This window comes from Hippopotamus amphibius, chromosome 1 (genome assembly GCF_030028045.1).
Source record: "Hippopotamus amphibius kiboko isolate mHipAmp2 chromosome 1, mHipAmp2.hap2, whole genome shotgun sequence".
In the NCBI taxonomy this organism is placed as follows: Eukaryota; Metazoa; Chordata; class Mammalia; order Artiodactyla; family Hippopotamidae; genus Hippopotamus; species Hippopotamus amphibius.
In genome coordinates, this window is record NC_080186.1 from 130,103,799 (window position 1) to 130,175,887 (window position 72,089).

Consider the following 72,089-nt stretch of genomic DNA (forward strand, 5'->3'; position numbering starts at 1 on the left):
TGCTGTCTGCCCCAGAGCCTTGCACTGAGCATGGTGTAGTAGTAAACACTCAGTAAGCATCCGTTCAAGGCATAAATCTCTCACTTAACTTAGCATTCATACGGGGTCAGGCACAGTGCCTAGGGTGTTCACACGCGTTATTTCAATGCATAGGTATCCTAACTGCCCTGCTGTCCTAACTCTCTCTCTCCCTCCTGCTCTCTTTCTCTCTCTCCTTTTGATTCACAACATCACAATAAACACATACAGAAATAAACACATTACTTTTGGCCCTAGGAAACAAAGCCTTTTGCATTTCATTTTATAGAAGGTCTACGTGTCTGCAATACTTCCCTTGTTCTTGCATGGAAAATTATATGGTTTTTAAAATAGTTCTGTTGCCTTTGACAACAATAGGCATGTATCCATGCACTGTCTTTTATTTATTTACTTCCCCTTTGGGAGCAGAGATGGGCTGCACCTCAGATCTAATGTATCTCCATCCACCCAGTGCCACTTGCCTAGCAGCAATCTATCAGGGACCTGGTAAAGCTTTTGATCAGGGGGAGAGCCTCAAAACCTTGCTAACTGATTGAGGTGAAGGTGCTTCCCAATCTCATGGCTTTTCTCTCTTGCCAGGTAACTTATAAGGCTATTTGTACCTAGCTGATGAATAGATACATGAATTACATTCATCACATGGGTGTTTTAGTGGGTCAAGGAGCCAACCTTCAAAGCATTTCTTTCTCTACTTTCCTTGTAGAAGGTTGATCATCCCACAGCACCCGCTTTGACTCAAGCCCGTCCAAGCCACCTGGGGATGGAGGGTTGGTACCTGAGACCTGAAATCAACATCAGACTTGCACTTGAATTCCAGCTCCACCATTTACTGCCTGTGTGATCTTGAGCAAGTTATTTTACCTCTCTGTGCTTCAGCTTCCCCACCTACAAAACAGGGTGAATCTTGAGCTCGGGGGTGGTGTGGGTGGTAGATGGAACAAAGATGCCAAGTGTCTAACGTGGTGCCAGGAGCAGGTACCAGGCGGGCATCTGATGACTTCCAGCAGGGATGGGTTTTTCCCAAGGGCCAACCCTGATGGGTCAGTGTGGCTGCTGGGAGAATTCATTCCAGTCTTCCTGGACCACATTTGGGCTCATGCGGAAGGAGGGCTGGGGAGGAGGAGCAGAATGCCAAGTTCATGTTGTCCCAGGTAAAGTAGTCGCTGGTGGATGCTCGTGTATGGGATTGGGGTAGCTCAGCATGAGTCTTGCAGATGCTGACTCCTTTGTCACTGGTACTCTGTGTCCCACCAGGGGTAGGGTGAGCCTGGGGTGGGGGCGCATTGTTTGGCAGGCACTCTCGGGGTTGAGGAGATGAGGAACATTTTGAGGAAGAGGGGGAAGAAGTATAGGTCAACTAAACGTCTATCGTAACTGTCTTCCCACCTTGAGCTCAGCAAACACTTGGCTGCTTTTTCTCCTACTATTTTCGGCTGCGATTATGAACCACCAGTTCAGAGGGATGGGGTCTAAATGTTTCTGATTCATTTATAGTTGGGTCAGCAAAATGTGCCTTGGTGGGGGGAGACCTCCCAGGAAGTTATATAAGCTTCCTCATGGAATTGAGAATCCTTGCTCCGGCCAAGTTTAACTAAATCAGCTGGGGCTGTGCTTGGATTCTAAAGATAGAGCAGGCATGGGGGTTGGGGGATTCCCTTCCCACCCCAGTCATCCTTTCTGGTCTTAATTACACAAATCCTGCCCTCCGGAAACAACTCCTAGTGAATAGTAGTAACCTAAGGAGGACCACAGTCTATATACCGATGCGTCTTATCTCAGTAATTTCAGAAGAGAAGTGAAAAGAAAACCATGGATCCTGAACAACTATTTGTCTAATAAACAGCCCCCCACCCCTCGCCTCCTTCGTTTCCTGCAAAGAAAGCTCTGTTGCAGCTAATCCCTCTTGGCTCCATCAAAGTATGTTATCATTTTTATCGGCCTCATAAATCGCCTTTCCAGATTACACAAAAATATACACTGCCCCACTATAATTATTCCAGACCCCCACCTTCTCCTTTTTCATTTTGATCCCAGGTAAACCCCATCATTACCCGAATCAGTGTGGCTTCCCCAAACGTCAAGATTAAAACGGACCGTGGAGACTTAGGCAAGACTGAATCAGCCGAGCAATTTGAACCAATAAATATCAAAGTCGTGTCTAAGCAGAGAACAATTCATTTGATGCCACATCTGTCAACAGGCCCGTGGAGGATTTTCCTTCCCAGGGCTCCACCCTGGCGGCCCCGCTGGCTCTTCTTCCTGATGCAATGAAGAGGCTGTATTTGGCCTCACAGGAGAATGGGGCCCTGCGCCCAGGAGAGCACACGGTGCCTGGGCGGCTGGGGGGAGTGTGCTCAGCAACTGAGCTGCCTGCCCTCCGCCTGATATCAAAACGACCTGCTCTAATGCCTTAGCTGGGCAAGCGCCCTCTGCAATTAGCAATTCTTTTTTATTGGTTGATGTGGGCCTCTGGCCAAGAGAAGCCAGGATTGAATCAATATTCCTTTTATTATGTCATGGTAGGCAAATGAATTATGAAAACAAAAGCTCGATATGAAGCTGCCAATGCTAATTACTGGGTAGGGTGCGAAGGCACAATAAACAAAGGGCACTCTGTCCAGGCAGAAGTTTAGGAGCTGCCCTCTCGCTGGGTCTGGGGTCTGCAGGGCCCACCCGTCCCTCTCCCCACATGCCCTGGGCTCCCAGAGGGAAGTCGGAAAGGTCTGGCCCAGTCCCCCTGACTCAGCCACCTCACATGCCAGCTTAAAACAACACAATACAATTTAATTCAAGGCTTTTACTGAGCACCTGTTGGGTGCCAGGCTCTGTGCTTTTCACACACCACCAGTCTCCATTTAGTGAAGAGGCATGCCTTTAGAATCAGACACACCCGGCTTCAAGTCTCAAGTCAGATGCTATTGACTGCGGAAACTTGGCTTCTCTGACCCTCAGTTTCCTCATCTGTAAAATGAATATAATAATATGCATGGTACAGAGTTCAGGGAGGATTGACTGGGGACATAGGTGCCAAATATTGCATGAAGTAGACAGTAAATGTTAACTGTAAATTAATCAATAAATGTTAACTATTCTTCTCCCCCTGCTCTTCCGCCCCCTCCATCTCCTCCTCCTCCACCTCTTCCACCTTCATCTTATTATGACTATACTCATCTTCGCCATCACCAGCATCCCGTCAGCATCCCTAATGTCCAGAGCGGGACCCACGTGAGCATTGCTAGTCAATTGCAAAATGAGTGGATGGGAAGCAAGAAGGCAGGAAACTGGTCTTGGAATAGGGAGGGGAAAAAGGATAATTCACCTCAAGGTCTTGAACCCCAGAGTTGACAGCCTGATGGAGAGACAGACTTACATCAAGTGAGTTCTAATAGAAAGTGGAGAGAAGGGCAACTGTGTTGGCATGGAAATGCCCACCTCCACTGGGCTTCTCCTGGCGTGGAGGATGGGGTACCATCTGCAAGGCCAGCTTGTGCACCTTCTGTCTAGTCACAGGCGGTTGGAGGCGGGGTCATCAGGGAGGGGCTGGCTTCGGCTGGGAATAAACAGTCACAAGCCTGCCCTGTGCAAAGAGTGACATTCACACGTTCTCATGTGACCTTCTCGATAGTTCCCACAGGCTCCTTTCTGCATCACATGTTACAAGAGATAAAGCAAGATCACACACACAAGATAAGCCCTGTGAGTTCCCACTTGGCCGCTTGGTTTTAGGAAACTGCTTACCTTCTCGAAGCTTCAGCCTCCTATCTGGATGAAAGGGAGGGCACACGTGTGTACTGTAAATCCGAGGATGAGCTGGGTTTTGCCTCTAGAGCCCGAGCTTACTCTGCGTCTCCCCAGGGCCTCTAGGACATCAGGGGTGGGAGGGCCTGGCCACATCCGACTCATCTGTGCCCTCCCTCTGGCCTGCTGTGCCTGGCGCCGTGCTGGGCCAGAAATGAGTGCCAGGTCAGTCTTTGCTACACCATGCAGAATAATCATGATGACCAACTTACATGCCATCAGGAACAGCTTCTAAACAATTTTCCTTTCAGAAAGTCACAGGAAACCTCTGTGGGGATGATTTTCAGCCCATTTTCTTTCTTTTTTTTTTCTTTGGCCATGCCAGGCAGCTTGCAGGATCTTCGTTCCCTGACCAGTGCTTGAACTCAGGCCACGGCAGTGAAAGTGCTGTGTCCTAACCACTGGGCAAGCAGGGAATTCCCTGTCAGCCCATTTTCAAAGGAAAAACTGAGGCTCCAAGGCGGGAAGTGGGGAGCCAAGTGTGCACAGCCAGTCGGGGCTTCCAATGTGGGTGTGGACCCTTCCTCACTACTCTAAGCTTTTAGGAAGAGAGAAGAGAGCCAGCACTCCAGCTCCTGGCCACAGGCTGACGCCACACACCTGCTGATGCCCAGCTCCTGCTTGTTTAGGGAGATGACGGTCCCACAGCTGATTTTGGTTGGGGGTGGCTGGGCTCTTATCCCCAAAGGCAGAGTAATCAGGGTCTTAGTTGTTACGTAATTGGAAGAAAACAGCTTCGATTTTCCGTTTACATCCTGGTCCTGCGTGGCTCCTGGATGTGGGATGTGCCAAGTGTCTCTGGATCCCTGGTTGGAAGTATTCTCACAGTAGTTCTTCCTACGGCGCCCACGGGAACTATTGAGAAGGTCACACGAGGAGGTGTGAGTGTCACTCTCTGCCCAAGGCAAGCTTGTGACTGTTTATTCCCAGCCCACCACCCCTTCTCTGATGACTCCATGGCTTCTGGAGGGGGTGGGGTCAGAGCAGGGGAGGATCAGCTTTCCAGGGAACATGGAGGGGAGAGAAATGGAGGAATCTCATTTCCCATTTTTTAGACTCTGTGTTTGGGGGACTCAGGGTTGGCTTTATGGATGTGTAACCAGCCCGGTCATGCAGGGTCCTGTCCTTAAGGTTTAACGCCCTGTGGCCACCACCTTGCAATTCTCAACAATTTTATCTTTGAATTTGTTTTTTGTAGGTGAAATATGATGGGAGAGCGGAGCATGCACTAGAGACATGGCGTCTCAGCTCAGACCTGGTCCTACCTCCCCTGTTGCCCCTTGGGGATGGATTCCCAGTGGGTTACTTCTCTGCCCCACCCAGTGACTCTGGCCACCTCTGTGCCTGGCAGGGGCCTGGGAACAGAAGTAAAGGGGGCTGGGGTTGGGTCCATGTACCCCCATCAGATGAGCTGTGGCACAGAGCTCCCAGCATCTCTGAGGGTCTGCCCTCACCCTACAAGTATCCCTATGACAAAGGGATTAAATAGCAAATAAAAATCATCACGACAATTTGAGAGATCATGGAAGAAAGGAAAAGGCTCTTTTTCTGCTTTTTGGACAAGGCACCTGCATTTTTATTTTGCACTGGACCCTGCAAATTATGGAGCTGGTCCTGCTGAGACTTCAGTGGGATTGGACATAAACGGACACTGTGGTGTTCTGATTCATCACCATTATACAGCTCAACCCTGGCTGCGAGCAGGGAGGTGTAGGTCCAAGACAGGACAGCCCAGTGGATACAGCGTGAGCTTTGAAATCAGCCTCTGCTCCTAGCTGCTGTGTGACCCTGGACAAGTTACTTTGTTTCTCTGAGAGTTGTTTTCTTATCTGTAACGTGAAGGTGATCATAGGGTTTTCAGGAATATTCAATGAGAACATGCAAGTAAGAGCTCTTGGCAGTATATCTGGCACAGAGCAGGTGCCAATGGCTGTTAGTTTTTATTGTTTCATCATCGTTATTTTCATCTGCGTTCTGGTCCTGCCCCTTGTGTGACCTTGGACACATGAACACCTGTGAAAACACCTAGCACCATGCCTGTTATGCTCTAGTGTCTCAAAAATTAATAGTACCCTCACATGTACGGTCAACAAATTTTCAACAAGGGTGCCAAATGAACCCAATGGGGAAAACAGTCTCCTCAACAAACGGTGTTGGGAAAACCGAATATTCACATCCAAAAGAATGAAGTTAGACCTTACCTCACACTGGACGCAAAATTTAATTTAAATGGATCAGAGACCTAAACTTTGGAACTAATACTCTTGGAAGAAAATGCAGGGGAAAATCTTCATGACATTGGATTTGGCAATGATTTCTTGGATCTGCCACTGAAAGTAAAGGCAACAAGAGGAAAAACATAGATAAACTGGACTTCATTCAAAATGTAAAAAAGAAAAATTTTGTACATCAATGGACACTATCAAGAATATGAAAAGTCAACTCACAAAATGGAGGAAAAAATTGCAAATCATATCTAAAGAATTAATATCCAGAATATATAAATTCCTACAACTCAGCAAAAACAAAAACTGAAAAACCCAAACAACCCAACTCAAATATGGGCAAAGGAATTGAACAGACATTTCTCAAAAAAGATAATACAGATGGCCAATAAGTCCATGAAAATGTACTCAACCGCTAACCAACAGGGAAAAGCAAATCAAAATTATAATGACATACCACTTCATACCCATTAAATGGCCATAATTTTTTAAAATTAAAAGAAAAAAACAGAAAATAAGAAGTGTTGGCAAGGATGTAGAAAAATTTGAACCCTTGTTCATTGCTGGTGGGAAAATAAAATTGGTGTAGCCACTCGCCATTTGGAGAGTCAAACGAATTGGCGATTCTCCAAACATTAAATATCTGATCCAGCAATCCCACTCCTAGATATATACACTCCCCAAAATTAAAAGCAGGGACTTGAACAGTGCTTGTATACCAAAGCTCATAGCGGCATTATTCACAAGAGCCAAAACGTGGAAACAATCCAAGTGTCCACTGAGGGATGAATGGATGTGCGAAATGTGGTCCATCCACACAAAGGAATCTTTAGTTGCAAAAAGAAAGGAAATTCTGTATATGCTACCGCACAGGTCACTCTTGAGGATATGCTAAGTGAAAACAGCCAGATGCAAAATACAAATATTGTGTGGTTCCACTTACACGAGGTATGTGGTGTAATCAAATTCACAGAGACAGAAAGTAGAAGAGAGGTTATCAGCGGTTGGGGAAAATGAAAATGGAGAGTTAGTTTTTAATGGATGCAGAGTTTCTATTTGGGATGATGAAGAAGTTCTTGAAATGCATAGTGGAGAAGACTGAACAACATTGTGAATATACTTAATGCCACTGAACTGTACATTGGGAAATGGTGAATATTATGTATATTATATAACTGAATATATATATGTATATATATAAAACTGAATCACTTTGCTGTACCCCTGCAACTAACACAACATTGTAAATCAGCTATGCTTCAAGAAAAAGTTGTTTATTTTTGAAAAAATGATTAAAATGGTAACTTTTATGTGATATGTATTTTACCACGATAAAAACATAATGGCGACATCCCTAGTGGCGCAGTGGTTAAGAATCCACTTGCCAATGCAGGCGACACAGGTTTGAGCCCTGGTCCAGGAAGATCCCACATGCCTTGGAGCCACTAAGCCCATGCACCACAACTACTGAGGCTGCGCTCTAGAGCCTGTGCACCACAACTATTGAGCCCATGTGCCACAACTACTGAAGCCTGTGCTCTGCAACAAGAGAAGCCACTGCAACGAGAAGTCCGCGTACCGCAATGAAGAGTAGCCCCCGCTGGCCAAAACTAAAGCAAGCCCATGCGCAGCAACAAAGACCCAGAGCAGCCAAAAATAAATACATAAATATTAAAAAAAAATGGTTACCTTTTCATTGCCCTGAGCCTCAGTCTTCTCACCTGTGAAATGGCAGTCAGGTTAGGTGTCTTATCTGTCGTGAGGTTCAATGAGATAATGTAGGATGAAGAATCTTGGACATATGAGTGGATGTGAACAGGTCAGGCACTGAACAGGTCCTGTTCCTGCCCTAGCAGGTCATTCCAGGCAAACCTGAGGCCTTGGCTTTGCCAAGTGAGAGCCGGCTGTTGATTGAGAGACCTGAGAATAGCACAGGCGTGTCTTGTTGGACCCTGGACTTTTCATTTCCTAGAATAGCATTTCTGAAATCGTTTACCCTGGAACTCTTGTCAGAGTAAGTTACTCCTTCATCAAAAGAGCGAAAGGTACTTGGAAAATTATTAGCATTTTGATCTGCAAAATCCTGCAATTTAAAAAAGTACGTTTATTGGCACTAAACCCGAGATTTTCAAAACATCTTTGGGCATGAGTCCCCTTTTTTCCTATGTAACATTCTCAGACCACTTTTAGGAAAACGCTTGTCTAGAGTCCTTCAAAGGTGAAACACCAAGCAGGCCTGTTAGTAAAGATATGTGGCCAGGCTGTGGAAATAGACACAGTCCCTATTCTGTGATTTCTTGCCCTTCATCCACTGCTTACTCTAAGTTCAGTTAAGTCCCTCTTAAGTAACTCATGTGTTCTCTTCCTTCATTTCCTCATGCATTCAGCAGAACTGCACTGCATACCCACTGACACAGTGCAGGTGCCAGGAAACCGAGATGAGCCCCCAGGGCCCAGCCATCAGGGTACTCACAGCGCAGGAAGGCAAACAGAGAGCAGGCCAACTCTACTCTGAATTCTTGGCTAAAGCAGCTATTCTGGAGCCTGGCAAACCTGGAACTATGAGGGTCCAGAGGAGGGGGTATCTGAACTAGGCACTGAGATTCCCCTACCCCCGCCCCGCTATCTGCCAGAGCAGAAAAGTCCATGGAGAGAAGGAGCCAGGTTTCTTCACGTCCCCAGGGACCCAAGCAAGTGGGGCCTCTGGATGGATTTTCTAGATATTTCAAGCAGAGACTTAAATCTGGCAGCTCTCTGTTCAGTTTAACTTACATAGAATCTTTAAGAAATGAGAAGCATTCCACACTAAAATTTGGATTTCCTTTTTTTTAATGATTGGACCATCTGACATCTCTAGGTCCACATTCCACCAGTCCCCCTCTTTTCCCACAGTTCCTATCTATCTCCTTCACTGATTTGTGCTTTATTCAGTACATTTCCATCTGGATCTCATAAACACTTGAATCTATAATCCCTATTAAATATACTGCATCATCCCCTCTCCCTGCATCAATATATGATATTGATTTAAAATATAAAATATATATATCCATGTTGATTTTTCCCCTATCCGATTATAAAACGTAATACATGCTTCTGCTGAGCGTAGAGAGAGTCATCCCAATTCCTCAGGCATTTCTTGACAGCTGTCATCTGTTTTCTCTATATATTTCTCCTGACTTCTTTTTCCCTCTGCCTTTAACATAGCCAATTATTTTAAAAACAACCAGTTACTGTTACCAAATGCTTTTAGAAAACCGGTGGTAACATTTACCAGAAGTTTTCTGTGGGTGACACACCTCTTGTGCTTTCCAAACAATCAGCTATAACAGGGACCAGATATTTTCCAAAATAGCTGGCTGTTTCCCTGACTCTGCCCTTGATTTTCACTTGTTGGTGATTGTAGGTCTTCTGTCAGTGGGAAATGCAGTTGGGGTTATTTCTGCCGTGGCTGGCAAGACTGGGGTGGTGGAGGGAGACAGGAAAAGGGAGGTGGGACCAGCTTGTGCCCCACCTACCATGTGCCAGGCCCAAAGCTGGCATTTGGCCACCCTGAGTGCCTCTCACCTTTTCTGAGCCTCAATTTCCTCATCTCAACTGTGGGCATAGAAGGGATTGTAACATGGCCTGTTGATCTCTGAGAGAGCATCTTGTCCAACGGGCATTGTGTTGGATTGTCCAGATGGAAACTAAGGCACAGAGAGGTTATGAGACTTGCCCAAGGTCACAAAGCAATGTAACAGGACCTAAGAATCTGCTCTTCTAATCCCTCCAGGCAGTGTTCCTTCCCTTACACTGGTGTTTTCCAGACATTGGTTATTCAAGTATCAATTTCATAAGGCTATATGATCATTTATAAAATTATAGACTTGATCATTTAAAAAATCAGTTTGCTGTTTTTAGAACTTTGTAGCATTACCATAGATGGAGAACCATGATCATGTGACATTAATAGAACATAACTGTACTAATAGATACATTAAAACACAGAAAACTTCTTAGTAAATTCTAACTTGATACTGTTGCCTGCCCGACTTCTGCTAAAAAGAGGATTAGCCATTGCTAGGAGCGGAATTAAAGACAGACTAGCACCTCACTGAACTCTTACCCTTGATCTAATCCGAAGAAGTGGAAGAAAATTGAACTGGAAACAGCTTTCCCTGGGTAGGCCGGAGTTCTTGAATGTCATCCGCATGTGCTCTGGCACCCACGTGTCACTGCCTCCGTGTATCCCCGGGCTGGCTCTGTGGACCACTCAAGACCGCATCCCCCAGTGCGTGAGAAAGAGCCTCTGCTTCTTGCAGATGGGGTGAGTTATCATCACCATCATGAGTACACAAAGCAGGCTCTGGGGCTTCATCAGTTAACTGCTTCCAACAGGTCTGTAGTACCCTCTGAGTCAAGTCCACCAACTTGTCCAGCACTGTGAAGGCTCAGACCAGGATGAAAATTCAAAGCCAAAACCCAAAACAACAATAACAAATGAAATCACCCTTCATGATCCAACCTCTTTATCTGAGGCAAAATCAGAGCTTTTTTCCCTGAATCCGGAGGTGGAGGTGTGGAAGCCACAGTCTTGTCTAGAGACACCCGTGGACCAAGCTGGTCGGCACGCTCATGCTTCTGGGACCGTTCTTCCCTCCTTCGTTGTGAACTTTCTGTCCCACCCGGTAATTAGTCCTGGCAGCCTCAGATTGGCTCTTTTGTTTTCATAATTCATTTACTTTTGATGATATCATAAAGAGCGTATAAATTTCACCCCCTCCCCTAACATCCTGGCTCCACGCCCACATCCACTAATACAAAGACACTAATTGCTCCTCACTCTAGTGCCAGGCACTTTGAAAACATCTTTGCCTAATGGATGGAATTAACCTTGTTCAACGTACAAATCAGCAGCCTAATTTGCCATGAATCCCGACTTTGTGGCTCCACGTACCGTGGCTGGGAGGAAACAGCTTCCCACTCTGCCCTAGACACACTGGGAAAGAAAACCAGTGATGCGAGCATTAGCCACGCCTCCCTCTGGGCTCCTCTCTCCCCCTAGGATGGAAGGAGGTGACATCTGAGCTGAGATCTTTCCATGGGAGAACCCCCTTGATCAAAGAGTAGCCCCCGGGCATGTTGCTGGGCAGGCTGTCCCAGAGACCACCACACAGAAAAGACTCACAGACCAAATGAAGGTGCTTGAAACACACAGTTTATTAAATTCACTTAAAATATACAGTGAGAAGCCAGAGGAAAGAGCTGGGGTTGGTTAATGCACTTAGGACATGCTGCAGTGGGTCGCAGGAGCGCACCACCTGAATGGGCTATGTGATGCTTCCGTGTTCTGTCTCTCCTTCTGCCTCGTCAGCCTACCCCACCGATGGTAAGATTACGAACACTAGAGTTGAGGGTGAGCAAGGGGGCTCAGAGGATGGAAGATGCCCAGAGCCAGCATACACATGTCCCACCAGAGAGCCGCGGGGCTAATTCCCCCAGCCTGAGCCGTGACTTACCATGCAGCCTGCTGCGCTTTGTGGCTTCTATCCGAGGATCTTGGACACAGGACATATTTGGCCCGAATGGGTGTCATTAATGGTGGACGACTTAAGACCTTGTGAACACTGAATGCCTGTGGATGTTTACTATTTGATGCTTCTTGGCCCCTTCACTCCATCCCACCCATGTTCACACACAGATGCTCAACTCATTCCATCTGCGTCCAACGCCAACTCACAAGCTACTTACTATTCTGACATAGTTTCACCCCGCCACTTTATTTCTTGTTTCTCTTGTTCTCAATAAAGCAGAATTGAATGTTCTTAAGTATTGCAGGAAACATACAAAACAGATCTCAATGTGGAGCTGGAGCTGTCCATGGGAAGACCTGGAGAGAGCATTCCAGAAGAGGGAGAGACCCTCTATTTGATCCCGCCTTGCGGCTACCTGATCCACAACCCATCACATCTCAGGCCTCTGGCAGCTCCAACCAGTATGGAATGGTGGTGGTACAGAGCAAGGTTTGGGGCTCAGATATATCTGGGTTAGAATCCTGGTTCTATTGTTTACCAGCTGTGTGACCTGCAGCAGGTGACTTAGGCTCTCTGAGCTTCTGTTTTTGCAACAGTAAAAGGGAAATGCGAACCATTACGTTGGGATTTGAGAAAATGCATGTAAAGTGGTCCTCATATTACGGAACTGTCTTTGGCACCTCCATCTAGAATATCTGGGTTTGGATCCTTGTTCTGTGTGCCTTTAAGTCATCTGATCAGTTCATTCATTTGCTGAACAAAGGCTTACTGAGCTCCACATGCGTCAGGCACTGTTCTTAGCACTGAGGGTGCACCAGTGATCAAAGCAAAGTCCTGGCCCCCGGAGCTTCCATTCCGTGGGTTGGAGGAACAAGTAAATCTATAGTATGTTGTGTGGTGATAAGGTTACAACAAAGCCAGGAAGAGTAAGGGGAAGATTATGCAGGGGGGGTGGGGTTGCTATTGGATCTGGAAAAGCTACACGGATAAGATATTATGGAAATTGGGGAAATCGAAGGAGGCGTCCAATGCCTAACTTGGGAAGAAGTGTTTCAGACAGAAGAAAAGCACATGCAAAGGTCCCAAGTGAGCGGGGAAAAGCTTGGTAGGGTTTGAGGGTCAGCAAGGAGGCCAATGTGGCTGGAGTGGAGGGAGGGGAGAGTTAGACCCTTGAAGTTAGATCCTGGAGGGTCATAATTTGATGTACAATTTAGAAGGATTCTGTGGCTGCTGCGGGGAGAGTGGGTGGGAACAAGGAGAGCAGCTGGGAGGCTCCAGAGATACCCAGGCACAAGGCTCTGAGCAGAGAGGCAGCAGTGAGCTCAGGTGTATTTATGCCTAAGGGTCCTAGGGAAGATTAAGAGGAACATATATGTAAGGGGTGTAAACCTGGCCAGCACAAAAACTGTCTGTTAAATATTATCACAGCTAGGCCATCTTGTCTTTTTTTTTTTTTTTTTTCAGATTCTTTTCCACTATAGGTTATTACAAGATATTGAATATAATTCCCTGTGCTCTACAGTAAATCCCTGTTGCTTATCTATTTTATGCATGGTAGTTTGTATCTGTTAATCCCGTACTCTAATTTGTCCCTCCACTGCTCGCTCTCCACTTTGGTCACCATCAATTTGTTTTCTGTATCTGTGAGTCTGCTTCCGTTTTGTATATAGATTCATTTGTATTATTAGTGATTCTACATACAAGTGATATCACATGGTATTTGTCTTTCTCTTTCTGACCTCCTTCACTAAGCATAATATTCTCTAGGTCCATCCATGTTGCTGTGCATGGCGGTATTTCATTCTTTTTTAAGCTTTTTTAAGGCTGAGTAATAGCCCACTGTGTGTGTGTGTGCGTGTGTGTGTATACACCACATCTTCTTAAACCTATCTTCTGTTGATGGGCACTTGAGTTGTTTCTTTGTCTTAGCAATTGTAACTAGTGCTGCTGTGAACATTGGGGTGCATGTATCTTTTTGAATTAGAGTTTTCATTTTTCCAGGAATATGCTCAGGAGTGGGATTGCTGGATCATATGGTAACTCTATGTTTAGTTTTTTAAGGAACCTCCATACGGTTCTTCACAGTGGCTGCACCACTTTACATTCCCACCAACAGTGTAGGAGGGTTCCCTTTTCTCCACACCCTCTCCAGCATCTATTATTTGTAGACCCTTTGAGGATAGCCATTCTGACAACTGTGAGGTGATAGCTCATTCTGGCAACCAGGCCACATTGATATGACAGAAATAAAGTCTCCTGACTGCCCATCACACAGCTTCTTGTGGAAAAAAATCTTAAATGCCTTACTGAATGAAGGGCACTGTGGCCTTGTGTTTTCTTTGCATGTAAAGAGGACAGAGTGAATCAAATGTTGACATCCTAAATTGTCATTGGTTGAATAGATTTGCAGGTGCCATGGCTCGAGCAGACACTGCCATTCAGCTAGTGGAACTGGCCGATTTCCGCGTGTATGGGACTCCCAGGCCGGTTCCCATGCTTGGGGAGGCCCACACTGGGGCCAGGACGCCGTGATCCCAACAGCTCATGGTCCTCTCCTTTTACTCTCCTGCTGAGGATGACTTTGCTGCCTTCTCACCCCAGCCTGTCATCCCCATGTTTCCTTGGTTGCCTCTTTCTCTACATCATGGAATAAATAGGCTGACTATGTCAGGATCCTATCATTTAGGCTTTAGATCTTACATACAGATCAAAGCTCTGTGCCTCACACCTGCTATTTCTAGCCGGACATCATCTTCTTTTGAGGATGAAATGAAACAAAACAGCACAGGACTAAAGACACCAGGCACTGCCTGCCTTATGGTCACAGCTTGATCAATGGTGGCTGTCATCTACGAAAGGCTTAGATTTAACACACCCTGTCACAGAGACCCCATACCTGTTTTGACTGTGACAGTCTACAGAATTAGAAATGGAGGAGGAATATGGGAAGGGTCATTTGCTAAACTGGAAAGTTCTGGAAAGGCATTTGCCACTGGATGGCCTTGCCCCCATGCTCAAGTTTAGGCCAGCCTCCAGATGCTGCAGGATCGTTTGAGTCCTGGTGGTCACACCCCTCTTTGTAAACTCTCTGTAGCTCAGGGACAACTTTCAACAACTTGGGACTTTGGAACTGTGGTCTAAAGTGACATGGAAAGCAGCGTCTGGGACACTTCCCATGAGTCCTGAGATATGCTCACTCAACAGCCACTTAATCCCAGGACTCACTGGTCCACCCACCCAGGGACACAGCTTGCTGGCCCCAGGCATCCCTGAGCTCCTGTGGCTGTAGGGCAAAACCCCAAAAGGTTCAGGACACATGGGAGGCATTTGGTAACTATTCATTAACTAGACCAATGAAGGCTCTCAAAGAGCTTGTAGATAAGTGGGCTTAGCTTGTGGAGGCAGATAGAGAAGCTTCAAAGTGTAGGTTCCTATCATTGATCACATACTATAGAGAAAATTTCTGAATCTAAAACTGCAGCACATGCCTCATGCCAGGGGCTGCACTAAGCACTATGTGTGCATTGCACTGAGAGAGATGGTTTTCTCCACCGCGACCGCCAGCCGAAAGCACCTTCATCCATGAACACTGCCCTTTAATACCAGCCCAAGCCCCTCCTCCACCCTCCTCTTTCCTACCACCTTGTCCCCCACTGCAGGGTCAGTGTTGGCGAAGGACAGCAAGGCTCCAGGGCCCCTTAGCAGCATCTTCAGGAGCCTGGGGAGCTGCCTGGGAAAGGGTGGCCCAGCCTGGGAATTGACAAGGAGGAGGCAGACTGGAAAAGGAAGGAGAGCCGATGCAAATCCTGAGGCTGGAGGCAGCTTGAAAGTGATTTACAAGGCTGGCTGGGCTGGGGCTGAAGAAGGCTTGGGAGTATGTGCACGTGTGTGTGTATGTGTGTGTGTGTGTGTGTGTGTCCTGCCACTACTAACCTGGAGGCCAATCAGGCTGGTGTGCGCTGCCAGGCCGGAGGGGAAAGAGCATGGGAATCGGTGGCTGCCATGGCTCAATTTCCATCCCACCTCCACCCCTTTGCCAGTTGTGTGGCCTTCAGTAATCTGCTCTCTCTCTTGGACCTCAGTTTTCTCATCTGAATACTAGGGTTCAGGTCTCTACCTTGACATCATGGAGATAACCTATCTATTTTAGACACTGGCTCCCGGGCAGCCTTCCTGAGTCTGAAGTTGCAACCACCTTTCTTATTTTTAAAAACGTTTTTAACAAAAGAAAATTTTTGGCATAGATTTAGGTTAACAGAACAGTTGCAAAGCCAATATGGAGTGTTCTCTTACACTCTATACCCAGTTTCTCCTATCATTAGCATCTTACATTAGCATGGTACATTTCTCACTGGTTTTTTGTTTTGGGGGGTGGTTTCATATCCTTTATTTCCCCTCTTTGATTAATTTTCACAGTTAAGTTCAGAAATCCTAATGTGTTGCTCTGAGTCTTCAGTAGCCTGGGCACTTCTGATGAACCAGTGTTGACACAATGATTAACCAAACCCACACTTTCTTCAGATTCCCTTAGTTTTTACCTAATGTCCTTTTCCTATGCCAGGATTCTATCCAGAGCACCACATTAGATTCGGTCATCACATCTCCTTAGGCTCCTCTTCGTGCTGACAGTGTCTCAGACTTTCCTTATTTATGTAATCTTAACAATTTTGAGGAGCACTGGGCAGGTATTTTGTAGAATGTCCTTCAACTGAGACTTATCGGACATTTTCTCATGATTACATGAGAATTATAGGCTTTAGGGAGTAAGACCACAGAGGTAGAGTGCCATTCTTATCACAACCTATCAAGGGTACGTGCTGTCAACATAACTTAGCACTGTTGATGTGGACCTTGATCACATGGCTGAGGTAGTGACAGTCAGGTTCCTGCATTATGAGGTCTCTTCCCCTTCCCCCGTTTCTGTACCATCCCAGTTGGAAGGCAGACGCTACACACAGACCTCACACGTGATGAAGGAGGGGTCACATCCCACCTGCTTGAGGATGGAGTAGCTACGTAAATTATTTGGAATCCTTTTGTATGCTGTCTCTTCTCCCCATGTATTTATTTATTCAGTACTTAGTATTAATTCATGAATATTTTGTACTTTGGATTATAAAACAATACTGCTTTATTTTGTTCCTCAAATTATTCCAGCATTGGCCTTTGGGAGCTCTTTCCTTTAACAGATTATCTTTTTTTTTTTTTTAGCAATTCCTTAATTTTTGGCACTACAAAATGTTCCAGGCTTATCTTGTATGTGTCCTGTTCCAGGTTCAGATCAGTCATTTCTCCAAAGAGCCCTCATTCTCTTTAGTGGAGGTTGGTGTTAGAGACCAAGATCTGGGTGGTAGGTGTGCGCACTGCTGCTGAGGGCTTATTGCTTCCAGGCCCACTCAGCTGACAGAAAAAGGAAATATATGCATGTGTACTAACCCGTGTGTGTGTGTGTGTGTGTGTGTGTGTCTCAATATAAATATATGTATGTATATTTGTGTGTGTGTTGTTTAAGAACACTTTATTATTGTTCTTAAGGCTACTTTTAAGTACAAAAAAAAAAAAAATGGCCTGCCAAACCTTTCTTTTTCTTCTTCTCCTTCCAGAAAAAAAAGGCCAAGAGAATGGCATATTACAGATTTACAAACATGAAGAGAATGGATGCACTGCAGATGGCATGACTCTATAAATATTTCTACATATATCTATCTGTACCTATATTAAACTAAACATGAGTTCTAACTGATGTTCCCAGCTCCACTCCATTATTCCATGGATTATTCTAGACTTTTTCCTCTGCTTGTCTGTAATCTTCCACTCCAGCAGTGAGAAACTTGGCTAACACCACCCACCATACATTTACTTAATTGTTCAGTTTAAGTTTGCACATACAGTGGTTTCAGAATGGTTAACCTGTACCCACATAGGATAACTTTGTTAACTAGTGGACAGTGCTTATGTGTAGTTCCTTTTGCCTTTAGTCTTCCAGACTCCAGTCATTTCCAGTTACTTAGGTCAGGACCTTTTCACCCACCCCCTTCTGTGAAGTTATTTCACAGAATTATAAAACGGTTAGATTGTTTTGTCACAATCTGCATTTTAGCCTAGGATCCCCAAACTCCTATTTTTTTTTTCTTTGCATGCATTAAGGTTCCCTGCTTCTGTTATAAAGTTCTATAGATTTTGACAAGCAAATTGTGTCATGTATTAGTTCTTAAAATATTATATAGGATAGTTTCACCACCCTAAAAATACCCCCTCAAGCTCCGGGACCCCTGGGAATCACTGATCTGTTTATTGTCTATGTAGCTTGCATTTTCTAGAATGTCATATAAATGGAATCATACAGTACGTAGGCTTTTAGACTAGTTTCTTTCACTAAGCAATATGCTTTTAGGATTCATCCGTGCCTTTGCATGACTTAAGAGCTAATTCCCTTTTCTCACTGAATAATATTCCATTGTATGGATGTACCACAGTTTGCTTATCCATTTGTCTATTGAAGGATATTTTAGCTGCTTCCAACTTTTGGCACTAGATGCCCCTGCCTAGGACTTTGAATTTTAAGGGCGTGAACCAAAGAGGCCAGATCAATTTAGACAAATTCTGACAGCAGTGTATCTTAACTATTTCCACAAAAACCTTGGATTCCTACCACCACTAGTTTCCCTGGCTCACGCATTTTCCATGCCATGGTTCCTCAGTTTTGCCATTGATCATGTGGGGTTCCAGTTCTCTTCATTTCCTTGTCTGTTTCTCCCCATCCTCTCCCCACTGATAATCACCAGTTTGTTCTCTATATTTGTGAGTCCACTTCTTTTTTTTTGTTATATTCAATTGTTTGCTGTATCTTTTAGATTCCACATATAAGTGATATCATACAGTATTCATCTGTCTCTTTCTGACTTATTTCACTTAGCATAATGCCTCCCAAGTCCACCCATGTTGCTGCAAATGGCAAAATTTCATTCTTTTTATCGCTAAGTAGCATTCCATTGTATATATACATATATATATACCACCTCTTCTTTATCCATTCATGTGTTGATGGACTCTTAGGTTGCTTCCATATCTTGGCTATTGTAAATAATGCTGCTATGAACGTTGGGGTGCATGTATCTTTTTGAATTCATGTTTTTTTTTTTTCTTCCAGTATATACCCAGGTGTGGAATTGCTGAGTCAGGTGGTGGTTCTCTTTTTAGTGTTTGGAGAAACCTCCATACTATTTCCCACGGAGGCTGCACCAATTTACATTCCCACCAACAGTATACAAAAGTTCTCTATTCTCTACATCCTCATCAACATTTGTTATTTGTGTTCTTTTTGATGATAACCATTCTGACAGGTGTGAGGCGATATTTCATTGTGGTTTTAATATGCATTTCCCTGATAATTAGTGATGTTGAGCATCTTTTTATGTGCCTGTTGGCCATCTGCATTTCCTGTTTGGAAAAATGTCTATTCGGTTCTTCTGCACATTTTTAATCGGGTTGTTTGATTTTTTTGATGTTGAGTTGTATGAGTGTTTGTATATGTTGGATATTAATCCTTTATCAGTCATATCATTTGCAAATATTTTCTCCCATTCAGCAGGCTGTTTTTTCATTTTGTCCATGGTTTCCTTGGATGCATGATGTATAACCAGTTGCTTAGGTTTTTTGAGCCCCAAACTTCCCCTCTGTAAAATGGGACTGCCAATCTCTAGCTTGAAGAGCATATGTGTGGATTCAGTGAGATAACAAAGGCAGGGAAGCCAGGAGACTGTGGCTGGCACAAAACCCACGCTGAGAAAATGTTAGCTGCTGAGGGCCATTCAATTGCAGTGCAATGGGGAGGGGGCTCAAGAGATGCCAGGCCATGGTCCATCCAGCCTAATGCCTAGGCCTGGCAGTTGCGGGGAAGCTCAACCCACTCCTTAATAGACCTCAAACCACAGCTTGGCCTTTCTCCTCTTGAGTAACCACACCCAGCGTGGGGGAGTAGTAGGGTCACCATGACCCAGGACAGAGCACACTGTAAAGTCAACATGAGCGGTGTGTCCCTCCCCACCAGGACAAGGTATTACAATGACAAAACCAACAGTCTTTTAACCAGCATCTAACCAAGGATAAGGAGAGGGGAACCCAAGAGGTCTAGAGGTGATCAACATTCTAATGTGTTCTCTCTGAACCCTCTGGGGGCTCTTCTCTCATTTGGGGAAGGCAGGTTGTATCAGAGGAAGAAGCAGGGGACAGACCTATGTTCGAATCCTGGCCTTTCTAACTACTGGTTGTGTTGTCTTGGATGAGCTTCTTCACTTCTCTGAGCCTCAGTTTCCTCATCTGTAAAATGGGTATACGAATCTCTACCTGCCAATATGCCATGAGGATCAAATGGGTTAATGCAGGAGTAGACACTTGTAAATATCAATTCCCTTCATTGTGCATAACTCTTCCCCCAAGTCCAGGTCTGAGTCTGCCTGCAGAGTACACTGCCCCCCCTCAACCCCCACCCCAAGACTCTGCAGCTAGTTCCAGCAGCAAGTGCAATGTCCATTGGGAAGGGTGATATCATCCTGGGCAGGTAGAGTGCTGTTCCAGGAGATAGCACTTGGGCCCAACAAGTCTGGGTCCCAAGAGCTTCACTCACAGCTCTTTCTGTGGACCCAAGTTGGGAAGGGAGTCAGGTGGACGCTGGTAAACGTGGTCTCCAGCAGAGAAAATGTAAACTGCACCTTCTAAGGGAAAGAAGTGCTGTCATTAGACAAAAATCTCCCTTTCTATGTGTCAACAAGTTAGGAACAGTAGGCTCTCAGCCCAAGAAAACTATGCTTGGGCTTCTCCTTTATCACAATTCATCTTTCAGCAAATAATTACTCTCCCTCCAGGCACCGTCATCTCAAACTTCTAATTATACTATTGTTGGGTTTGATGTCAACTGAACAATAAATCAAATGCGGACCATAATGTCTGATGGAGAACGTACTGGGGAGTAAGTTGTGGGGAGCACAGGGCATTAGGGACAGGCACAGAGTGGGGCCTTATTCTCTCTTTTTCTAAGTTTTGCCTCAGAACAAGCTTCCCTTTTCTCTGTTAATTCTGTTAACTTTGGGATCATGAACTTGGCTGCAGTGGGAACTGCATTTGTAATCATTCCCCTCCAAGGGGCCTTGAGAGAATTAATTAATCAGTGACCTTAAAATACTAGCAAATATATGGCTAACCAGCAGTTTCTCATAAACTTTTTCCTTAGTGGCAATTGGCTACCTTCTCTGCGAGAATTTTTTTGCATTCAAAAGTCAAGGGCCCCATTAGAGAAAGAAAGAGGGCAGTGTTTGTTTTAATATTTTATTTCATTCCATTCTATTTTATTTTATGTTACTGAGGGAGGGGAGATGGGTGGTTCTGGAAGGAGAAGCGCAGGGCCTGGACTCTCAGGGCATAGAGGGCAAACTCTCATTTCAATGCCATCCAGCATATTCATTTCCGTGCCCTGCCATCTTGGCCATGACACTCACATCCTAGTGGGGAAGTCAGGAGCTTGCCCTGACCTGTCACAGAACAATAGTCCATGGTAGAAGCCTTGGGAGGTACAGAGGGCATGCAGGGTGGAGAGTGACCAGCACTGCATACCTCACAGTGTGCTTTCTCTGACTAATTTTTTTCTAAATCCAAGTCTATGCATGCACTGGACCAAAGTCAGTATGACTCAGTTTAGTCAGTATTTTCAATTTAGTGTAAAAAATATGACCTGGCACCTACTGGGTACCATGCCCTGTGCTAGGTTAAGGGGATGAACATAGAAGGAAGATACAGCCTTGGCCTTAAGGAGTTTCCCTGAAATGGGAGAGACAGATATGAAAACAGATGATCATGATGTAAGCTGATGAGTGCTGTGTTTGGCATGTGTAAAGGGTATTTAGCAAGAATAGTAACTGACTGGGAAGCAGTCATGGGCACCAAATTGACCCTGTGGCCTTTAGCCAGAGAAAACAAGGTGACTCAATGTACCATTAATAGCACTTTCCTTTTTAAGCCTACAGTTTGTTGAACAATTATTATGGACCAGACACCATGCTAATCACTTTTCTGTTAGCTTATTGAGTCCTTACAGAAACCCTATGGGGTAATAAAAAAATAAGAAAATGACTCAACATCGTATCATTAGGGGATTGCAAATTAAAACAAGATTTCGCTACACACCTATTAGAATAGCCAACTCCAGGATGCCGATGACATAAAACGCTGACGAGGCTCTGGAGCAGCAGGAATGCTTATTCACTGCTGGTGGGAATGCAAAACAGAAACAGCCACTTTGGAGGGAAGTTTGGTGGTTTTTTAGGAGAGGAAACATACTCTTACCATATGATCCAGCAATTGCACTCCTTGGTATTGACTCAAATGAGCTGAAAACTTCTGTCCCCACAAAAATCTACACATGGTGGTTTATAGCAGCTTTATTCATAATTGCTCCAAACTGGAAGTGACCAAGATGTCCATCAGTAGGTAAATGGATACATAACCTGTGGTACATTCAGACAATGAAATATTATTCAGCACTAAAAAGAAATGAGCTATCAAGCCATGAAAAGACATGAGGATCTTAAAATGTTTTCTTATAAACTGAAAGAAGCTCATCTGAAAAGGCTACATACTGTAGGATTCCAACAATATGACGTTTTGGAAAAGGCAAAACTATGAAGGCGTAAAAAGATCAGTGGTTGTGGGCAGGGGTTGGGGGAAGAGGAATAGGAAGAGCACAGAAGATTTTTAGGGCAGTGAAGCTACTCTGTATGACACTATAATGGTGGATACATTATTTGTCCAGATGCACACGACGTACAACACCAGGAGTGAACCGTCATGTAAACTATGGACTCTGGGTGATGATGATGTGTCCATGCAGGTTCGTGGGTTGTAAAGCATCTCACTCTGGTAGGCAATGTCCATCGTTGGGGGAGGCTGTGCGTGTGGAGGGGCAGCAGATATATGTGTGGAAAATCTCTGTACTTTCTGTTCAGTTTCGCTGTGAACCTAAAACTGCTCTAAAAAATAAAGTTTATTAAACGTAAGCAAACAAGAAATGATTGCCATTCATGTGTACTGAGGCTGACTAGGTCCTAGGCAACAGGTTACGAGCTTTGGACTTGCTCTAGGTATTGTGGTCACCATCTCTTTATGCTACAGAGCAATCAGGGTTTTCAAGGATTAAGGAAGGAATTTGTCCAAGTTCTCCACGAGGAACCAAATCCAATCTTCTGATTTGAAACCCAGGCCATGTCACCACTGTGCTAGACTCTTACCTTGAAATCCAGACATGGCCTTAATCTCATATTTGGTACAGTCCGTGGCTGGTCCACGTAACACTGACAGAACTATATCTTTCATTTGTTCATTCATTCATTCATTTATTGCTTTGGTGGACAGGTGTCTGGCTCTGCTCTGTGGGGGGCCCGGCATGGTACATTGTTATGCTCCTTTTCACTGTCCTGGGAAGCAGGAAGCTTGAAATACCAGTTCTGCTCCTGGCTCTGGCCTCGAGGATTGGATGTGAAGTACTGGCGTTCTAACCAGCCAGCACAAATGACTGACCCTTTACACAGGCCTTATTGGAGCACTTGAAAGTGTGGCAAATTCCCCTTAATGAAATGGCCTGGTGCCAAAGAATACCAGGAAATTAATATATATATATATATAAAATATATATATATATATGTATATAAAACGTATGAAGCAGTGTCTGGCACAGTTGCAAACCGATGAACCATCAATTCTAAATGAAGTTGCACATTTGCCCCGAAGGCCTGGTCCCAGGCTGAGCCAAGGCGAGCTTGGGAGAGGAAGCAGTGTAGAGGAAATTCTTCCCCTCTGCCCCAGTAGCCAATCTTTTGGTCAGAATTTGCAAGATCAAGGCTCTTTTCATTTTGGCTCCGACCAACTGACCGGCACTAGGCTTGTATTTGTAAAATCATTGTCCCCTGTGCAGACAGTTTAATATATAAACAAGGCCAAGAAGTCAACTTTGAAGCCCATATAGGGCTCTCCTGTGCCTTGGATAGTTGTTTACTTGGAGTATTATCATCTCTTCCCCTTTCTGTACCAGGTAGTTTTTGCTCCCCAAAGCCAATATGCTGAGACTGCCCAAGTTCAAATCAGTTCCCTCACCTCCTAGCTGTGTGACCTGGGGAAAATGACTTAACCTTTCTGGGCCTCCATTTCCTCATTTGTATAACTGAGAGAGTAGGTTCATAAAGAATTCAAAAATATAATGAAGTGGCTAAATTATTATCATTACTATTATACTGGGAAGAGACAGATGAAGTGTCTACATTTTTGCTCCTGAGGGCCCTAGAAGAGAAGATGGAAGGCCAGACTTGAAGTAGCTGTATAGGAGCCATGACATAGCCTGCTGTTCTGGTTGTAGACCCAGGCTAACAGGGAGCACATTGCGAAGAATTCACAAGGTCTGGATATAATGGTGTTTTGCATGCAACTCTAATGAGTTTCAGAAGGACCATGGCTGTAAATCTTCCTTTCCCCAAATCCTAGTGCAGATTCCTGTGCAGAGTAGATGCTCAATAGATACCTGCAATCAAATGGAATTCAATTCTACATTTTAGTTTCTTTGTGGCGTGGACCACATCAGGTCCATCATTATAACCTTGCAGGACTCTGCACTCAGTAGAGACCAGCATGTGCTTGCTTCCTTGCTTCCTTGCTTCCTTGCTTGCTTGCTTGCTGAATGAATGAATGAATGAATCAGTCAATCAATCAATCAGTCAATCAGTCAATACTGCTTACCTTCTGTGAGATGGATGTCATGACCTACAGGGACACAACGGGTAAATAACACAAGTTAACAGCACATTGCACCCTAGAGAGAAATCGTTTATGTTGGTATTTAACTCATTTACATGAGTGTGTATTTCCCATAATCTAGTGGTGTTCTCTCCAACAGCAGGAAGAAGAGGGAGTGGAGTTGAGACATTGGATGCATGTGGGTCCACATTCAGGCTCTTCCCTTCACAGGATCCCTAACTTTCAGGTGACTCGGTTTTCTCGCAAAGCAGGGATAATAAGAGATATTTCACAAGATTTATCCAAGGATTAAATAAGACCCTTCTCTTAGTGGCACATAAAAGCATTTTTACTTGCTAAGTGCATTTTACTAAGAGGCCCTGGGCTCGCGCTGGGATACAAAGGTGGCCAAACATGGGCTGCTGCCCAGAAAATCACCCTGTGGGGAGGGAGATAGATGAGAGAAGGACTAATTCTCACACCAGCCAGGATGGAGGGCAGATGGCGCTCCATTCTCTGACCTGTGAACTTAATAGAAACTTTTTATGAAAAATTTTATGGAAAATATATTCCTATATTATATATTCATTTTCTGATATCGGGAAAGGTAAAATAGGGAAAACGTTTCTCTTAGCAATTAATAAAAAAAGTAATATACTTTACAAAAGACCCATTCAGGGCTGGGGGAATAGAAAAAACTAGCCACCCTGAGATTGGGACATCTCATATAAATAGGACATCTGCACTGGACCTCGCAGGGTGGCTTAGAAATTAACAGGTGGAGAAGGGGGCAGTGGGTGGGGGAGGGGACAGCATGAACCTAGGCTGGGAAGTGAGGATGGACAAGAAATGCAGGGAGGGGACAGTGGGTCATTGGTGGAGGGTGTTCTGTGTACCTGTGGTCACACAGCTGCCAAGCCCTTTGGAAAGAACCAGAAACCCCTGGGTTCAAATCCCAGCTCTGCCACTCACAGACCAAGCTGGACTAGCCATTCCACGTTGTCTGAGCTTCTGTCTTTCTGTGTACAACAGCCACAGAAGTACTTCCGGTTGTGACAGGGATTACATAAGAAAAACATGTCTCACTGCACCCAGGGCAGGGTCTGAGACACAGGAAGCGGGAACTTGGTGTTAGATGCTGTTCCCATTTTCTGCCTCCGTCTGCCCCACTCCTCAACAAGCAGAAATTTTCAAAATTCCCGTGCAAGAGGTTGAGCTGTGGGAGGTGGAGATAGACACCCCGGCAGGAAGTCAGGAGGGGACATTTTGTCATTCTCCATATACAGGGAGCGAAGACCAGGGCCCCAGAATGACGATCGTGAGTAAGGAGCTATGTTGGCTCATCTTTTATGGGGTGCTGCCCTCCTTTCCATGCCCCAGCACGAGGTGGGATCATGTCTCTCACCCATGGATACAAGGATGCCATTGGCATCGCGATATCTGTGTCCCCTGTATCCTTCATTTTCAGGATTCTCATGGTCCCCTGCCTTTCCCCATTCTTCATCTCCAGATCCCAGGCACCTTTCCACCCCGCCTCCCTTGCCAAAACCATCAGACATCACTGTCATGTGAACTAGGCAGACTGCCAGCCGGTCAGCGCTTACACAATCCGTGGCGCCTACTTAAAGTGTCTGAGAGACTCACCGCTCTGTCAGGACCTGGGGGCAGAGAGTCAGTATCGCTCCCTCTTTCTTGTCTTTCTTTTTTTTTTTTTTTGGTCTTGTAAAGATACAGTATGAATTGATACTTTTCTCTGAGTTCCCTCCTCCTCATTCCTTAAAGGGATAAATGAATCAAAATGTTTAGTATCTTTCAGACCCCAGTGGATTCCTGACGACCGAAGGGCCCCCTGGAAAGGATCCATCCGGGGGAGCTCCAAGCAGACTACGTGTCAGGTTGTATCCCCTGAACCAGTGCTGTGTCATATATTTTGGGTAACCCACTGGTTATGCAGTCAAAGATTCTCAACAACTGTGTGTCCACCCAGGTTACAAACCAAGACTGTTTTCCAGGCCTGTATTTATTCCATCCCATACTGTCTTTGGCAAAGGTGAACAGGAAACTACTTGCCCTTCAACCATTTACATTCTAGTAAATTCTAAGAATGTAATTTCCTGAGTTTAACGAATATTTATGGGTGTGCAGGGGGAGGTAGAGAGAGAGGAGTCAAGTTGGGGAGGGGGGTTATTTGGGAAGTTCCCCCCACTCAGGTTTCTCAGGGTGATGAACATGGATTGATCTGAGAGGGTAAGAAAGACCCACTCACCATTCAGAATTTAGAAGGTTAGAACATATTTCCCATTTCTCCTTTTTTTTTTTTTTATGATGGTGACATGCAGTAGGGAAGGCAGTGTAACATCATCAGAGATTACTCACCGTAGTTGACTTCTTATGAAACCAGGACACATTGAGAGTGATAAGTAGGTAATATGAATAATTTTGTTGGGACAATAGGTGTAAACCTGGGCCGTGCCAGGCAAACAAGGACCGAAGATTACGCTACAGATCTGGGTCTTCACACAGCTGGAGTAAGGAATAGAGTATTGCATGGAGCTGGACCAGCGGTCACAAAGCTCATACACTAAAGTCCAAGCATCGTCCTTGGAGGTGAACTGTCGGTTCTTCCTTACACACAACTTGCTTATTCCTCTTCTTCAGCAGAAAATCAGAAAGATGATGAAAGGTGTGGCAGCCTTGGGATGCTTTATCCCCAAAAGCAAGGTCTAGAGAGAACTTTTAGTGCTAAGCTCTATGCAGCTCAATAGCTCTTTATATTTAAAATGATGACTTTGCATCATCAAGAAAACATATTTATTCAGTAGCCAGGTGTGATCATCTTCATTGGGCTGGAAACTGGGAAGTTAAGATGAATAAAGCATAGTATCTGACTTCAAGGAGCTTACCATCTTTAAGCAGGAAATGGATGTGAGAAAAACAAACAGTACAGTGAAATTGTTACTGAACGCAAGTTTGTGTGCCCAGTGCACAGTGAGGCCAAACAAACTGAAACTTCAGAGTTTGGAGCAGAGAAAGGTTTATTGCAGGGACGTACAAGGGTGGCTCATGCCCCCCAAACCCCAAACTCCCCGAAGAGTTTCAGCAAAGCCTTTTTAAAGGCCAGGTGAGGGAGGGGGATCATGGAGTATGTGATCAGCTCTTACAAGTCAATAATTGATGTTGAGGGGGTGTCACAGGGGTGAACGTTATCAGTCCTTAGACTCCAGGAGGCCTGGGGCGATGGGCTCATGCTCATCAAGTAGTTAGCATCTTCCATTTGGTAGGGGGCAGGGGTTACATCTGTAAAACAACTCAGGAAATGTGCATCAGATACCATTATCTAGTTACTTCAGAGAGGAGCTAAAGCAGAGGATGTAGGGGAGGGGTCTGCCCTGGAAAGGCCCCACAGAGTCCTGATCCGCTACAGAAAGTGTGTAGTCAGAGAGGGGTGGGTGCAGCAATGCAGGGAATGGACAGGGGCACATTTATTCTGCTTGACATGACTGAGGGCTTCCCAGAAGAGGTGACATTGGAGCCGGGCTTTGAGGTATAGTTAAGCATTCAGGAGGCAGAAAATGGACAGAAGGGCTTCCTGGGCAGGGTGAACAGCAAGAAAACCAAGGTGCTTGGGAAGCAGCAGGGCACTCAAGGAGGACCCATCACCACCAATGGAAGGTCCTGCTTTTGAGACAAATTTAGGACACCTTTTCGTGTGTTTGGGGGTTTAAAAATAATCAAGCTAACTGCCTATTAAATAAATATATTTCTATTCAAAATATACAAAATGTGAATATATTGGTATTTGACCTGAAATGTAAAGCAAATGGAAAAAGTTAAGCAATAAAAATTGTTTTTTCTATATATATTTTCTGAAATAAATTTTCTTCTAAAGTCAAAGTTATCTATTCAAGTTAAAAGGAAGAATATAAGTTATAATTGATAAATATCAAACAAATAGAAATTATCATTTTTTATCTTTATTGGAGTATAATTGCTTTACAGTATTGTGTCAGTTTCTTCTGTACAACAAAGTGAATCAGCCACATGTATACATATACCCCATATCCCCTCCCTCTTGAGCCTCCCTCCCAACCTCCCTATCCCACCCCTTTAAGTCTTCACAAAGCATCAAGCTGATCTCCCTGTGCTCTGTAGTAGCCCCCCACTAGCCATCTGTTTTACCTTTGGTAGTGTGTATATGTCAATGCTACTCTCTCACTACGTCCCAGCTTCCTCTCCCCTCAGTGTCCTCAAGTCCGTTCTCTATGTCTGCACCTCTATTCCTACCCTGCTGCTAGGTTCATCAGTACCATTTTTCTAGATTCCATATATATGTGTTAGCATATGGTATTTGTTTTTCTCTTTCTGGCTTACTTCACTCTGTATGACAGACTCTAGATCCATCTATCTCACTAAGAATAGCTCAATTTCATTCCTTTTTATGGCTGAGTAATATTCCATTGTATATATATGCCACATCTTCTTTATCCATTCATCTGTCAATGGACATTTAGGTTGCTTCCATGTCCTGGCTATTGTAAATAGTGCTGCAATGAATACTGTGGTACATGTTTCTTTTTGAATTATGGTTTTCTCTGAGTATATGCCCAGGAGTGGGATTGCTGGGTCATATGGTAGTTCTATTTTTAGTTTTTTAAGGAACCTCCATACTGTTTTCCATAGTGGCTGTACCAATTTACATTCCCACAGTGCAGGAGGGTTGCCTTTGCTCCACACCCTCTCTAGCATTTATTGTTTCTAGATTTTTTGATGATGGCCTGGTGTGAGGTGATACCTCATTGTGGTTTTGATTTGCATTTCTCTAATGATTAGTGATGTTGAGCATCTTTTCATGTGTCTGTTGGCCATCTGTATGTCTTCCTTGGAGAAATGTCTATTTAGATCTTCTGCCCATTTTTGGATTGGGTTCTTTGTTCTTTTGATATTGAACTGCATGAGCTGCACTTGTGTATTTTGGAGATTAATCCTTTGTCAATTGCTTCATTTACAAATATTTTCTTCCATTCTGAGGGTTGTCTTTTTGTCTTGTTTATGGTTTCCTTTGCTATGCAAAAGCTTTTAAGTTTCATTAGGTCCCATTTGTTTATTTTTGTTTTCATTTCCATTATTCTGGGAGGAGGGTCAAGAAGGATCTTGTGATGATTTATGTCATAGAGTTTTCTGCCTATATTTTCCTCTAAGAGTTTTATAGTGTCCAGTCTTACATTTAGGTCTTTAATCCGTTTTGAGTTTATTTTTGTGTATGGTGTAGTTTCATTCTTTTACATGTAGCTGTCCAGTTTTCTCAGCACCACTTATTGAAGAGGCTGTCTTTTCTCCATTGTATGTTCTTGCCTCCTTTGTTATATATTAGGTGACCATATGTGTGTGGGTTTATCTCTGGGCTTTCTATCCTATACTATTGATCTATGTTTCTGTTTTTGTGCCAGTGCCATACTGTCCTGATTACTGTAGCTTTGTAGTATAGTCTGAAATTGGGGTGCCTGATTCCTCCAGCTCCATTTTTCTTTCTCAAGATTTCTTCGGTTATTCGGGGTCTTTTGTGTTTCCACACAAATTGTAAAATTTTTTCTTCTAATTCTGTGAAGAATGCCATTGGTAATTTGGTAGGGATTACATTGAATCTGTAGATTACTTTAGGTAATTTAGTCATTTTCACAATATTGATTCTTCCAATCCAAGAACATGGTATATTTCTCCATCTGTTCATGTCATCTTTGATTTCTTTCATCAGTGTTTTATAGTTTTCTGAATACAAGTCTTTTGTATCCTTAGGTAGGTTTATGCCTAGGTATTTTATTCTTTTTATTGTGATGGTAAAGGGGATTGTTTCCTTAATTTCTCTTTCTGACTTTTCGCTGTTAGTGTATAGGAATGCAAAAGATTTCTGTGCATTAATTTTGTATCTTGCAACTTTTCCAAATTTGTTGATTAGTTCTATCTAGTAGTTTTCTGGTGGCATCTTTAGGATTTTCTATGCATAGTATCATATCATCTGCAAACAGTGACAGTTTTACTTCTTTTCCAATTCATATAGAAATTATTTTTAAAGCATAATGAAAATATGACATTTATTTGTAACTTTATGCAAGTTAAAAACATTTTTTAATTTTATTCAAGTATAGTTGATTTACAATGTTGTGTATACAAGTTTTAAAAGTTGTGGTAATACACATGTAACATAAAATTTACCACGTTCAGTGGTATTAAGTACATTTAGATTGTGCAACAATTACCACCATTAATCCCCATAATTTCCTTCATCTTGCAAAACAGAAACTCTGTCCCCGTTAAACAACTCCCCATTCCCCCTTCCTCCCAGCCCCTGGCAACCACTACTATTCTACTTTTTGTCTCTGTGAATTTGACTATTCTAGGCACCTCATATAAGTGGAATCATACAGCATTTGCCTCTGTGACTGACATTTCAGTTAGCGTAATGTCAAGATTCATCATGCTATATAGTATGTGCCAGAATTTCCTTCCTTATAAGGCAGACATTTTAAATATTCTAAACCTTTTCATGGTTAAACATTTTTCAAAAACATTTCAATGTCCATCCAACTGCTAAAATAAAGAGTCCGTAGCAGGTTTCATGCATGTTACACCTAGACCTCCAAATCCATTGGAGCTCTAGGTACAAATTAGAGCATCGAATTCATTGCTTAATATTGCAAGTTCTCAGGCTCCAAATGCAGCCGATGTGAACTCAATGTCAACTCATGAATTTGTCTAGAACCTCGATTTGGAAAGTGAAGAGAGGTCATAAAATGGGAAACCTGGCATTTTGTGAAACCATACATTCATACTAACTGAGGGGAAAGACTGAGCGAGTTAATGAACTTGTGTTTTCTCTTACCCAAGCTCTCCCATGGTTCATACACTCTGCTCTCTGAAGCAGCAGCAACTCCAATGTTGATCATGGTACAGCATGCAAATCTTCCCCACATTCAAATTCGCCTGCCTTCTGTTCAAGGACAGAAAGCAGAAGATGTGGAAGAATTTTCCAGGGGCCTGAATGGTGTTAGCAATGAAGTGGCTGGTCCACAGAGACTGAAACACCAGGTGATATTTAGTTAACGCTTTTTTGATGTGGTTTTGACATGTTGCATCCCTGAAGTGCAGGGCCTAGAGCAGGGCACACACTTGCCTGGATCTGAGAGTATCACTGTCCAGAAGCAGTAAGTTCTGTCTTGGGGCATTAGTAGCTGATTCTCCTCCTATCTGCATCAGACTCCCATCAGCTACACCAGAAAATCTTATGATTTAAGAAAATTCCTAGACTATGTGTGGATAATAAAATATTTTGAGGGTGGGCAACCTAGAAGTCAGCTAGGTCTTACTCCCAAAAGCCAGATCAATTTTGTTCCCATTTCTCCCCTCTCAGGACTGGTAGAAGTCCAAAGCTTTCTCTCCAGAGGCTTACATTATCAACCCCCTTCACCTCCTGGGCATTCATTTCCTTGGGTTTTTCTCTTTGGGTGCTATCTCCATTTGGTACTTCTAAGCCAATACTTTAGAGTTTCTCCAAAAAAACAAAACAAAACAAAAAAAGTACAGACTTGTTTTGACTTTTCATAGACTTTTCCAAGAATTGGGAAACAGAATTTATGAAAAATTCTGTTTGTTTATGAAGCAGGGAGAGAGTGCAGAGGAAATGTTTATATTATAAAAGTGCAAACGACTTCAAATGCAGCAGTAGATTTCACATCTCTCAAAATGTCCTTTGGCCACTTTATTCTCTGGGAGTGTTTTCATGACCAGTGACCAGGGACCAAATGAGTCCCAGGTGTCCTCAGTGTTATTAACTTGGACTGTTCCTTCCCATTTCTTTCTTCTCTCAGCCCTTCACTCCTCCCATTGGAGCAACAAATTATTTCCTTGTCTTATGTATAACAACTTCCTTCCCTTCCCACAAGGACACACACACACACACACACATGCACACACACATACCCCTTTAGAACTTTGAGCCAGGTAACATTCTGACTTCTTCCCACAAACAACTTATGAGGGTGTTTCTTCCAAACAAAGGCAGTTCCTTCTCTTAGAAGAATTATAATGCCAATGATAGGAATATAATTTTTTAAATTGAAGTATATTTGATTTACAATGTTTCAGATGTACAGCAAAGTGATTGTTAGACACACACACACATATTCTTTTTCAGATTCTTTTCCATTACAGGTTATTACAGGATATTGACTATAGTTCCTTGTGCTATACAGTAGGTCCTTTTTGTTTATCTGTTTTATATGCAGCATTGTGTATATGTTAATCCCAAATTCCCAATTTATCCCTCCTCCCACTTTCCTCTTTGGTAACCATAAGTTTGTTTCTTATGTCTGTGTCTATTTCTGTTTTATAAATTAGTTCATTGGTATCATATTTTAGATTCCACATATCCGTGATATCATATGATATTTGTCTCTGTCTGACCTACTACACTTGGTGTGATGATCTCTAGGTCCATCCATGTTGTTGCAAATGGCATTATTTCATTCTTTTTTATGGCTGAATAATACTCCAGTGTATATATGGACCACATCTTCTTTATCCATTCCTCTGTTGATGGCCATTTAAGTTGCTTCCGTGTCTTGGCTATTGTGAATAGTGCTGCTATGAATATTGGGGTGCATGTATCTTTTTGAATTAGAGTTTTCTCTGGGTATAAACCCAGGCATGGGATTGTGGGCTCATATTGTAACTCTATTTTTAATTTTTTAAACAACTTCCATTACTCCTGCATACTCCAAGCATGCAGATCCCAAGTTTAGACATCCAAGAAGTGATTGAAAAATCACAAACACTTAGTTTTTGTCATTTATTTGGAATAACTTGAGAGTTGGAAATGAATATCACCAGAGAATACAAGTAACAAATTACCATGAACCTAACCTTGGGGATCCTCCACCTCTCCTAATGGGACCAGGTGTTAATTTGCTGACTGTCAGAGCTGGAAGGGAGTGGAGGCATTATCTACTCTGGAGATTGATTGTCAAACTTATCTGGCAGCACAACTCTTGCTTCAAAAAGACTCATTCAGATGCCTGGTATGTTATGCAGACACAAAGGGAAATTCTCTAGCTGAAGCAAGAGTTAGAGATGTGAGACCTTATGCTTATGAATATGACCCCATATTTGGCGCTCATCTTCCGCCCCTGCCGTTGCCATGACCCCAAGCCAGCTCAGCAGAGTCTAAACTTATGCAAAGGAACAGGACACTCTGTGTGCCTGGCTCTGGGGTAGATGCCAGAGCAACAAATAGGCAACAAATAAAAGCAGATGCAGCCCCAGCTTTCATGGAGAAATCAATGCAGTGGCAAAGACCATTTCCTACCTCCACTACAAGATCTGCACTGTCTTTTTTTAAATTATGGTTGCTTTACAATGTTACGTTAATTTCTGCTGTACAGCAAAGTGACTCACACACATGCACACATACTTTTTTATATTCTTTTCCATTATTGTTTATCCAAGCACATTGAATATGGTTCCCTGTACTATGCAGTAGGACCTTGTTGTTTATCCATCTTATGTATAATAGCTTGCATCTGCTAATCCCAAACTCCAAGTCTGGCCCTTCCCTACCCACCCTTCATCTTGGCAACCACAAGTCTGAGTCTAATTCTTCCTTGTAGATAAGTTCATTTGTGTCATATTTTAGATTCCACATATAAGTGATATCATATGATATTAGTCTTTGCCTGACCTACTTCACTTGGTGTGATAATCTCTAGGTCCATCCATGTTGTTGCAGATGGCATTATTTCATTCTTTTTTATGGGAGTAATATTCCATTGTACATATGTACCACATCTTCTTTATAGCCAAGACATGGAAACAACCTAAATGTCCAACAGCAGAAGCAAGGTCTCTTGTAATAAATTAGAGTAGCCTTTGACTAGGCTGATGGAAACTCAAAAGACCCTGAGGCGATTTTGCTTATCTTGTGAGGAAAGTTATAGAACTCTTAATGACAGAGTCATTTTGGAGTGCGAGTTTACCACTTCAGAGCTGGGTCTTGGCATATGCAGATTAGAGTAGGTTAGTTTAAGAGGCTGGGGTCCCTTATGAAGTCTCGCACCCTGTCACTTTAAGCATCCAGGCAAAGGAGGACAAGAAAAAATAGGTCTCTTTGTCCACTAATTTGTTCGTTCATTTATTCACTCATTCAGTCAATGTTTCCATTGACCTATTTGTCTATTCTTTCACCAACACCAATCTGTCTTGATTACTGTGTCTCTGCAGTAAGTCTTAAAGTCAAGTGGTGTCAATCATCTGACTTTGTAGATGTGTCATCAGACTTTGTTCTTCTCTTTTAATATTGTGTTGACTATTCTGGGTCTTTTACCTCTCTATCAAACTTTAGAATCAGTTTGCCAATGTCCACAAAGCAATTGCTGGGATTTTTATTGGAATTGTGGCAAAACTATAGATCAAGTTGGGAAGAACTGCCATCTTGACAATATTGTTTCTTCCTATTCATGAACATGGGATATCTTTACATTTATTTACTTCTTCTATGACTTTATTCATCAGAGTTTTGTGGTTTTCCTCATATGGATCTTGTATATATTTAATTAGATTTATATATAAGGTTTTCTTGGTGCTAATATAAATAGTATTGTGTTTTAAATTTCAAATTCCACTTGATCCTGATGGTGTATAGGAAAGTGATTGGCTCTTGTACGTTAACCTTGTATTCTGCAACCTTGCTATAATTGCATATTAGTTCCCAGAGATTTTTTGTCAATTCTTTCAGATTTTCTACAAAGACGATTAAATCATCTGTGAAGAAAGACAGTTTTATTTCTTCCTTCCCAATCTGTACACATTTTCTTTCCTTTTCTTGTCCTACTGCATTTGCCAGAACTTCTAGTACAGTGTTGAAAAGGAGTGGTGAGAAGGGACATTCTTGTCTTGTTCCTAATCTTAGCAGGTAAGCTTCCAGTTTCTCACCATTAAGTAGAATGTTAAATATAGGATTTTTTGTAGATATTGAGGAAGTTTCCCTCTATTCCTAGCTTACTTGATCTTATTTTCTCTGGAGTTCTGTTGTAAGCCTGATCTTCTGTAGTTACAGAAAACTTCCAATAAATTCTCAACCAAACCTAAGCTAGATACTCTGTGCCCATCCCTTGCAAAGAAGCATCCTGACTAGCACACATTCCAGTAAATGCTAATGCTACCTCTTTCTCCTTTCAACTACACATGCTGAGCAGCTGTGATGCTCCAGGCCCAGCAATGGACATTTTCTTATGTGGAATTTTCTCTTAGAAATAGCTTTGCAGGGTTGGAATTATTTATTTGTCCTCTACAGGGAGGAACAGAGATCCAAGTGGTTGTGTACTTCTCACACTCACTGCATTAGCATCCTGTGGCAGCTATAACAATTACCACAAGTTGGAGGCTATAAAACAGCAGACATTTTTTCTTTCACAGTTCTGGAGGGCAAATGTCTGAAATCAAGACATTGGTAGGGCCATGCTCCCTCTGGAGGCTCTGTGGGAGATTTCTTCTTCGCCTTTACCAGCTTCTGGTGGTTGCCCACATTCCTTGGCTTGAGGCCACATCACTCCAGTCTCTGCTTCCTCATCTTCTATCTGTGTCAAATTGCTCTCTGCTTCTCTTTTATAACTTGTCATTGGATTTAGGTTCACCCAGTTGATCCCAATGATCTCCTCATCTCAAAATTCTTAATTATATTTGTACTGATGAAATCTTACCTAAAACATCTTTTCTTCCCTGTTCAAGGAAATTGGTAGGTCTGGAATCCAATCTACTTTGTAATGGACAATTGTCTGATAGGCAAGTACCTAATTCCTACACTGAGTCTCATCAATTTCTCTAGAAGCAATTAGTTTCATACCCTTTTCAAAAGTAAGGTCATATTAACAGGTTCCAGGATTAGGATGTAGACACATTTTTTTTTTTTTTTTTTTTTTTTTGTGGAGTGGGGAGGTGGTGGTCACTATTCAACCAGCTACAGTCACAGTTAGCAGAGTCAACTGTGTTAGTAGTTAGCAGAGCAGGCACTAAACCCAGGCTGCTCAATTCCCTGACCACAGCCCTTTTCAGTTAATCACCACAGATTCCAACAGGAAGAGGGACTTAGAATCACAGAATTGGGGGTTACCCAGACCTCTTTTGAGAATCTCTTCTCCTTTAATTTACAATTGATGAAACTGAGACCCAGATACAGTGAGTAATTTGCACTAACTCTCACGGTCCATCCTACAATAGCCAAAACCATATACAATCTCAGCATGCCATCAGAAAAAAATCAACACAATTTCCAAAAGTTTCCAAACTCCCTTTCTTCAAGGGGGTGACCAGGAGCTAGCTTATTAGCTCCTTCTAGAAGCTCCCAGGATTTCATCATTATTATTTATTTTTGGTGGAGGGAGAAGAGTCCTTTTGCAGAGAACCACAGTGAAGGATCCAGCTCTGTGGTTGATGGATTGCCGACTACACTTTATTAAAGGCCATTACAATTTCCAGCATTTGTCATGAGAAAATACCTTCTAACAAACACCAGCTCATTAGAGAATGACTGTTATGAATACGGGTTGGTCTTGTTTTGCTCCTACCTCATCAACTCCAACCCTAGCACCCACTCAAACTGTGGCAATCAAAACCCCATACAAGTTTCCTAATAGATTCAAAACAGGTGGGGACAGCACGGTCCACTGCAGTAGCACCCAGAGTACATGAAATATATCAAAACCCACTCCCCCAGTGCAGACTTGCTTCCCCACTTAGGAAACTGGAAAAGAAGCAGAGCTCGATGAACCATCTCTTTCTGTGCAAACCATTACCAGCTAAATGATTTTTTTTTTTAACGTGTTGGGATCACACAATAATGAAAAGCAGTCTGGTTGAGGTGTTGGTGGTTATACAGGGCCTGGTGCAGAAATCTTGATCAAAGCCTCTTGGCATCTGAAGTCATCAGTAATTCGACAGTCTATTTGGGTGAAAAGAGCTCCTTTCTGGCTGTCCGACTTCAGGCCCACCCGGGAGAGGGACACAACTCAAGCCAACAAGGCTGCTGGCAAATCAAGACACCTCTTCTGAAGAGGTGACATGGAATATGCGTTGGTGGCGGCAGCTGGGTGGTGCGATCAGGTTTCACAGGGGGAGCTGTGTGTACATTACACATGCTATTTGCATGTATGTCATCTGTTCTGACCAGGCTGGTGCATCCTTTCCAGAACCCTGAGCAGTGGCCTTTGACCTGGATAAAACTGCAAAAAGTTCTCACGTGGAGTCATTGCCCCTCCAGGAAAGGAGGCGTGAGAGCTTAAGCAACGGGAGAGTCTGAGGCTAAGGGTCAGTCTGGTTAATTAAGATTTCATAAAATATTCCCTGATACCCACTTGTGCCAGGCCTCAGCTGGTTCCCGGGGTCAGAAAGGTGAATATTCACAGCCTTGTCCTTTATGGCTTCACGGTCTAATTGAAAAGATGGAATACCAAAGTACAGTTACATTCTGTATAGTCAGTACTGTGAAAGGGAAGACCCAGGGTCATAGGAACACAGTGAGGGCCCTGATTTGGTGTTGGGAAAACAGAGAAAACGGTCAGAAAACTGACAATATCCAAGCAGAAGGCAGGGAGGGGAAAATTAAAGCACATGCTCTTCCTAAGCATTGCCTCCAAACTGGCCTCTTTTATAATGTTTAAAGGTAATATCTATGAACAAAATTATTATTAAGACTATGATGAAAAGATATTAGCAGAAGAGTGTAACATGTGATTGACATGCCAGTGGTCAAACTGTGATACGCACATAAAAGGTGGTAGAAGGGTAAAATGTTGTTTTTATGTTTACTTTTTCACCAATCAATGGTACAGCTATACCCCCTCCAGCCCTATCCCCAGAAATGCACCCTCTGAATTCAGAATCTGGTTATAGGTTTGTTCCCCAAATGAATATGTCAGTAGGTGAAGATGAATGGAGGCAGGGAATAAAAGAGGAGAGAGTGGATTGGACTGAGGGAATAGCATGTGCAAAGGCCCTGGGGTGGGAAGGCAAAAGACAGGCTTGGTGAATTCTTAACACATCGGTTTGACTGGAATGAAGATTTTGTTTAAGGGAATCCTGAAGGGAAAAAAATGTTTGAAAGAGAGATTGGGGTCAGTTGCATTGTTCCTTTGGTATCAAGCCAAAGATTTTAGGTTGCATATTTTTTAGCAAGAAATGAGAAACCTAGTATCTGAGCAAGGGAGTGATGGACTCCAAGTTGCACTTTATGAAGTTGACAGTGACTTCAACCCTGTTCTAGGTTCTGGGAGGGGCACAAAATTTAAACACATGATTACATCCCTGAAGGAGATAATAATTTAGCTTGGGAGCAATAAGGCATATATAGAGCAGCAACTAAAGAGTGATTAGAAGTTTACATTAACAAGCACGTCCCAGTCTGTCTTGTAGTAGCAGTCGGTCCCAAGTCTTCAAGTCATATTCCCTTCCTGAGTTTCAGTTTCCAGATTTTGAAGGTGGACATAATCCTCCCTATCTCACGGAGCAATTGTAGGAAATACAAGGGATAACCATGTAAAAGCATTTGAACGTGCCTGCCAAATTATAGATTCAGGAGGAATGGAGCTTCTGTACTGGAAGGAAATTTTATCATCTTTGAGGGGTCAAACAATTATTTTCCAGGCATAGGATAGATATTATCTCATAAAGAGCTTCAGATAAGGTTTTAGATAGCATTTTTTCCCCCTCCAAATTTAAGATATTGGGGTTAAAAAAAAGAGAGGAAATACTATGTAAAATGGAAGAATTTTGGAGATGGGGATGAAAGAGTGTGACCCTCTTTGACCTAGAGAAAGGGGCTCCAATTAAGCTTATAATTCTTGCCTTCTAGGCAGCCTTGGATACTGTAGCTAGAAAACATCCCTTCAGCTTTTAGTCCAAATTGAATTCTGGTATATGCAGGAGATCCAGTGGGCTGAGAGATAGAAACTGGAGACCCCTCAGCTCTTCAAGGACAAATCCCAATGTGAATCACCTGGAAAGAAAGCCATGCCTAAGCCATCCAAACCCACTGGTCTTCAGAGTCTGATCTCTGTTCATTCTCTCATTGCACCAGAAAGGAACCAGCTCCTGAGATGGGTAAAAACAAACACTTGTCCAGCTCATTGTTGACGCAGTCTGTATAACTTTGAATGTATCAATGACAGTGCTGCTATTTATGGGAATCCACCTGTGAGATTCTGTGAACACGCTGAGGATCCAAGGGCATCCTAGTCAGTTACATGTGTAGGCATTTATTGCAGGCTCACATTGTCTTAGGCATGATGCTGGGGCTAGGGCCTGGGGAGATGGAGATGAAGGGTCCAAGACTGAATAATTTTGTCTTTGCCTTAAAGACATGAACAACCAAAGGAGGATAAAGGGGGAAATATAAATATAAACAAGTAATTATAATGCAAGGCAGAATGTTAAGAAAAGAGTTAAAATTCTACAAATTTTATTTTATGTTATTATTTTATTTATGTGAAGTAGGCTAAGTATAATTTTAGAACCCAAATCAGAGCACACAATTGATAGCTACAGTCACTTTGGTGTGTGTATTCACACTTTGGGAGAAGCAGTGTGAATAACAAAGTATTGTTGGAATTTCTAAGGACATACCTTAGGTAGATGGGCACAATATTTTAAACTGAGACAGTCTCATAGATTTAGTATAAATAAAATGGAGATGGGTAAGGCAGATATAGAGAATTTTATTCAACAAAATTTTTCTTTTGGAAAGTACTGCATTCATTTGGAAGAAAGACCTTGATACCTTGTGGGAGTATTATACCTTATCAAAATCTCCCAGGAAACTCTGCAGGAATGGAGGAAATGCCTGATGGGCAATATTTTGCTGTGGAAACTGGCCAGGATGGACCTGTCGTTCAGGGAGGACATACAGGAATCTAGAAAATTCAGAAAGACATGATAATGGGGGTTTGATCTATTTGGACCTCAAGAGCTGGAGTGAGCCTGGCTGGCATCTGAGCTGTGGATGGAAGGATGCACTATGTGAACGCTGGAAAAAGAAACAGCCTGAGTCCAACTGAGAAATAGCATTTCTTCTTCAGGAGGCAAAATAAACACTAATTATTCAAATTTATCCTGTAGAATGCAGTTGGCTCACCAACCCATGAGTTACATGAGCTCTTCCTGAAAATCTTTGCATTTGAGTGTCCCAGGGACAGAGTTCTTATTTAAGCCCATGACTTTCTAATCCTCAGAATTAATTTTAAGGAAATAACTAAGGATGCTCAAAAACTCAGCCATATGACTGTTCATCACAGCACCGTTTGTAAAAAGAAAAAGTTAGAAACAATCTAGACCACTGACAATGGGAGAATGGTTAAATTACAACACATGCATAAAACGAAATATTGTGTGGTCATTGGCAATTGTGATGTGGGGCTATATTTATTGACATGGGAAAGTGCCCACCGTATAATATTACAGAAAAAAATAACTGTTCAAAATGTAACCATACTCGCAGTTTTTTGAATCATTATTTTTTCTGTAATATTATATGGTGGGCATTTTCCCATGTCAATAAATTTGTACAAAAACAAATGTAGTTCATATACACTATCCTACATAGAGGAAGGCTGGGGAGGGCCAGCATGGTAAAGTGAACAGTGATCACTTCAGGCTGGTGGTGTGGGGGTGACTTTTCACCTCATCATTTCCTGCGTCATCTACATGGTTTTAACAATGTATATCTATAATCATATAAATTCATAAATCTGTATCCACTTTAGGACCAAAAATCAAAGCAAAAGCTTATGTAGCATAATACTATTTTTTGTTAGATATTTTAATGTATGTGTTTATATACATAGAAAGGTGTCTGGAGTAAAGCTCTAGGAGTTAAAAACCGTTATGTTGGAGTGGGTGGGATTATGGATGGTTTATAATTTATCATTTTGGCTTAACTCTATTTTGGAAACGTTCTACAAAGGAGAAGTGTTGTGGGGGGGGAAAAACTGACAGTGGAGTGATTGTCCTCCATGGTTCTCCTGTGGGTGGGTCAGTCCTCTCAGCCCTCCTATGTCCAAGATTCTCCCAGGTAGAGAGATGACACTGAATAGTTACCAAGTTCAGATTAAGCGATGGGAAGAGAAGGGGAAGAAAATGAGTATTTTGAGCAGAGGATCTGGGTTTTGAATCCTGATTCTGCCACTTTGTAGTTCTAAGACTCAGGTCAAATTACTTAACCTCTTTGTGCCTCAGTTTTCTCATCTGTAAAGTGGGCACAATGATCGTTTCCACCTCAGAGCTCTGAGAGGCTAGGGGAAGAGTGAACCAGCCCCAGTCTGTATCCTTTCATTTCATAGAGGAGGCTATGAGTGCTCAGTGAGGCTAAGACACTTGCCCGAGGTCACACAGCAATTGATAGCAGAGCTGAGATTCCAAATGACTCTAAGTACAGTGCTCCCTCACTCTCCTCAGAGATGAGGAGCCCACCAGTCATTCTTGACTATATTTTTCTTATGAAAAACAGATTCCATCTAGGCAAGCAGAAAATAATGGGAGAACCCCTCTCCCAGTGGCATTTAGCACCTGTATAGATTTGCTCTCTGAAGGTTTTATGCCTCTTCAGCTTCCTGTCCCCTCTCATTCTCTCTCTGCTTCATTTCCTAGAGGAGAGGTAGAGGAGGAGGTGTCTTAAATTGGTGTGAATTTGGCTATAAAAAAAAAGAAAAGGAAAAAAAGGAAAAATAAACAAATGAACAAAAAACATGAGATGATGTTTGGGAGGAGATGCGTGTTATAAAGTGTCTGGTCCAGGTGTTGGGGCAGCGGGTGCAGTGAGAAACAGCAAAGCTGGCAGCTCCTGGAGGAGCTGGTCACTGTCAGCCCGCCGGTAGCACAGAGGCAGAACAAAAACATCTGGCGTGATGTTTACATAGAGCCTTTCTCCCCAGCCCTCCCTGGACACGGAACAATGCCTCACTCACCCCTGGGCCTGCATCTTCTTTGAGGGGAGAGAAGAAGCTTGAGGGAGGACAAAGGGTGGTTTTTATTTTCATCCTAATTTTCTAGATCGAAATCTAGAACTGGATGAGAACTGGCTCAAGTGGACCCAGAGACAGTGGATGAAACTGAACCTGCACAGCACTGGCATTGGTGGTGGAATCTTAGCCCCAGGTGATGTTATTCCACGCTCAGAGGGCGAAAATCTCCACTCTAAGTGGGAGAAGATGGTAGCAGGAACAGTGGTGGGGACCGGGAAGAACACAGCCCCTCAGAGACAAAGCCGGCTGGTCTCAACCCCGACTCCACCTCCCAGCCCTGGGCCCTTTGCCAGGCGTGGTTAAGCGCTTGGATTCTGGAGTGATACCAGGGCTGACATGCTTGTTCCACCACTTAGCAGCTAAGATCTGTCTAAGCTTCAGAGTCTTCAGCTGTAAAATGAGGCTGATAATAACAGCAGCTTCTTCACCCCTACGCCGTGACTCAGGAATGGGTTCATGCCTGGAAAACTACTTCACCTTTCTGCGGCTCATTTTTCTTATCTCTGAGAAGGCACTCACACCGGCTGCCCCTCAAGCTGTCCTAAGGCTTCAAGGAGACAACAGCCCCACAGAGGCTTCGTACACACATTTCTCCTCTGTCCGCCAGACTTAGCTCCAGAAATCTCTCATAAACAGCTGTGGGTGGTAGTCCAGGAAAGCCCCTGCCGCACAGTAGGTACTTCATTAAAAAAGCAACAGTAAGTTCTTGGCTTGGACCTGTTCAGGCCAAATGGCAGAGCTTTGAGTGGCTTTCTATAAACAGGCAAACTGGTGATTTCATGCAGAACAAGCAAGCAAAGGTCTCCGATTGTCTCCTGGGCAATAGCATTTAGGGCCTAAAAATTATCCCAGAGGACCAACCTGACTACCCACTTGTACCCAGCGTAGGAAGAAAAGGTGGTCCCAGGGCCAGGTCTCTGGGCAGCCGTGATGGGGCACCGCGGCATCACGTGGACCCCAGCATCAGCTGGCAGCCACCTGGGAACATGACGGCAGCTTCTATGGGCTGTGGGGACACCACCTGCTGCGATCACGCTTTCAAAGGGACTCAAAGAGAGTCCCCCTAGGTGTTGTGCCCCCCAGATCACCACCTGGGGAAAGCCATTTCTGGCAGCAGGTAGATCTTTTCCAGAGGCCTTCTCAGCTCTACCTGGGAGCCATCTGACCAGGGCATGGTGGGGAGGAGGTAGGAGGGGGTGGGATAGGAGAGTATCTCTGCCTGAGACAGTCCAGCATAAATAACAAACCTTCATTCGTCTCCTGTCATTCCCAGGCACCAAGCAGGGCTCTCAGAATAATAAAAACAATGACATTAAGCCACTTTTACTGTCTACCAGGTAATCCTTTTAATTGCTATAATCATCCCAAGTGATGGTATGGGCTGAGTGAGTTCTGTTTTAAAGATGGGGAAACAAGCGCATCTGTCTAGACCTCCCCTAGAGCACAGGAACCTACCTCCAGGATCAAGGTGAAGTTTCCGAGCATGACATTCAAGGCCCCTGCCTGCTCTTCCAGCCTCATGCATGTAAAGCTACTTCACGGTCCTAGATGCTCAAAAGTCATCACAGTTATCGTTATTCACTTAACTTCTCTGTGGCTCATTTTTTCTAGGAGCCCCTGGGTCTCTCCCTGTCTGCTTTCGTGCATTAGCTCTTCCAGTCTGTCTGGAATGCTCCCCACCCTCCCCCACCTCCCCTTGGGCTCCAACTTGTCTTTCAGTAAGAATTAGCATGTGGGAGCATATCAGACACTTCATCCACAAAGCAACCCTGGGAGTAAGCATTATCAACCCACTTTAAAGAACAGGAAAGCAACCAGCAACTAGGTCACAGAACCAGGAAGAGGCAGGCCTGAGATTCAAATCCCTGGAGTTGGCCTTTGGATGGAGCCCAATATCTCCTCCACACTATGGGGCTTCTTGGCTTAGGAATCTCCTTCTCTGGGAAGCCCTCCTTGACCCCTCTGTTGGATCAGGCCCAGGATGGTGCTGGAGCCTGCCCTTACCAATCTGTGAAGGCCAAGTATTAGACTGTCAGGAATTTTGCAAGCCAGTTGTTAAACATAGCAATTATTAAGATTAAATTACAAACACATAATTAAGTAAATTATATTAAAAACAAAGGTCATAAATACTCAAAACTCATCATTTCCTAATTATTGTATTACATTTTACTGTTACCTATGCTCTGAAGAGTATTTACATCCAGTGCATCCGTATGGTGGAGATGCTACATAATGGGGCACTACTGTGCACCTCTCAGTGACATCACACTGGTAGCTCTGAAATCAGCCACAGTTGGAATATTTTCACCACGGAAACTGACAAATGCTACCTATCAGGGCTTAGTGTATTGCTGTGTTGATTGATTAGATTTAACAAAGTGATGGAGAAAATCTCAACAGGGCAGCTTCAACTTCCTGTACTGCACTGTGAGTAGTTCCCCCAAATGGAAGACAATATTCTTCTGATATTTGAAAATGACTTCAATTTAGCAAAGAAATTGCTAATAACATTGATAAATAAGTGGGGTGCCAGCAGAGTCCTTGTTGTTTGACTCTCATCTTCATTGTTAATGTCAATGGAAATATCATTTCAGAACTACACTCAAAGCATCTCCGTGCAGCCCTCAGCAGCACCCCGGCTGTATTTCTCTCCACGGTAGCCCTAACTCCAGGGCTCTGGAATTTTCCCACCTATGTTCCCCTCTTCTGGACTCCACCTGAGAGCAGGGTTGAGTCTTTCTTTTTATAGAATCCTCAGTTCTTGGGGTAGGCACTTAATTACTGTTGAGGAAGTGAATTCACGCGTGCACGATGGCATGACTAAAGAATTAACCCTATCCCCAACAAAATCCCCAACAAAATGAATTCTTAAGATATCAGTTTATGCATATTTTATTCCTCAACTTATATTGCTGGGTCCTATTAGGTGTCAGTTGTGTTAGTATTAACTAACTTTCATGGGCTGGGCACATGGTAATGAAGAACACTGGAATGGAAAAGATAAAACATTTCTAGACTCAAGGACTTTTTCTGTCTCATGTTCAAAACAGCATCCAGATGCATGTATTACTTAAAGGAAAGCGAAGTCATCAACCCCACCATCCTCCCGCAGCCCCAAGAATCCCAAATGAGCCTCAAGAAGAACTGATTGAACTTCCATTCAACGATGCTGTCATGCCTGGAGCTGAGGAACTGGAGGTCATGGAGAACTGCAGTTGTGTTTTGATTCCTCATAAACATCTTTGAACTCTATCTTCCCCAATGACAAGAGGGAGGTGATTTTCCTGAGTGGAGAGCCGGTTTCTCATGTCTAGACCATCACCGTGTGCCTGGGAGTGTCGCCTTACGTCTGCTAAGGCAGAAAGAAGACACAGCTCAAAATAACTTCCAGAGCTTAGAGAATCGTAAGATGCCACCCATGTTCCTTTGGACAGAGGCCCGCAGGAAGCCCCCACTGCTCTTTTCCCTGTGCTAGTTTCATGCAACTCAAACTTCAAGACCATCTTAGCAGATAAACAGTAGAACATGTATCCCATTATAGTATTAATACAAAGATAGGTGGTCTTAAACTCACTAAGCAAATAATTAGTCACCAAATCAATAAGAGAAAAGAACAGCCACTAACTAAGTCATTTGTCAAAGGTGGCTGGGTTTATATTTGGTGGGGGGCGGGGGGGGGGAGGGAGCACTTTCCCATAGCCAAGCAGGCATGATATTGGTTGCAGCAGCCCTGAGACGGACGTCCCCCAGTATATGCCTCTTTTCCTTAAAAAGAAGAGATGAGGAGGGGAAAAAAAATGAGTTGCTTCAACTTGAAAGTCAGCACTGAAGGAAGCATTAGAAAAAGACTTTCTTGTGGCTCACAGCCCTGATCACCACAATTAAAGTTCAAGGTGTGGTGCTATTTGCTCAGCACGCTCTGACACATGAAAGAAAATGATTCAGGCAAGGAAAATAATTACACATTAATTTGTGTTTGGCAACTGTGTTTTATCCCTTTGGCCCACAGAGCAAAGATAAAAGGTGATATTGTTGAAAATGTTTTATCTGCCTTCAATGGGGTTGCCATGGGCTGCATTTGGAGACAGGCCTCTCTGGTTGGGCATTTTTCTGGCACTGTGGGGCTGCCTTTTGTGCTCCGTGGCCGGGGCCGGCCAGGAGGTGCGGAGGAAATGTACGTTATTAGCTGTTTACTGCCCTGAATCCTTTGTGTTGGAGGGTTTCCCGTGAGTTTGGCCAAGTGGCCAGAAAAGTGACCCTCTCCAGGGCGAAAGCTCCAGTCCCCATCCTGGGGGCACTTACCCTGTATCATGCTGTTGCATTTTGCCATGGAATAAAGAGGCAGAGCAGCTGGGACCACAAACCCGGCTGTCTATGGAGACAGGCGGCGGACATCCACGGGCACGCTGCACAAGCAGGCAGCTATGCCAGGAAGAAACACACGCCCCACGTGGCAGAATCTTCCAGACCTTCAAAAGCCAAGTAAGGAAACCTGGATATTTAAAAGTGAAATCTCTCCGTCTTTGCACGTTGGCTTGATTAAAAACAAATAAAGCATGTCTATGGGCTGCACCTGGCCTACTGGTGGCCAGTGTGGGCCTCTGAAATGCAGCACAGGGGTTTAAACACTAGTTTCTGGAGTCAGAAAGATCTTGGCTCTGAGCTCAGTTTCATCGCTTCCCAGCTGTGTGACGGTGGACAAGTTATTTAATCTCTCTAAGCCTCGATTTCCTGTTTGTAAACTGGAGATGATAACAATTATACCTCCCTCTGGGAGTTATTGTGGGGATTAAATGAGATAATGCAGGCAAGGGGCAGGTTCCTTGCACAGTCCTTGGCAAACGGAAAGCACTGAATAAACGTCAGTGATTATCACTATTTATAATTGAACCACGGAAGAGTGAAAAAGTACATCATCGCCGCAGGCGCTTGGTCGATTAGGACGTCTGGGACACCTTGGCTTCTCCATAGATAATTGGATAATTGCTGAATGGATGGATGGATGGATGGATGAAGATGCCGGCCAGGGGCCAGAATGAACAATCTGTCTGCCATCTGCTGTTTCTGGTGATGTCCCTAGTTGTGTTTGTGCCAATCCTTTCCCTCCTTGGATCTCAGCTTCTTCATCTGTAAAATGGACTGGATGGTCTTCACTTGCCAGCTCCCAGGGATGCTTTCCTGCCTACTGACAAGATCTTTCAAGAACTCTCGGAACAAGTTAGGACTGGCCAACAGGGACGTTACCACTGGCTCTGGGAGGGAAGGCAGTCTGCTGCAGGGACTGTTCATAATTGAAGGAAGACTGGTCCTCCATCATCCCACCCTATATCTTTACCCTTCTCTCTTCTGCTTTTTTGTCCCAGGAGGCTGACCTGGAAAACCAGCTCCCTTGCCCTCTGCTTTTCAGCCTAACTTGGGCAGCAGGGAGCCGGGCTGGAGATCAGGGAAAGGAGAGGAGTGAGGTGGGGTGTGGATCTGCTACATCCGAACCCTGCCCTGGAGAAGGAGCCCCTCTACATAACTCTCTCTGTTCAGCTTCCTGGAACCGCTGCCTCCCCTCATCCCTTTGGGCCTAGAGGAGTAGCTCCCCAGGCACGGCATCTCACCTCACCCGCACCTTGGATTCTCACTGACCATCAGGGCCTGGGGTAAGTGTGTCTGCTGTTTCCTGCCCAGACCCTGGCGGATACAAGCAGAGACCTCTCCATCATCCAATCCGTGAAAAATGTATTCTGAGGAAGAAGACGTCCAAGTACCCAACAGAGAACGCAAGCTTGGGGATCAGACAGGCAGGAGCTCAAATCCCTATGAGCTGCTTACTGGCTCGGTGAACCTGGACAGGTCCTGTCATGACGACGAACCTGCTTCCTAATCTGTGCAGCGAGATACACGTGGTATCTTCCAGGGCTGTGGGGCTGAGGGGGACCGTCAGGACAGCCCCGCACAGGGCCAGCCAATCACAGGCACTCAGGGCGGCCCTTTCTCTCCTTCTGTCTCTTCTTCTTTCTTCTTTTGGCTCCTTTTTTCCTTCTTAGAGGCAGGAATTTTTGTTTTAATTTTTTTCACCTTTGGACTTTTGTTAGACTGTGCCTAATAAAAACCGTTCCCACTGGTGGAGTGCCCCCTGGCTCTGACCTCCCAACAGTCACAAATGGTTATTTATTTACTTTTCTTTCCATCTTTATTGGAGTATAATAGCTTTACAATGAATGGTTATTATGGTGGAAGGACATTATAGCCCCTAATCAGAGTGTAAAGATAAAAATTGAATAGTGTTAAAACTATTCTTGAAAATCCTTTAAAACTATTTAACCATAAGTTTTGATATATTTGGTGTGGGATGTATCCTCTGCACTCTGGGTCTGTACATATTCCATAGCGTAGAGGGCAATGTACTGTATGTTCAGGACCAGGCATGCAAAATATCATTTTACACCATTTCAATTAAAGAAAGAGCACACGTAGCTGATTTTGTTAATCAAAGGCACCTAAGATATAGCCATACTGATTTTACGAATAAAGACGCTGAGGCTCTGGGGTTGGGGGAAGAGAAAAGACACTGAGGCGCAGAGAGGCCAAGCAATTTGTTTAAGGGCACACAGCTAATAAGCGGCAAAATTCAAATCCAGGTGTATCTGACTCCAAAATCTGTTTTTACCTCGTGCCATAGTGGCTGGAATTATGTGAGCTGGAATAAACATACACTCAAAGCCAGCATCATCAAAATGATTTTCAGAATTATTATATGGGAAATGGTTTCACATACTGGGCCTGCTGCCTGTTTCACTCCCAGTCTCTTGACTTCATGGGGCCTCAGCCCCACCAAGTGGTGAGACCCAGGAGGCTTGGGGGTGGGGAGTGGGAGTGGTGTGTGGCACCCACTCTTTCCTGTTGGCCAGGGAAGGCATCACAGGATGGAGACCTCCTCTGATGGGCAAGCCAGGTAGAGATGATTTTTTTCTTTTTGGCCACCAATGAACGGTGATAATTTTGGGGAGATTTTTCGCAGATGAAAGGTACTACCAAAGTGCCAGGTACAGAGAGGGATGGAGGGAGGGAGCGAGCCTGGCATTCTCCCCGTGGCTCCAGGGCTGACTCGGCCCCGACCTTGGGCAAGTCATTTGACTTTTCTCATCTGTAAAATCAGCCTAATGATGGCTTCTCTTCCAAACCACTTTGATTCTCAGATGAAAGCGTCCATAAGAGTGCACAGGATTGCTATTAATTGGGCCATTATTATTTTTATTATTAAGTAGATGAAGTCCACTAAACTTTAACTGTGTTTTAACTCTCCCCTGACTGGCAGGATGAGCTGTTGACGATCAGATGACAAGCCCCTCTGATGTCATCCTTTGTAGGGAGGTGGGCAGAAGGGCGCTCGCCTCAGCAAGGCCTTCGCCCGGGCAGGCGCAGTCTGTGCTGGGCATGCCCAGCTACCTCTGCTTCCACCCTTAGATGTAAATGCCTCCGACCAACTGTGAGCAATGTGCTCAGCCATTAGAAAGGACAGGAGCCAGAAGTGGCTGGGTTCCAGGCCCCAGCTGTGTGATTTCATGGGCACATTGTGGACACACTTTGCCCATCCGCTTCTGCAGTTTGGATAATAGGAACCAACATCATCCCACCACCTCCAGGCCGTGTGGAGGAGGCAGCTCAAGCGTGACCATCGTCCCATCTCTAAAACATCAGCGTTGGGGAATTCCCTGGCGGTCCATTGGGCTGGACTCTGTGCTTTCACTGTAGAGGGCGCAGGTTCAATCCCTGGTTGGGGAATTGAGATCCCACAAGCCGTGCAGTTGCCCTCCTGCCAAAAAACCCCCACACAAACAGAACCAAACCCAAGCGAACAAAAAACCCAAAAAATAAAAACAGAAACAACCAACCAAAAAACATCAGCCTGTTGCTCTGACAAGAAATCAGTGTAGGAAAGATCCTTGAGCTCAGATCCCATTTCTACACCTTGCTAGTGCTGCTGGAAGACACCATCTACCTTCTAAGCTGGTGAGAATGAAATCATTTGGATAAATCCCCAAGCCAGTTCCTGGTGCAAAGCACGTGCTCAACCACTGACAGGTATGATTACAGAGAGTAAGCACTTGGCACATAGCAAAAATAACTTTTTCCTGTCATCTAAAGTGCAATGCACATCTTTCTGGATTTGCGAAGCATACATATTATAAAAATATTAAAATAAATTTACCTCCCTTTGTTTTACACAGAAACCGAGATTACAGAAGCTATACACAGCCTGGGAGAAGATGTCGATTAGCCTGAAGGAGAGCCCCAAATAGCCCACAGCCCTACCCCCCCGGGGACCCCGGGAAGCCTTCGTTGGGTGTGTTATATCTCCTACCTCCTGACACTTTTATCCCACACAACTTTAGGGAGCTAATGTTGCAGATCTTAAGGTCAAAAGGGGATATCTAGTGGCAAAGAGCCCTAGATTCTAAGACTTGAGTCTCAGACTCCCTGTGTCACTAATTACCTGTGCCGTATTTTCTTCTCTGATGCTGCGTTTTCTCCTTTAGACAATGAAGGCATGTGACTGGATCAGAAGCTCCAGAAGTGTGGAACATGGACACATGTTAATTTTCTGATCACTGTGTGTTTATTAGAAATACACGAATTGGAACAGATGAACATATTAGAAAAATCTACATCCAGCAAATCCAATCCACGATTTCATTGAATAAATATTGATTATATATGCATATTTTTATATATATATAAAATATACTTCAATACATTTTAATACATTTGTGTAAATTAAAAAATGAGTTGACTTCAAGGAATCTATAAGTAAATAGCAGTGCAGGTGGCATTCAGGTGTGGCAGGATGCTGCAGTGCTTGACAATTAGAAAATACTCAACTGGACCATCTCTAGCTTACTTCCTGCTCTGAGGTTCTCTGAGGGACTGGTAGAATCAGTCACCTGGTGTCTTACAGGCCTGACCACCCACCTCCGACAGTGTTCAAAATAACACCAAGCTTTTCACTGAAAAGTCCATGTGACCCAAAAATGTCTCTGCCCCACAGCTGAAACATGCCACATAGTAGGAGACCCATGCCTGGGGCAAGAGGGAATGAGTTTGGTCCAGGAAGCCTTTTCAAACCCTTTCAGATCCTGCGAGCATTTACTGAGCACTTACTATATGCCAGTCGACATGCCAAGTCCTCACTCATAATCTAGCTCTTAATCCTCCAGCCACCCTGTGAAATTTTACCTGCGCCTTTGTCACTCGTGGGGCCTTTGGACTGTCGGTTAGTTCCTAGGACCCACTTTATCTTCGGTAAAATGGAGATAATGAAATCTGTCCTGTGCACCTCATTGGATTAGCACCAGGATCAAAAGAGAAGTATGTGGAGGGGAAGTGTCTTGGGAAATACAAAGTCCTGTCCAAAGAGAAGAAAAGAAAAGAAAAGCAAAGAAAAGAAAAAAGAAAAGAAAAATCAGAAAACCTCTTTCCTCTCCCTTCGCTTCTCTTTCTTTAACAAAATTCACCCTGTGCCATTAAATTATCCATGAGAACCTATGACGTCATTTAAGTTGTCAGAGGTCTTGTTTCTCCAGCCCCTTTCAGGTTTAATCACTGGCTCCTACAACTAATCAGTAGCTGTTTAAGTTCTAAGCCCTAAGGTCTGATAAACTCCAGTTTGAATTCCACTCTGTACCTTAAAAGCAGTGTCCCCTCAGACTTCCTAGGTGGCACAGTGGTAAAGAATCTGCCTGCCAATGCAAGGGACACGGGTTCAAGCCCTGCCCTGGGAAGATCCCACATGCCGAGGAGCAACTAAGCCCATGTGCCACAACTATTGTGCCTGTGCTCTAGAGCCCATGAGCCACAACTATTGAGGCCATGTGCCGCAACTACTGAAGCCCACTCACCTAGGGCCTGTGCTCCACAACAAGAGAAGCCACCACAATGAGAAGTCTGTGCACCACAATGAAGAGTAGCCCCCGCTTGCAGCAACTAGAGAGAGTCCGTGTGCAGCAACGAAGACCCAATGCAGCCAATAAATAATTAAATAAAAAAATTAAAAAAAAAAAACAAAAAACAGTGTCCCCTCTGGGGCTCTCCTCCTAAGGATAAATCGGGAGATAACGGCAGTTGTTGCCCAGCGGTCTGTTGGGAAGATGTGATGTGCTGAAAGCTATAAAGCAGTGGGCACAGCACTTGGCTCATGGCATGTGATACACGTGTGCTGTCATTGTTATTACCTTCTCTGTGAAGTCTGATTGCTTTTATTTCCACTTAAGAGATGAAAAAACTGAGCCTCAGAGAGGTGTAGTTGCACAATGAGAAAGCAGCGGGGCCAGGGTGATTTAGGTCATGGCTGTTTGCAGTGTGTCATGAGGCTTCTCCATGGGAAGGGGAGTGGTGTTCCTGTGAGGGAGAAGAAGAGAGAGAGAGAGAGAGGAAGAGGGAAAGGGCAAAGGAGAGGGAGAGAGGGAGGAACTCTTGGTCTGGACCAAGTACAATTCTCTTTTATATGGTGCGTCCTGATTTCAATAGCCTTCTCATTCATTAGCTCATATAACATGGCAGATGTGGTCACTGCCAAGGCTGGATTATAACTCGAGGCTCCTATCTCTAGAGGCTCAATTCTGCCTAAAATGCTTCAGGTTCATAATCTGCAGACTCAAAATCAGGAGCCATCACCCGACCCATCATTTACACATCCCTGACAGCAGCTGTTATTGAATATCTGAAGTGAGCCTGTCCCAGAAAACTTGTTTTATTTGGTTTCTACATAGAAATATTTCACCTGCTTGTCAATCATGCTGTCCCCTCTCCACCCGCCCCCCACCCCCCACCCCGTGAGTTCTAAGCTGACAGTCTGTGCTGGTTTGTGACCTCCACTGCCTTTAGGGGTGTCGGGATGACTGGGGTCCAGGTCACCTGCTGCTGGGCACAGCTGATAGCTGGACTCAGGGGGACAGGGAGTGAGCCCTGTGTGCCTGGGCACCTTCTCGGAGACGTGGGTTTGAAGCCTGCATCACCACTCACTAGCTGATTAGCTGCACTTGGCTATTCTCAGCGGGAGTTCCTTTATCCGGGAAGTCATCTTTACCTCGGAGGGTTTCGGCGAAGACGAAATGAGAAAATTTGTGTAAACCATTGACTCCCTTAGCTAACAGTAAGTACCCAATAAGTACTAGCACCATCCCTCGAGCTTCCCCTCAAGTGGAGAGATTGGACTCCTTTGCTGATATCCAGCCTGAAATCTGGTCCAGTCGTGCTTGTCTGTGGCTATTTCCTGGGCAACTGGAATTTTCCTGACCTACACATGAGTTCCTATAGTGGCCATAATCTGCAAACGGGCCTCTGCATAGAGCCCTGTAGAATTTCCCCCAACAATTACTACCTCGTTTTCTTGTTTTCAAGGTACTTTATTTATTTACTTATTTATTTCAAATTCTGAACCTGTCTGAAATCAGAACAGGTCTTAAAATCTCTACACACAGTTAGCGTAATAGTAACTCTTTCCATTTCCTTTCCTCCAGAAAAGCTGTTGAACCATCGGTGACAACGTGAAGTGAGCAAAAACACAAAGTTCCCCTTTGCTGGCTCACTTCCAGCTTGTGTCTGTTGGATGCGGTTGCCGGGCGCTCAGAACTCAGTTGCCCTGGAGCCTGGAATCTTTGGCGGAAGGAGCCTTTGGGGAGCGAGCTGGTGCCACAGCGCCCTCTGGTGTCCAAGTGGCCTCTGCCAGGATGTGCAAGGGGCTGCTTGAAGGTAGCAAAGGAGGATTCCAGAACATCTGCCCAGCTTTTCTTCCTCCCAAAGGAGGAAGGGGCAGGCAGTGTGAGAGATCTCATGCCTGCCTCATATGGAACAGTGGGGAAGTGGGGATCAGACTGACCTTCCATGAGCCAATCAATTAGCATCCACAACTGAAATGCTGAATCCTGACCTGGCGTACCTCCTCTCGAGAAGGGCCCAGGGGACCCCCAGTTGCTTTTAGCTCTTTCTTTGCTAAAGCAAAACCTGACTCTGCTTTCCAGAGAAAGCTTGAATCCCAGGGTCTCTGCTCTGCCCTGTGCCTGCCAGGGACTGGGAAAGAGGGGAGGCCGGGTTCAGATAAGGGCCACTTTGAGACAAGAGAAGGGGGACTGGGGTATGTTTCCAGGCTGCCCTGCACCCATTTTTGCTTCTTGATCTCTTGACGCTAGGGTTCACCCTCTGTCAGCCTGGGCCTCTCCAGCTGTTTGACTCTGCTGTTGGCCCCAGTCACTGGGGCTCTGCTTTACTCCAAGGGCCAGAGTCTGGCATCCAGCCTGGGACATTGATTGGACTCCCATTCCTGAATTTGCTAGTCAGGTCTCATCAGAGATCTCTGAAAGGAGTAGCATTGCATGACGACCCAGCCCCATCCGGGACAGAATGAGGATCGAGGTGCCAGAAGAAAATGAGATGGGACCTCCAGCCTCAGCCACTCCAAGACAGCCAAACCCATATTGTGCCCAAGCAGATCTTGCCATCAAGATTTGTACAGTTAACACTTAGAATATTTCATTGAGGGCTCTGATAATTTACCTGCTGTCTCCTTGGGTTTAATGTACAAGAAAGACCCGTGAACCTGAACAGCATCTCTAGAGAATTATACATGTTTTCAGGCAATGTTTCTCAAACTGTAGTCTCCTAACAGTATTTGCATCAACTGGGAGCTTTCTTGGACTTTTTAGGCATGCAAATTCTTGCCCTCTGCCCCCACCCAAATGAATCAGGGCTTCTGGGGATGGGGCCCAGCGATCCATGCTTTCTCAAGCCTCTCAGGTGGGCTAATGCATTTGGAGTCTGGGAACCATTATTTTAAGGGAAAATGGAGAGAGGACCCATTAGGAGCCATGTCCCTTGCTTGACACTTTCTGGTATATATTTATGTTTGTCTGGTCATTTGGGGCAGTTGGTTTGGAACAGTCTGAGATGATGCTGAGCCTGGACGTGGAAGATTTATTGAATAGCTTTCATGTTCTAGGATGAAATGCCACCGTGTTGCTTGAAATGAGTTTCCAGAACTTGTGACACACATAATATTTAAACATAAAGACATGTTACCAAATAAAATATAAAGGAAGCTCTTGGAGTTGCTGCCATTTTGAGTGATGTGCACTTGCTTCTGTTCATTTTTGGACCATAAAACTTGGCCCATACCTGTCTGAGAAATATTGTCTTGAGTTTGCAGCCCAATTTCTCCTTTTCCACTGGGTTTGCCATCTTCAGAGAATCCCTTTGTATAATTTCAAAGCAATGGGGAATGACAAAATAGCAACTGTCATATCTCTACAAGAGAAGCTGAGTGAGGCTGTCCCCTGCTGGAAACTCTCTGCTGGGAGGCAAGGTCTACATGCTTTAGTCCGGCTTTGAAGGTCTTCACAAATTGGCCCTTGACCTGCCTGCCTAGCCCTGAGTCCTGCATTCTCCCTCCCGGGATTCTCTAAGTTCAGCCAAACCATCCACTCTTCCCCAAGTGCTCTGCCTTTCTTCCATGTCCTTTCTCCACTGTCCCTCCATTCACGGTTCCCTCCCCAACTCTGTGAACTCCTCTATATCCACCAAGGGCCCAGCTCAGAGGCCAGTTCCTCTATGAGACCTACTTAATTCCCCCAGGCAGAGCTAGCCCCATCTTTATCCCCATGCAAGGCATCAAACTCACTTGCATACACTGACACTTCAGTAAGTGTCATGTTGGAATATAATTTTTATCTGTATCTCTGTCTCTCCCACAGGACTGTGTTTTTGCTCTTCCATAGCTGGGGCTTCTGTTACCATGATCAGCGACTGGCACATACTAAATGCTCAATAAAATGTTTTGAATGACTGAATGAGCCAAAAGTAAGGAAATGACTCAGAAAGCATTTAAGGGCAGAGTTGACTATTGATATACCTAACCGGGCAGGTTATCTGCCACCACCACCAGCAGGACCAGCCCTCAGCTGATTGCACGTTAGAAGTTCCAGCTGGAGGGGGCCCTCCAAACTGTGCTCACATCACCACCCCCATCCTGATGCAACCTTCAAAGAGGGGCCTCCCCTACTTCCTCACTTTGAGAATCACGGTGTGTTAAGGGAGACGTTACTGATGGGACCCCGTTGACCTATGAAGAGTATGAAGGCAAAAAAAAAAAATGTTGAAGATCGTTGTTTTCAAGTTTTTCTTTAGAATAAAAAGGCATAAGTATATAAAAGACTATTGACGTATCTAATAGTCACGAGATACTTACTCATGACAAGATTCTGATACTATCTGGTGCGTTTCTCCTGCTAACTCTCCTGGGCTCTTTTCTTCTCTTTAGCAGGATGCTCACTTGGCAGCATGGTCATTAAAGGATATCTACTCCAAGAAAACGAAATTAGTCAGTGTGATGGACGTAGTAAGCCAATGGAAATAAAACTTTTGTCTTTAGGGAGCTTTATCTCTTTGAGGTTTGTTGAGATTTCCCTTTTTTTGAAGGCAAGGTGTATAATTTCTTTTTGTTTTCATCTTGCTTACAGAGGTAGTTGATGATATACCCAGAAGGTTGACTTAATTTATGGAACTGATTCACATCTGTAGTTACGATTTCCATAAAATGAAAGGCTTATCAGTTTGCATCTGTAAAATACAGAACAGAAGCCTTCATGGGGCTGTAAAAGCTGAAGTGCCAGCTACTTCTTCTATTTTCCAGGAATAAATGAAAATCCAAAGAGGATTCAGAGACAATTTGAATCAGTGAAGCATAAATAAGCACCTTTTATTACTGCTCACTTTGTGCCAAGAACTTTCAAAACATGATCTTATTTAATCCTCACAGCAATGCTGTGGGGGTAGGTATTGTAAATCCTCACTTTATAGACATAAGCTCAGAGAGGTTAAGTAACTTGCCTAAGGTCACACAGTTACTATTTCAGACCTGCATTTCTTAGTGGAGTTATTTGATTCAAAAGTCATATTTCCTAATCATTATGAAGTTGACCAGGTACAACCTGCAGTAACCAAAGCCATAAGCACTATTCAAAGGCACAGCTGGGTTCCAGCTCTAGCCAATCATTGCCACATCTTCAAATTCCTCCATAGAAATTGAGAAGCCTGATTTTTATGAAACGATACCAAAATATTACTTAAAAACAGTTTACAACTCCATGCAGACACATATGACATCTGGTCTGTAGGATCCCTGAGGCCTTTGTTGTGACTGTTTCTCTGTTCAACTTTTCTTTCCCAGATCTTCCTTCCCTCACCGACAGTGGTGATTTTGAGAGCACTTCCCAATGAACTTCTGTAAGTGAGTCTCTATCTTTGAGTCTGTTTCTCTGAAACTTAACCTGTTACACAAAGGAAGGGGGGTGCAGGGTAGAACTCTAAATATCTGAGCAATTTACCCCAAAGAGATTGAAATAGCTGAGGATCTAAATTATTGAATTAGGGACTTCCCAGGTGGCGCAATGGTTGGGAATCTGCCTGCCAATGCAGGGGACATGGGTTTGAGCCCTGGTCCAGAATATATGCCACAGAGTGACTAAGTCCGTGTGCCACAACTACTGAGCCTGCTCTCCAGAGCCCTTAAGCCACAATTACTGAGCCTGTGTGCCACGACTATTGAGCCCAAGCACCTAGAGCCCGTGCTCCACAACAAGAGAAGCCACCTCAATGAGAAGCCCGTGCACCACAGCAAAGACTAGCCCTCGCTTGCCGCAACTAGAGAAAGTCCATGCACAGCAACAGAGACCCAACACAGTCAATAAATAAATAAATAAATTTTAAAGATAAATAAATAAGTTATTGAATCACACTTTTTCCAGATTAAACTAAATTGACTGCCCATCTCTTTCTCTTCCTGTGCCCACTGATATTCAGCAAAGTGGAGGTGCATGAGCAAGATGGCGCAGAAACTCCACACATACATTCACACAAGCATGTGTAAGTTATCAACTCTGCTCTCTGTGTTTTAAAACGGTCTTAACCTAAATGGCTGTGAGCAGCGGTGTGTTGGTAAATGTTTGACAACGGACAATCTGGAGGGGGAAGAAAAGGGCTCTGATTTAGAGCATGGCCAATTTCCATGGTGCAAATACTCCCACCATGGTTGATTTCAAGCGAGCTCTGTGAGGTCCCTAAATGCTGGTTGGGAAGAAATCCACACAATCAGCTCCTGTGAGCAGGTGTGAGCCGGCTCCAACACCCCACTGGTTGTGGGTTTCTTACGAGTCAGCAGCAGTCTCAGTGCTTGGCTGCGTAATACACATCAATTCAACAGGCATTCCATGAGCACCTGCTACGTTCCAAGTTGGTGTGCTCGCTCCCGAGAGATGCTTAGAGGAGAAGAGATTAGCTCTAATACACAGCTGTATGGAAACTTCACAGAGATTCTGCAGAGTAAATGCCTGCCCTGGGGGAAAGTTGGATAAGACCATTGGCTTTTATCTCCTTTTATCCTGGGACCAACATTCCAGAGACAGTCACATCGATGGTTTCTGGTCCTCTGGTCCTCTGGTCCTCCATCTACTCCTTTGTCACCTTTACCCATCATAACCCAATCCGGGTTTTGTAAGCACAGATGCCTGTGGGCACAGATAAACACTTTAGCATCTCTGGATAATGTTATCTCCCTGCAGAGAGGATTGTTAGTCCTTCTAGAAGGCAGTCAGTGTAGGAGCAAATCACCTCTTTGCATTCAGGGAGTGAGCTTTTGTGAGGTGGGCTTCAGTGTGCCTGTGATACCATCTATTTCTCTTTGTCCTTATTCCTAGAATCTCACCCTTGCAGAATCCCAACTAAAAGTCCTGAGTGTTCTCCAAGGCCCCTCCTCCTTAATGGGTTCTGAATTCTTTTTTAACTTTAATCCCCCCACATCTGTGAGACTCCTAGAAACACCGTTCATTTCCCCTTTGCAGAGAAGGGCACCACCAAATATTGGACTCTCTTCTGTGTATTTTCTTTGGCCCCTGAAGTCCTGGCTGTCTTGACAGCCCTGAACTCTACCTTTTGGTTCTCTGGCCTGTGAGACTCCCAAAAGCTCTGCTCAGCCTCTGGGCCTCCTAGATGCTGCTGTCTCCAGGGCTCCTCAGCCTCTCTCTGCACAGCTTATGAACTGGCACACACCTTGAACTTGTGGGCTTTATCCTGAAGCATTTTCCTTCCCTCTGGAACCGTAGCTCCTCAAGCCCTGGCATCCTTAGCTGCTCTTCAGTGTTATCCCACAGATAGTGTTCAAGTCCAGCTTTTCTAGTTGCTCGCTGTGGGAGGGTTGGTCTGAATCAAGCCAGGCCATCAAGGCTAGAAGGGAACGATGTAACCCATGAATTCTGTGTTGGCAATGGATCTAATTTTTGAAATATATTGTGTGATCCAACTCTTAAGAGCCAAACAAAACATATCTTTAGGCCAGTTTGGGTCCACAGGCTGCCAATTTGTGACCTCTGGTGTTTTGGAATGCAAGTGAGCAAAAGCTGTGCTCTACGAGGAAAACTCGGCTTGGGTTTGGGTTTGTAAGTAAAGTTCAGGGGAACAAAGCAGTCTGGACTCTCTTTGGTCAGCTACCAGAGTACAGACATCGGAACCCAGCTTTTTCTTTTTCTTTGCACCCCTGCAAGTCGGATTGCCATTCTTGGCTTCCCAAAAGGGAAAGGTGTTTGTGCGAGGTCTACGGAGTCAGATGCACGTGGGTTCAATTCCTGACTCTGCTACCTATTTGCTATGTGACTTTGCCTAAGTCACTTAACCTGTTTTGTAAGTTATTAATATCACCTCCATAGGATTCAAACTGTGGGGATTAAATGAGAGGATGATGTGGTCATTCTGGGTAAGTGATACAAATTCAATGTGCGTCATTTTAAAGCCAGGTCCCACCTCCCACAAATCCTCTTCTCTCTGGCCTCTCTTTCTCTCGTCCCTCTTCAGACCTGCAGATCCTTTGGTCTGTTGTGTTTTCAACCCCAGGGTCCTTTGGTGTTTCCAAAAGGAGACAGAGAGGCAGACTTTGTCCACTCCCCATGTTTATCCACTGTGTTATATCACCATAGGAGTCAGCCAGCTCCAGCCCACAGGCCGTCAGAGTGGCCTAACTCCATGCTGGCCTGGTGAGATTTATTTCTGGAGAAAGCTCAGGCTTGGGTGGAGGGAAGGTTTAAGAATTAATTCCCCAGAAAACAAAACCATTAAGAAGAAAAAAACAAAAGAGTCATCTAGTGTCATTCTAGACTCATCGATTGTCCAACTTCCCCTAACTTTGGAGGAAAGAGAGCATACTGTTAATTAGTGAAGGCTTCTAGATGTCACAAGTGCAAGAAAATATTGGGTGTTGGGCTGCTTTCAATGACACAATGCTAGCCATCTATTTTGTTGTCGTTGCTGTAGTTGTTTGAAACCAACAAAACACTGTGAGGTAGGCGATAAAGTATCGAGAAATCCCCTCTCCCCATTTCTTCTGGGGCTCAGCAGAGCAAAGAGCTGCAAAATATTTTAGAAACACTTTCCATCCGATGCCAACCGTTAACCGATTTTGGAAAAGACCCTGGAAGGGAATTCTCCACATGCCTCAGGCCCTTGCCAAGGAAGAGTGAACAGAGGAGGAGACAAGAAGAAGCACCTTTAAGACCAGTAACCTACATAGTTCAAGGGCCTTGGGCAATCTCTGAGGTCTTCACTTGACCCTTGTAGCTATAATTCAAAGTTCTAGATTTTTTATTCAAAGTAGTGCTCAAAGGCAAGAATACAAGGGGAAAAGAATAATAGATTCTTTTGAAAGCCTACCTGTTAATTTTTATTAACTCTGGAGAAGGGATTGTTAATTTGGTAGAAGGTGAAACTACTCTGCCAAGTATTGTTAAAAACTTGTGGAATGCTCACAAAAGCCCTGGGAGGTCAGTGTGACATCTCATCTGGTGGCAGCAATGCCAGAATTCAGACCCAATTCTTTCCTTTGCCCCCACCCCTGTCCCTGCCCAGCTGGAAGAAAACAGTCCTTCAAAAAGGGACTTCGTGTGAGTGTGTCTAGATCCAAAAGCTCACACGTAGCTACGTGTGCAAATTCTCTCCGAGCTTTCATCGGGAGGAGTTATATAATAATATCACATGATTTTGCAAGAAGTTCACCAGGGCTGTTTCGGAGGCTGTCAGCCAAGACACTGCTCAGACAGGGAGGCGTCAGAGCTGCCACTACAAAGTGGATGTTAATTACCTAAAACAATGTGTGTAATAGGCAAAGAAAAAAACAGGACCTGCTCTCTCAGCCCGAACCACTCATCTATTACAGTGCCAACGGCACAGCTATTTAGCCCAGAGGAGTTGTAATTAGCTGCTTTGCAAATTAATAAGACCTTAAAAAAAAAAAAGAAAAAGACTACAAGGGGGAAAAGAATGGTGGGAAACTTTATATCTCTGATTCTCCAGGAATATATTTAGTCTGCAATTACCTCATTAAGTGTCCAGAATTCACTTAATAGATGCTGTGTACATTCTGCCCGATTGCAGTAGTTGGGCATAGCCCAGACCCAGAGGGGCGGGCTGTCAGAGAAGAAAATCCGGGGGAGCAGCCTATCAGCCTGTTTCTATCTTAAACCCAGATTGCTTGTCTGGTTTGAGTTTGCAGATGCTAATAACTGTGCTTGATTATGCCAGAGAAATGAAAACATATCCAGGTGAACCAAATGCTCTATCATTCTGGTTCTTAAAAAGCCAGGGACCTGGCATGACTCAGTCCTGGTAACAATGGATAATACCAAACCTAGGACACTGTAATTAGCTCTTTAATCCTATTGGCCTTTAATAACAAAATGGACTTAATGAATGGTTAGTCGGTTTTGTTTGGTTGAAGGATGCTTTCTCTCCCAACAATGAAAAACTTTTTTTTCTTCTTTCTGTTTTTCCTGTTGGCAAAGGAGGTTTCAAGATGAAAGGAGACTTAGTTAGCTGGAGGACCGGTGTTAGAGCATGCTCAGCCAATCAGTGGAGTCACCCCAAATCCCCTCAATTCCAACTTCAAGGCTTCCACACACAGGGTACACCCATGACTACCATTATAGTAAACAAATTGTAATGACCGTTAATTCAGGATTCACTCTGTTTTAGCCATACAAATTATTTTAATCTTCATTTCAGCTTTGCAAAGGGAGTGTGACAAGGCATTTGAAGCTTCAAAGATGAGGCGTTTGAAGCTCAGGTGGGTTTTGAAGTTTGCTCAGGATCCCAAGTGAGAGAGGATTTGAACCTAGGTGCCCTGTCCTCAGCGTTCTTCGCCCCATGTTCCTTGACCACAGGAATCTCTCACGAGGATTAAGGTTAGCCCTACACAAGCGTCAAGGAGTCATGATCAAATTCTCTGAGGTATTTTGCGTTCATCAGTTTTCCCAGTGAAGATCAGTCTTGTAGACATCAGCCTAGAAAGTGCAGCTTTGGTGGCCCTACAGACAGAGTCTCCAATTTTCCAAATAGGACCCCCATTTACTGGCTGACTTCTGACAATCCACCAATAGAACTTCATTCATTTAATTGATAACTTTCAACCTGGGTAAAATGAAAACCCCAGTGAATGGACCATGTGTAACTTAAGAGTCACTGGTAATAATGGAAGATGCACGGGAAGAGGCCAAGTGGCATGGAAAGGAAAGGGCTCGAAACAGGAAGATGGAGGTGCTTCAGACCAGTATTGTCCACTTGATAACTTCTCAAGGGCCAGCCTTGTGCAGCAAGGGAGAACGTGCACCAATACCAAGTCAAAAATGAGCGTGTGAGATGGGTGGGGGTGGAAGGGCTAGGGGCAGGTTCACGTGATGTTTCTTTGTAAGCTCCATGAGGGCAGGTCTTTTTCTGTTTTGCTCAATGCTCTAACTCCAGCACCTAAAACAGTACCTGGCACACGATGCATGCTTAAAAATAGGTGTCCAGTGAATGGCTAAGTGAGTGAATGAACGAATGCCCTCCTCTCTTCTCCCAATGCAATCTTGCTAAGCCATGAAAAAGAGCAAATGTGTGTATGATTGTTAGATTAAAGCAGTTCATGCAGAACTTCCCTGATGGCACAGTGGTTAAGAATCTGCCTGCCAATGCAAAGGACATGGATTCAATCCCTGGTCCGGGAAGATCCCACATGCCACAGAGCAACTAAGCCCGTGAGCCACAACTACTGAATCTGTGCTCTAGAGCCTGCAAGCCACAACTACTGAGCCGGCGTGCCTAGATCCCTGCTCCACAGCAAGAGAAGACACTACAATGGGGAGCCTGTGCACCACAAGGAAAAGTAGCCCCACTCGCCACAACTGGAGAAAGCCTGCACACAGCAACGGAGACCCAATGCAGCCAAAAAATAAAAATAAATGAATAAATAAATAGATTTATTTTTTTAAAAAAGCAGCTCATGCTTTTGTACATGTTAGCTTTTCTGTTGGGAATGCCTTTCTCACTTTCTCCCCCCGATAAATTCTTATTCAGCCTTCAAAACCCAGCCCAGCATGACTCCACAGCCTGTGATGATCCCCTAGGAGAAGGAACTGCTCCTTCTCTGTGTCCTCACAGCTCTCTGCACATGTATCCTTTGTCCATGGATAGCACCCTTTTTTAAACGACCTTCTGTTTGGACATCTGCTTCTCTCCTAAGAAATGGATGCAAGAAATAGCTTAAGTGATTATTTAGCTCAGTTTAATGGAACTATCAAACCTAGTACTTACAAACTAGACTCTGAGCTCCTGGAGGAAAGGGCCATGGCATAATTAAATAAAGCCATCCAGGTCTTTCAGTTAGAATGCCGTCAGCTGCAAGTAGCAACGATTGTGTCTCCACACTGCCGTAAGCAATGAGGATAATTACTATTTTTCAAAAGCAGAAGTCCTGCCTGTCAGAGGACGGGCTTCAGGGCTGGTTGATTCAGTGACTTAATGATGTCATCAAGTTCCCAGGTTCTTTCTATTTCTCTGTTCTGCCACCCTCACGATCAGCTCCATTCTCAGACCAAAAGTAACATGCCTATGGCATTTCTTTTTTTTTTTAACTTTTTATTTTTTTATTTTTTACAATAAACTGCATATATTTAGAGTGTACGATTTGGTATCCCAATCTCCCAATTCTTCCCCCCCACCCCCAACCCTCCCTGCTTTCCCCACTTGGTGTCCATATGTTTGTTCTCTACATCTGTGTCTCTATTTCTGCCTTGCAAACCGGTTGACTTATACCATTTTTCTATAGTCCACATATATGTATTAATATACAATATTTGTTTTTCTCTTTCTGACTCACTTCACTCTGTATGACAGTCTCTAGGTCCATCCATGTCTCTAAAAATGTCCCAGTTTCATTGCTCTTTACAGCTGAGTAATATTCCACTGTATGTATGTACCACATCTTCTTTATCCATTCATCTGTTGATGGGCATTTAGGTTGCTTCCATGTCCTGGCTATTGTAAATAGTGCTGCAATGAACATGGGAGTGCATGTGTCTTTTTGAATGATGGTGTTCTCTGGGTATATGCCCAGTAGTGGGATTGCTGGGTCATGTGGTAGTTCTATTTTTAGTTTTGCAAGGAACCTCCATACTGTTTTCCATAGTGGCTGTATCAATGTACATTCCCACCAGCAATGCAAGAGCATTCCTTTTTCTCCACACCCTCTCCAGCATTTACTGTTTGTAGATGTTCTGATGATGCCCATTCTAACTGGTGTGAGGTGATACCTCATTGTAGTTTTGATTTGCATTTCTCTAATAATTAGTGATGTTGAGCAGCTTTTCATGTGCCTCTTGGGCATCCACATGTCTTCTTTGGAGAAATGCCTATTTAGGTCTTCTGCCCATTTTTTGATTGGGTTGTTTGTTTTTTTGATATTGAGCTGGATAAACTGTTTATATATTTTGGAGATTAATCCTTTGTCTGTTGATTCGTTTGCAAATATTTTCTCCCATTCTGAGGGTTGTCTTTTCATCTTGCTTATAGTTTCCTTTGCTGTGCAGAAGCTTTGAAGTTTCATTAGGTCCCACATTTATTTTTGTTTTTATTTCCATTATTCTAGGGGGTGGATCAAAAAAGATCTTGCTGTGACTTATGTCAAAGAGTGTTCTTCCTACGTTTTCCTCTAGGAGTTTTACAGTGTCTGGCTTTACATTTAGGTCTTTTATCCATTTTGAGTTTATTTTTGTGTATGGTGTTAGGCAGTTTTCTAATTTCATTCTTTTGCACGTAGCTGTCCAGTTTTCCCAGCACCACTTATTGAAGAGGCTGCCTTTTCTCCATTGTATATCCTTGGCTGCTTTGTCATAGATTAGTTGACTGTAGTCTATCTCTGGGCTTTCTATCCTGTTGCATTGATCAATATTTCTGTTTTTGTGCCAGTACCATACTGTCTTGATCACTGTAGCCTTGTAGTATAGCCTGAAGTCGGGAAGACTCATTCCACCAACTCCGTCTTTCCTTCTCAAGATTGCTTTGGCTATTCGGGGTCTTTTGAGTTTCCATACAAATCGTAAAATTTCTTGTTCTAGTTCTGTGAAAAATGCCATTGGTAATTTGATGGGGATTGCATTGAATCTGTAAATTGCTTTCGGTAATATAGTCATTTTCACAATGTTGATTCTTCCAATCCAAGAACGTGGTATGTCCCTCCATCTGTTTGTGTCTTCTTTGATTTCTTTCATTAGTGTCTTATAGTTTTCTGAGTACAGGTCTTTTCCCTCCTTGGTTAGGTTTATTCCTAGGTATTTTATTCTTTTTGTTGCAATGATGAATGGGATTGTTTCCTTAATTTCTCTTTCTGCTCTTTCATTTTTGGTGTATAGAAATGCAAGAGATTTCTGTGTGTTAATTTTGTATCCTGCAACTTTACCAAATTCATTGATTAGCTCGAGTAGTTTTCTGGTGGCATCTTTAGGATTTTCTATGTATAGTACATCATCTGCAAACAGTGACAGTTTTACTTCTTTTCCAATTTGGATTCCTTTTATTTCTTTTTCTTCTCTGGTTGCTGTGGCAAGGACTTCCAAAACTATGTTGAATAGTAGTGGTGAGAGTGGACATCCTTGTCTTGTTCCTGATCTTAGAGGGAATGCTTCCAGTTTTTCAACATTGAGAATGATGTTTGCTGTGGGTTTGTCATATATGGCCTTTATTATGTTGAGGCAGGTTCCCTCTATGCCCACCTTCTGGAGAGTTTTTATCATATATGGGTGTTGAACTTTGTCAAAAGCTTTTTCTGCATCTATTGAGATGATCATGTGGTTTTTATCCTTCAGTTTGTGAATATGGTGTATCACATTGATTGATTTGCATATATTGAAGAATCCTTGCATTCCAGGGATAAACCCCACTTGATCATGGTGTATGATCCTTTTAATGTGTTGTTGGATTTTGTTGGCTAGTGTTTTGTTGAGGATTTTTGCATCTAAATTCATCAGTGATATTCATCAGTGTAGTTTTATTTTTTTGTAGTATCTTTGTCTGGTTTTGGTATCAGGGTGATGGTGGCTTCATAAAATGAATTTGGGAGTGTTCCTTCCCCTGCAATTTTTTGGAAGAGTTCGAGAAGGATGGGTGTTAGCTCTTCTTGAAATGTTTGATAAAATTCACCTGTGAATCCATCTGGTCCTGGACTTTTGTTTGTTGGGAGATTTTGAATCACAGTTTCAATTTCATTCCTTGTGATTGGTCTGTTCATATTTTCTATGTCTTCCTGATTCAGTCTTGGAAGGTTATACCTTTCCAAGAATCTATCCATTTCATCCAGGTTGTCCATTTTATTGGCATATAGTTGCTTGTAGTAGTCTCTTATGGTGCTGTTTATTTCTGTGTTGTCCGTTGTAACTTCTCCTGTTTCATATCTAATTTTATTGATTTGAGTCCTCTCCCTCTTTTTCTTGATGAGTCTTGCTAGAGGTTTATCAATTTTATTTATCTTCTCAAAGAACCATCTTTTAGTTTTATTGATTTTTGCTCTTGTTTTCTTTGTCTCTATTTCATTTATTTCTGCTCTGATCTTTATGATTTCTCTCCTTCTACTAACTTTGTGTTTTGTTTGCTCTTCTTTCTCTAGTTTCTTTAGGTGTAAGGTTAGATTGTTTATTTGGGATTTTTCTTGTTTCTTGAGGTAGGATTGTATCGCTATAAACTTCCCTCTTAGAACTGCCTTTGCTGTATTCCATAGGTTTTGGATCATTGTGTTTTCATTGTCATTTGTCTCTAGGTATTTTTTGATTTCCTCTTTGATTTCTTCAGTGATCTGTTGGTTATTTAGTAGTGTATTGTTTAGCCTCCATGTGTTTGTGTTTTTTACAGTTTTTTTCCTGTAATTGATTTCTAATCTCATAGTGTTGTGGTCAGAAAAGATGCTTGATATGATTTCAATTTTCTTGAATTTACCAAGGCTTGATTTATGACCCAAAATGTGGTCTATCCTGGAGAATGTTCCATGTGCCCTTGAGAAGAATGTGTAATCTGCTGTTTTTGGATATAATGTCCTATAGATATCTATTAAATCCAGCTGATTTGTTGTGTCATTTAAAGCTTGTGTTTCCTTATTAATTTTCTGTGTGGATGACCTGTCCATTGGTGTAAGTGGGGTGTTAAAGTCCCCCACTATGATTGTGTTACTGTCGATTTCCTCTTTCATTGTTGTTATCATTTGCCTTATGTATTGAGGTGCCCCTATATTGGGTGCATATATATTTATAATTGTTATCTCTTCTTCTTGGATTGATCCCTTGATCTTTATGTAGTGTCCTTTCTTGTCTCTTGTAACATTTTTTATTTTAAAGTCTATGTTATCTGATATGAGTATCGCTACTGCAGCTTTCTTCTGATTTCCATTTGCATGGAATATCTTTTTCCATCCCCTCACTTTCAGTCTGTATGTGTCCCTAGGTCTGAAGTGGGTCTCTTGTAGACAGCATATATATGGGTCTTGTTTTTGTATCCATTCAGCCAGTCTGTGTCTTTTGGTTGGTGCATTTAGTCCATTTACATTCAAGGTAATTATCAATATGTCTGTTCCTATTACCATTTTCTTAATTGTTTTGCTTTTGTTTCTGTAGGTCCTTTTCTCCTCTTATGTTTCCTGCTTAGAGAAGTTCCCTTAGCATTTGTTGTAAGCCTGGTTTGGTGGTGCTGAATTCTTAGCTGTTGCTTGTCTGTAAACCTTTTGATTTCTCTGTTGAATCTGAATGAGATCCTTGCTGGATAGAGTATTCTTGGTTGTAGGTTCTTCCCTGTCATCACTTTAAATATATCGTGCCACTCCCTTCTGGCTTGCAGAGTTTCTGCTGAGAAATCAGCTGTTACCCTTATGGGAGTTCCCTTGTATGTTATTTGTCATTTTTCCCTTGTTGCTTTTAATAACTTTTCTCTGTCTTTAATTTTTGTCAGCTTGACTACTATATGTCTTGGTGTGTTTCTCCTTGGGTTTATCCTGCCTGGGACTCTCTGCACTTCCTGGACTTGGGTAGCTATTTCCTTTCCCATGTTAGAGAAGTTTTCAACTATAATCTCTTCCAGTATTTTCTCAGGTCCTTTCTCTCTCTCTTCTCCTTCTGGGACCCCTATGATGTGAATGTTGGTGCATTTAACGTTGTCCCAGAGGTCTCTTAGGCTGTCTTCAGTTCTTTCCATTATTTTTTCTTTATTCTTTTCTGCATCAGTTATTATCACCATTCTGTCTTCCTGGTCACTTATTCACCCTTCTGCCTCATTTAATCTGCTATTGGTTCCTTCTAATGTATTTTTCATTTTAGTTATTGTGTTGCACATCTCTGTTTGTTTGTGCTTTAATTCTTCTAGGTCTTTGGTAAACTTTTCTTGCAACTTTTCGATCTTTGCATCCAATCTTTTTTCAAAGTCCTGGATCATCTTCACCATCATTATTCTGAATTCTTTTTCCAGAAGAGTGCCTATCTCCTCTTCATTTAGTTGTTTTTCTGTTGTTTTTTCTTGTCCCTTCATCTGGTACCAAGTCTTTTGCCTTTTCATTTTCTCTATCGTTCTGTGGCTGTGATTTTCAGTTCCACAAGATGAAATACTGCTGATACTGCTTGATTCTGCTGTCTTCCCTCTTGTGGAGGAAGCTGTCTAGGAGGCTGGTGGGTTCTTCCTGATGGGAGGGACTGATGGTGGGTTGGGCTGGGTGGGTGGAGCTCAGTAAAACTTTAATCTGATTTGGTGGGTGGAACTCAGTGACACTTTAATCTGCTTATCTGCCAATGGGTGGGGCTGTGTTCCCACCCAGCTGGTCATTTGGCCTGAGGTGACCCAGCACTGGAGCTTATAGGCTCTTTGGTAGAGCTAATGGTGCACTCTGGAAGGGCTCACGCCAATGAGCACTTCTCAGAACCCCTGCTGCCAGTGCCCCTGTCTCCTTGGTGAGACACAGCTGCCCCCCACCTCTGCAGGCAACCCTCCAACACCAGCAGGTAGATCTGGTTCAGTCTCCTATGGGGTCACTGCTCCTTCCCCCTGGGTCCTGGTGAGCACACTTTTTTGTGTGCCCTCCAAGAGTGGAGTGTCCTTTTTCCCCAGTCCTGTGGAGGTCCTGCAATCAAATCTCGCTGGCTTTCAAAGTCTGATTCTTTGGGGATTCCTCCTCCCGTTGCTGGACCCCCAGGTTAGGAAGCCTGTTGTGGGGCTCAGAAACCTCAGGACTTCCATGGTATAACTGTTCTCCAGCTTGTGAGTCACCCACCCAGCATTTATGGGATTTGATTTTAATGCAATTGCGCCCCTCCTATCATCTCATTGCAGCTTCTCCTTTGTCTCTGGATGTGGGGTGGGTTTTTTTGGTGAGTTCCAGTGTCTTTCTGTCGATGGTTGTTCAGCAGTTCATTGTAATTCCAGTGCTCTTGCAAGAGGGAGTGAGCGCACGCCCTCCATCTTGATTGCCATTTCTGCCTATGGCATTTCTAAGCCTCATAGGATGTGACAGCATTCACAGAAAGACAAAGGACTGCTCTTCCAGGACTCTCTCTTAGGAATAAAGAACTTCCCAGCAGTGCCTTAACTGACTTTCAATCACATCTCATGTACTCGAACTAGGTCTGATGACTTTTCCTTATCCAATCACCAGTAAGGGAAATGGAATCATTCTTGGATCTATCTGGCCCAACCCCAAGAGCTGGGGTGAAATCAGTTTTCCCTGATGTAGAAGGCTGCACGGGGTTGCATAGATACTTGGACATAATCGGGTTTCTAGGAAGAAAGGAAAGGGAACTGGACACTGGGGAGATATCCTTAGACATGCAAAATGTTGATAGAGTGTCGGCCAAAGGGTAGATACTCAATGAATATTTAAGGGAATGATGGAACAGTCAGTAAAACTTTAGTGCTCAATGTAGATAAAATTCTGATATAAAAGTTGGAGGCAATTTTGTCTCTGTTTCAGGTAATGCCAGAGTGGTGCTGGTTAAGAGAGTATATTTTCAGGTCAGCCACCAATTAGTTAACTAACTGGTGAGGTAGGTAACTGATTCAAGAACTTGGTAAAGTCACATTACTGGTACTTTCTTAGATTCAGTCCCAATCCAATGACACTGGGTTAGACCTGTCAGGTTAGAAGACAGAGATCCAAAGAGATCCAATGGTTTGCCCAAGGCCATGTCACTCAAATGTATTTATTGTCAGCATTGCATTTTCTTCAATCTTTTATTACAGGGAATAGTTTTAAAAGATTTTTTAACATAATCATAGGTACACTTGTAAGTATTATATATTAATAAGTATATAAATAAATGTATGTATTATATAAATAACTATATCAATAAGTATATGTAACTATATAAATAAATACATGTAATAAATATATGTATTACTCATATATTTGTTAATATATAAAAAAATACATTAACAGTTGATATCAGACATACTCTCTAAAAAAATAACATACTTTTCTTAAGAAAAAGTGTACTTAGTTAAAAGTAAAAGACAAGGTACATACACACATACACACATAAACACACACACACACAAATCCTGACTGCTTTTCATTTGACATAAGCAGGAGTGACAGGCGGGTGGGGAGAGGGGAGGGCTTAGTCAGCAATGGAGGTGGAATTTTTAAGAACAGACATGCAGTGTGTTCATCTTTAACACATGGTAGGTGCTTAAGTGAAATCACTGTTCTGCATCCTCAGAACCCTTCATTGATAGCTTCTATTGGGTTGGCCAAAAAGCTTGTTTGGGTTTTTACGTATCATCTTACAGAAAACCCAAACAATATTTTTGGCCAACCCAATATATGCACAGAGGTCTTTTGTGTATAGCAGGGAATATATTTGAAGACCTGAAGAACAGGAGTTGCAGAAAAATATATACTGTTTTAGCTACACACCAATCAATGGTGTCAAAGTGTGCTTCTTAATTACACCTTTAGGTCTTTGACTCTACAAGGTAAAAGGAATTCTCTCTTTCCCTGAGTTGCCCCTGGAATATCCTGAAGGATCAGAAGAGGGAGGTGACATGGGACCATAGCTTGCAAATAGGGGTTGAGACACTTAATCAAACAGGCAGAGAAGTTCAAGGTTGATCAAGGAGAGGAGACCAAGACTTTTGCCCCTCACCTAACATCTTCTCACCACACTATTTTGAGAATGCAAGCAAAAGCATAATATTTGACTATAGAGAGATTTAAAGTGTCTGTATATTAAATACATCATTAACAGAATTTTTAAGCCAAGAGTTTGGGAAAATATTTGTGACACAGATGGTGGGGAGTTAGTATATTTAACATAAAAAAA